The sequence below is a fragment of the Triticum urartu genome, chromosome 1A (assembly GCF_056163025.1).
Source record: "Triticum urartu cultivar PI428250 chromosome 1A, HENAU_Tu73, whole genome shotgun sequence".
Lineage (NCBI taxonomy): Eukaryota > Viridiplantae > Streptophyta > Magnoliopsida > Poales > Poaceae > Triticum > Triticum urartu.
Window position 1 is genome coordinate 477852928 of NC_141873.1, and position 72089 is coordinate 477925016.

General features: G+C 44.9%; 2 protein-coding genes across 2 annotated transcripts; one reads left to right on the plus strand and one right to left on the minus strand.

The window, feature by feature from the left end:
- Positions 1-26635: 26635 nt before the first annotated feature.
- On the minus strand, positions 26636-35407 carry LOC125532927 (hsp70-Hsp90 organizing protein 3-like). The gene is made up of 11 exons (XM_087539221.1): positions 35300-35407; positions 35139-35204; positions 34864-35052; positions 33998-34129; positions 32647-32786; positions 31514-31597; positions 31178-31306; positions 29631-29738; positions 27258-27428; positions 27071-27150; positions 26636-26893 (listed from the first exon to the last, which is right to left on the minus strand). Exons 1-11 carry the CDS (start codon positions 35331-35333, stop codon positions 26848-26850), a joined length of 1179 nt encoding a protein of 392 aa, XP_087395347.1. The 5' UTR covers positions 35334-35407; the 3' UTR covers positions 26636-26847.
- Positions 35408-36906: 1499 nt separating this feature from the next.
- On the plus strand, positions 36907-37957 carry LOC147991781 (uncharacterized). Its single transcript, XM_087538808.1, has 2 exons — positions 36907-37098; positions 37316-37957. Exons 1-2 carry the CDS (start codon positions 36907-36909, stop codon positions 37955-37957), a joined length of 834 nt encoding a protein of 277 aa, XP_087394934.1.
- The last annotated feature ends 34132 nt before the right edge of the window (positions 37958-72089 follow it).

A 72089-nucleotide genomic window follows, 5' to 3' on the forward strand; every position in this document is an offset into this window, starting at 1 on the left:
TAGGACAACTGCCGTGACAAAACCACGACAATCATGATATAAGGAAATATAAATACAACTTTATTATTGCCTCTAGGGCATATTTCCTTCAGTCTCCCATTTGCACTAGAGTCAATAATCTAGATTACATTGTAATGATTCTAACACCCATGGAGTCTTGGTGCTGATCATGTTTTGCTTGTGAGAGAGGCTTAGTCAACGGGTCTGCAACGTTCAGATCCGTATGTATCTTGCAAATCTCTATGTCTCCCTCCTTGACTTGATCGCGGATGGAATTGAAGCGTCTCTTGATGTGCTTGGTTCTCTTGTGAAATCTAGATTTCTTTTCCATGGCAATTGCACCAGTATTGTCACAAAAGATTTTCATTGGACCCGATGCACTGGGTATGACACCTAGATCGAATATGAACTACTTCATCCAGACTCCTTCATTTGCTGCTTCTGAAGCAGCTATGTACTACGCTTCGCATGTAGATCTTGCCACGACGCTCTGCTTGGAACTGCACCAACTGATAGCTCCACCATTTAATAGAAATACGTATCCGGTTTGTGACTTAGAGTCATCCCGATCAGTGTCAAAGCTTGCATCGACGTAACCGTTTACGACGAGCTCTTTGTCACCTCCATAAACGAGAAAAATATCCTTAGTCCTTTTCAGGTATTTCAGGATGTTCTTGACCGTTGTCTAGTGATCCATTCCTGGATTACTTTGGTACCTCCCTACTAGACTAATAACAAGGCACACATCAAGTCTGGTACACAACATTGCATACATGATAGAACCTATGGCTGAAGCATAGGGAATGACTTTCATTTTCTCTCTATCTTCTACAGTGGTCGGGCATTGTGTCTGACTCAACTTCACACCTTGTAACACATGCAAGAACCCTTTCTTTGCTTGATCCATTTTGAACTTCTTCAAAACTTTATCAAGGTATGTGCTTTGTGAAAGTCCAATTAAGCGTCTTGATCTATCTCTATAGATCTTGATGCCCAATATATAAGCAGCTTCACCGAGGTATTTCATTGAAAAATTCTTATTCAAGTATCCTTTTATGCTATTCAGAAATTCAGTATCATTTCCGATCAATAATATGTCATCCACATATAATATCAGAAATGCTACAGAGCTCCCACTCACTTTCTTGTAAATACAGGCTTCTCCAAAAGTCTGTATAAAACCATATGCTTTGATCACAGTATCAAAGCATATATTCCAACTCTGAGAGGCTTGCACCAGTCCATAAATGAGTCGCTGGAGCTTGCACACTTTGTTAGCACCTTGTGGATCGTAAAAACCTTCTGTTTGCATCATATACAACTCTTCTTTTAGGTATCCATTAAGGAATGCAGTTTTGACATCCATTTTCCAAATTTCATAATCATAAAATGCAGCAATTGCTAACATGATTCGGACGGACTTAAGCATCGCTACAGGTGAAAAAGTATCATTGTCGGTGTCTGTCAGGACCGGATTTTTGGGGTGTTAATTTCCCGGAAAATGTCCCTTGTGCTCACCAGCCCCAGGATTACTGTTAGCTGATGAGACACCAACTTGTTACAGAAACTCCAAGCAAAATACAAAATATGTAGTACAAGACCATTCTGGCCTATGGGTACAACAATTGGTTTCTAGTGGTTGATGGCGGAAGCGGTTTGTGGATCATCAGCGTCTATGGGACTCCATTTCCCACAGGAACAGCTGACCAGGATAACTCCTATCTTCGCGAGGCTGCTATCACCATTGCGTAGGTCCCGGGGCTGTCATCACAACGCTCCTCTTCACGCAAGAAATCTGGCCAAGACAATAGCCAGGGACAAGCCAGTGAGTACTTTGAATGTACTCGCAAACATTGAGAACACAGGTATAATATAGCCACTGATAATCATGTTTTGAAATATTCTATGATTACTTTGTCAGTTATGAAATAAGGTTCATGATGCACGCAAGCAGATCATTCAAATAAAACATGAGTAAACAATCAGGGTGTAGAAATGAAAAGCACCGATCGGGTGTCTGAAGCGACGCCTCGAAGGGATAATAATATGAAGCACGCCTCAGTCGGGCGTCTGAGCGACACCACATAAAGGGCTTATATATGAGAGGAATAACAAGCATGCCACAGTCGGGCGTCTGTGCGACACCACATAAAGGGCTTATAAGTAAATGAAATAACAAGCATGCCACAGTCGGGCGTCTGTGCGACACCACATAAAGGGCTTATAAGTAAATGAAATGACAAGCCTGCCACAGTCGGGCGTCCGAGCGACACCACATAAAGGGCTTATAAGTAAATGAAATGACAAGCCTACCACAGTCGGGCGTCTGAGCGACACCACATAAAGGGCTTATATAAGAATAATCACAGTGAATATCCGGGAGGTAGAACCATCCCAGGGATACTCAATAATTCAAATAATACAATTGATTAGTCCATAATAATAATAATCGTAATCATCATATGTCACAGGTCATAATGAATATTCTGGTTTAGTAGATTTTCCTCCGAAGACCGACACTAAGACCGACACTTGAACCATCCCAGACTGTAGTCCTTAACCATGGACACGGCTATTCGAATAGATATAATATCTCTGCAGAGGGTGTACTCTTTACCCATGAGTAACGGATTTCTTTAGTCCATCGGAACTAATTCCGTCTACGGTCTTTTAGTCGAAAACACGCCTGACTTGCACACACCAGCTTAACTTTACTCGTGTATGGAATCACCCACGACACCTGTTAAGCAAAACTCTAAGTGGGGAGGCTACAACCTCGCGTAGCATGGGATCAAATTTCTATCGCGCGCTCTAAGGGGTGCCCCCCTCTCGGTCCCAACCGGAAACACCCATGCCCCCGGACCAGGTGGCATGCCTACCGGATGCAGCCGGTATCTTCCACCATGGCCTCTTTGTACGGTGTGTGCTAGGACAAGGGTTGACAACTTACTGAACCGTACCCCACCTACGGCAGGGACAAGTGGCAGCACGAAACAAGTATGGGGGTTACTGGAACAAGACTCGATCTACGGTCGACTCAGGAGGTTTAAGTATTTCCTGCATGGTTATCTCAAGAATTATATTTCACATCCATCAGACACAACCACCACTCATCATACCTCCCCCTGCCCCACCGGTCATAACCGTCTCGATGAGGGACAAGCTCATGTCTACCCAAGACAGATACTTTCCCGGATCCTTCCCGGTAGGCATGAGAGACATATGAGGGGGATTTCTATCACAAACATATCAAATGCAACCAGCATGAAATCATCAATATGCACTATGATTGTGATCGTATCATCGCATAGAATAATGAAATCCCCGAGACAAGATGAGGTTTGCAACCGCAAGACAATATCATGCCAGGGTTCAGAATGCTTGCCTTTAAGGTGTGGAGAGGCGAGGAGCTCCCCAAAACTTTTTGAAAGTTATAATCTCCCTTCCAAATTCCTATTTTTGAAAATATTCAAATAACACATACTTTAAAAACAGTACAAAAAAGTTGTTTGGGAAATTTTGAAATAAATATGAAAATAAACTAGACAATATTTGGGAAACAACATAAAAAGAATCAAGTCATTTGGATTTATATTTAAAAAGTTATAGCCAGTCAAAGTTTAGTCAAATTCTGTTTTTAAAATAAAACAGAAAAAGGAAAAAGCTTCGGGCGGAATACGTTTTCGAAGCAGAGGAGACGTACTCGGGGGTTTTACTCTTCCACTTAAAACCACGCGGGTGGGGCTGGGCCGCTGACAGTGGGTCCAGGGGGTCCACTGGTCAGGTTTGACCAGTTGCCCCCGCCTCCTTCTTCCTCTGGCCGAACAGAGGTGAGGCTCCGGCGATCAACGCCGGCGAACGGCGGCTCCTCGAGGGCATCCGAGGGCAGGGATGGACCCGCCAGACCGGGGCGGTCCTCCCGGTGGTCGAGGGAGCGACGGGGATGGAGGGAGTCACCGGCGACGAGCTTCGCGGCAGACGGCGGCCTCGGGGGAGTTGGGGCTTCGCGCTACGGTGGTTCCCGAGCAGGTTTGAGGTGTTGGGTGGCTCCGCAGGGTCATGGGGAGTCGGACGGTGGCGCTAGATGGACGGGAGGGGCTCGGGTTGCGACTGAATGGATCGGAAGGCGGCGGCGGCTGTGCTGGCCGGAGATGGGGAAGAAGACCTTCCTTGGTCGATTGACTGCTACGGGGGTGCTAGGTGGGGTGGCTTGAGGTCGCCAGAGGTTTCAGAGAGGCTCGGGGCTTCTTAAATAGGCGAGCAATGGCGGTTCCGCGGTGGCCGGGGATAAGATCGCCGGCCGACCACTTCTGTTGTGGCAGAGCGATGTGGCGATGGCCGGAGCAGGGTCGGTGCTAGCGGACGGGCTTGTGGATAAGGGCGGCCTGCTCACGAGGGCAGCTGGCGAGGAGTTGTGGCTTGGGCGGCGCCGTCCATGGCAGGGCGTACTGTGGCCGTTGACGTGCCGCCAAGAGGGCCCTGGCGGCGGCGCTGTAGGGCGCCAGGGGCGAGCTAGCGTGTTTTGGTGAGTGGATGAGGTCGGGGTGCGGCTCTGCAGGCGAGCAAGGGCCGAGCCGCGACGCGGCGACCCGTGCGCACACACGTGCAAAACGCGCGCTCTGGGCGTGCCCAGAGCACGCACGCTACGTGCTCGGCAATATGCCAAGGCATGCTAGGGGGCTCCAATCCACAAGAGGGTTAGCAGGGTGGGGCTATGGGCTAGGGCAAAACCATGGGACATGCTGGTCTGGTCAGGGGATCAAGTTCATATAGCAGACTAAAAATCATGCCAAATCTGGCTATGCACACAGGGTGTTTGACAAAATGCCATGTGCATCTAGGCAACACTTGGGGTGGCCCAAATCTCCAGATCATAGTCTCTTTGGATGAAAAAGAGGGTGGTGAAGTTAGTCTGTCAAAAGCAAAAACTTGCTAGTGCAAGTTTGTGAGAAAATTGATTTTGGACAGAAAGGAAAAGGCACCATTGCATGCACTTAAAATCCTCCAATGAGTCCACTCTCCTGGACTTTAAGGGTTTTGCAAGATGGGCTATAAGCAGGAAAAGAAATCATAGCTAATAGGGCAAGTTAAATGATGGTTGCTGTACAAATCACCATGCTGGACCAGAATGAAAAAGAGGTTGATTCACTCAAATTTTTCAAATAACATAAAAGGGTTTTTGCATAAATTTGGATAATATACTCCTATGAACATCCCATAATTTTGGTGGAGGCTAGAAAGAAATATTTAAATGGGTTGCAGTGCAAAATTGCCCACTGGACCAGATTTGAAAACTTGGTGTAGAACTCAAAATATCCAATGAATGAAATATATTTTTGCATAAAAGTGATTTAAAAACATCACATGACATCCCCAAATTTTGGTGAAAATTTTAAATAAATTTATCAAGTTGTTGTAGTTCAAAAAGAGCTCCAAAACTAATGGAAAATCATTTTAAGGAATAAAGCTCAGAGAGAAACAATTGTGCAAATAAATTCCACTGATAATAGAAATGTTTTTCTTGAAAGGGCAAACAAGTCCAATAATATATTTGGAAAGTTTTTTCACTTGAGGTAAAAACTCCATAATAATAAGGAAAAGAATGGTTCTGAAATCAAAAGAACATCCAGAAAATAAAAGTTTAAATTTCCTGGCAAAATTTTAATTAATAAAACAAGGTTAAATTTTTCGGGGTGTAACAGTGTCAAAACCGGCTGATCTCGGGTTGGGGGTCCCGAACTGTGCGTCTAAGGCGGATGGTAACAGGAGGCCGGCGACACGATGTTTTACCTAGGTTCGGGCCCTCTTGATGGAGGTAAAACCCTACGTCCTGCTTGATTATTCTTGATAATATGAGTAGTACAAGAGTTGATCTACCACGAGATCGGAGATGCTAAACCCTAGAAGCTAGCCTATGGTATGATTGTATGTTGTCCTACGGACTAAAACCCTCCGGTTTATATAGACACCAGAAGGGGCTAGGGTTACACAAGGTCGGTTACAAAGGAGGAGATATACATATCCGTATTGCCTAGCTTGCCTTCCACGCCAAGTAGAGTCCCATCCGGACACGGGACGAAGTCTTCAATCTCGTATCTTCATAGTCCAACAGTCTGGCCAAAGGATACAATCCGGCTATCCGGACACCCCCTAATCCAGGACTCCCTCAGTAGCCCCTGAACCAGGCTTCAATGACGATGAGTCCTGCACGCAGTGTTGTCTTCGGCATTGCAAGGCGGGTTCCTCCTCCGAATACACCACGAAAGAATTTGAATACAAGGATAGTGTCCGACCCTGCAAAATAAGTTCCACATACCACCGTAGAGAGAATAATATTACCACAAATCTAATCTGCTGACACGTTTTGGCAGCATGACATCATGCCACGGCCCGGTAATTATTTGAACCATTTTTCTTTAACCAGCCCCGCACATAACGCGAGGCGGTTTCTTGACACGTCTTGTCAAAGCAGAGATCGTGCTCCCCTCATTACGGGATTCTCATCAATACGGACGTGGGTAACCCAACCATGCCTAGGACTCCTAGATTTTAGGCAAGTCCCAAACGGCCACGAGGAGGACGCTTGATATTCACCCTCTTTATAAAGGGACAAGGCTGTTACTTTTTTCCCTCCCATGCTCAATCGAATCCCTCCCCCACCTCGAGTTCTAACACCAAAGCCAAGGTGAGGTGCTTCGGACCTTCAATCATGTCCGGATCTAGCCTTCAAGGCCGGTGGATGTCTTCCTCCATCACAGAGGAGGACATCAAGAAGTTGAGGGAGGCCAGATATCTGACCGCCAAAATTTCGTATAGGATGCCCGCCCGAGGGCAGGTCGTCCCTACTCCCGAACCCAATGAGAGCGTTGTGTTCGTCTCCCACTTCCTCCGAGGACTAGGCCTCGCTCTGGATCCGTTTGTCAGGGGTCTTATGTTCTATTACGGGCTGGATTTTCACGATCTGGCCCCGGACTCCCTTCTTCACATCTCATCATTTATTGTCGTCTGTTAGGCCTACCTCCGCATTACCCCTCACTTCGGCTTGTGGCTCAAGACCTTCGATGTGAAGCCGAAGATGGTCGAGGGACAGTACGCAGCGTGCGGAGGTGATTTAATAAGCAAAATTGCTGATGCTCCATGGCCAAAGGGTTCCTTTCCAAAGGTGTCTGGATTGTGGCAACGGGAGTGGTTTTACATCACAGCTCCCCGAAGTGCCAAGTGGGTAGCTGCCCCCACCTTTCGCTTGGGCCCTCCACCACAATTGATGTCATGGATCGGCAGGGGACTAAGCTGGGGTCCAGCCAAGGACGTGCCAATACTGCAGAGCCATATCCGAGATCTCTTCGAGGGAGATTTCAGTCTGGTTATGGTAATGCAAGTCATGCTGGTTCGTTGAGTCCATCCTTGCAAACGCCGGCCCCTCCGTATGTGGGAATTCAACCCAGAAGGACCGTGCACTATTCAGAATTTCCCCGGCATGACGCACGAGGAGATGCACAAATCGTTCTTCGGACCCCAAATAGAGTGCCCGGACACTACCGAGGACGTGGGCCTGAGCAGCAACGGCACCGCTGCCCAAGTAAGTAATCCCATGGCCGAACACACCATCCTTTTATTTATCATGACATCATCCTGAAGAATCGCTCTTTGACCAGGACTAGATAACAAAGGCGAAGATGATCCGGTGTTCGCCCCCCCTTCCTGAAGGCTTGGACAATCCGGTGCTGGAAAAGATGCTCGAGCCTACACCTTGTCCGGTGCCCTCAAAGGAAGATGAAGGGGGGAATAAAGAGGGCGAAAGCGGGCCTCCATCGCTACCTATTACAACCGAGGGAATGAGCGCCTCCGCGAGGGAGGATAACCGAGGGGAAGAATCTGACATTCTCTCTCCTCGGGGAAGGAAGAGGACTACCTCCGAAGATCCATAAATCAAAGTTTCCAAACGGGAGAAGAAATCTCTGCCAGAGGGTCCTACCTCGAAGGGTGTTCTTGCTGCACAATGTCCGCGCGGGGATCAGCCCTCTAACGAGCTGTAAGTAATCAAAAGGTATTTAATAGTGAAGATATCCTACCTTACTTCTGAGGAAAATAACCGAAGTATTTATCCTGCAATTCGGATCTTAGCCCTTCTCAGTTGAGCTCATCTTCGGGGGATCTTCTTCCGGAGATGATGGAGAGCGAAACGCCTCTCCCTGCCACACCACCTTACAAAGCGGGCGATCCTGAGGTGTCGTCGCGGAGGGCTTCTCCTGATCCGGCAAGGCCAGAAGGTAATCCTATGGCCACCCGAAGTCCTAAGTATCCGGCTCTCGAGGAGAGCAATCAAAAGAGTCCGGCATCGTCTGGTGCGCGGTCGGATGTACGGAGGGATCTACTGGAGAAGGCGGTTATCTCAGAAGAGCACCGCACATTGATGGGTATGGTGATTGAAAGGATTTCGTCCGCCGAAAGCGGGCTGCATGAAGCCTCATGAGTCTACTGACGGGTTTTGAGGTACGTGAAATAATGTATATTTTTGAAAGTACCGCACATTTTTAGATGTGCCCTGTGTAGATAGTAGCCCCTGAGACTCTGGTTGTCGTCGAAAATGGAGGCAAACAGAGGATCATAGTCCCAGGTAATAACCAAACTGCCTTTATGTGCAGGTGATGGAGGCTCTGGTGGCTAGCCGGACTGATGGGTATGCCGAACTAAAGCGGCAGCTGGATGCGGCAGATGCCGACATCGTGCTTGTCAATGAGTGGCTTGATGAGGCACAGGGTGAGTGTCCTTTCTGGTGATCGTCACATAATAAGAGCAACATGATGCCAGTATCTTTAATATGTTGTGACTGCAGATGGAGCGGCCACCATGGAGACCCTTCGGGCAGAGCTTGCCCGAGCCAAGGAGCAAGCAAGGAGTAGCAATGCGGCTGCTCTGCAAGCGGCCAAAGAGTTAAGGGCCGAACAGGCCGCACATTGCGAGAGCAAAGAGAAAATTGCCAAGATGGCTGTAAAGTTAAAAGATACTGCCGACCGTTGCCAGCTTCTTGAAGAAGAAAACCGGGCGAAGGCGACAGACCTGGAAAAGGCCACGATGGCGACCAAAGACACCCGCTCTGCGATGAGAGCGAAAAAGGAGGAGCTGCGTCAAGCCGGGGATATCGCGGCTGGGAAACCCTTTATGCTGCGGAGGAAGTTTGGAGATCCTCGGTATGCCCCTCTGGACCGGCTGTGGAGTTCGGCGGACGCATATCTGGACTTGGCGGCGAGTGCTGTCGATGCGGCCGAATACTTCCGAGATCAAACAAATCGTGAAGTGGACAAGCTATTCTGGTCACAATTTAATGTTCCAGAGCATCCGCTTCCATTGACTGATCGGCTTGCCGAATGGGCCGAGCTGAATAGATTGTCCGGACTCGCCATGAGGTCTGTTGTGGATCATCTGTGGCCGGAAAGGCCAAAGCCGAACAACTATTTTAGTTTGGTGCAGCAGTTCCTTGGTGTGGTGCCGCACATTAATGCGATGAAGAGGTCAGTATGCATAGAAGGCTCGCGGATGGCCCTTGCCCGTGTCAAAACATACTGGGCGGAGATGGATGCCACCACTGTTGCGGCGCAGGGTTCGGCCATAGGACGAGTGGCTGCCGAGCACTATTTTAAAGTTCTTGAAGGCGCTCGTTCGATAGAGGCCCAGTGCTCGAAGAATATTATGTTTGAGTGACATGTATTCCCATTGTAAAAACAATGTTTTATTAAGTTTATCAAGTCGTCGGCTTCAGCCCCCACGCATATAATGCAGGGGTGTTCGCAGAAGACGCATGTTCACACTTGATCCGACGTCTTGGTCCATTAAGGAGGTGATAGCGCAGTGAACTAGGCAACCGGACTATAATGCTTTAACACTTTCACTTAGCTAAGGAGTTTGATAGTGGGGCTACTATATAGCCCCTGGTGGCTCCGCTCTCATCCGAATTCGGGGTGCGTACATGCCTGGCCGGGAAATGGCCCTTCGTTAAGGCAGAGGAATCCCGAAAATTCCGATAGGTCATCGAGTGGTTGACCAGTCTCACGCTATATCATGATAGTCAGTTTTCGGCTTTCTCTACTAAGGTGCTCGTCCGGATGAACTAGGGCACAATCGCAGTAGTTCTCCTGGTGCCGCCTTAGCCGATAGAGCGGAACGTAAGGCAGCAAAACACAGGAGCCGGGCAAAGCCAACATTTGACCAAAGACATGATTCGGAGCTGATGCATATAAGGCCAAACTCGCGACGCCGAACACTCCCTAAGGTATTCAGTCTTTATGGTGTAAACCAGGCCTAAACAGTGCCCTTTGTAATAAGCCCCTGGTATCCAGGTACGTGCAATATTCTGACGTGGCCACATGCCAATACGTCAGCATCCTTCTCAATTGTACTGAGGATCCGAGGTATGTGTATCAACAAGAGACAGTAAAAAAGGTTTACACATGGTATTAATCTAAAAAGAATCCTTGGAACGGGTCCCTGCTGCACGTCTGCGCCTGTGTCTCCGTTGTGCCGTATTCTGGACGGGTATAGCACAATGGTCATCTAAAAAAGAGAGGAACTTAATTGAAAAGTTGCCGTGCAAAAGGTAAGTTATACTAAACAATATATAGTTCAAAATGAGTAAAGTTGAGCCTGATAGCCATTTGTGCGCGCACGGTGAGCCCCTTGTATTGTAATAGGGGTATAGCCATCAAACCTGTATCAATTACATATAGCTGTACTGGACTCGTCCAACCATGTCCGTGGTCTTAACGACCTGTCAGATGCTATAGTTGGTGAGGCCGTTTAGTGTGCGGCCGCCTTGTCTTCCGCGCGCAAGGAGCGCTCAATATTTCCATTTACTGTAATGATGCCACGTGGACCGGGCATCTTAAGAATGAGGGAAGCGTAATGTGCTATTGCGTTAAAGCGAGCGAAAGCTTCGCGTCCGAGTAGTGCTTGATAGCCACTTTGGAACGGAGTGATGTGGAAGGTTAAATTTTCGCTGCGGAAGTTATCGGGGAAGCCGAATATAACCTCTAGTAGCAGGGAGCCCGTGCAATGGGCCTCTAGGCCTGGCGTTACTCCTTTAAAGGTAGTATTGTTGTGGCTAATTTTTGTTGGGTCTATCCCCATTTTGCGGACCGTATCCTGATATATCAGGTTTAGACTGTGCCACCGTCCATCAGGACTCGTGTGAAGTGGTATCTGTCAATTATTGGGTCTAATACCAAGGCAGCCCATCCTGCACGCTGGATACTTGCCGAGTAATCTCGATGGTCGAAGGTGACCGGTTGGAACGACCAGTGGCAGGACTCCGCGGTGATAGGCCCTGGGGCATGTGTCTCTAGGAGTGCCGCTTTGTTTCTCCCCTTTGTCACGTGTAATACGTTTACTGTTTTGACTTCTGGTGGGAACTTCTTCTATTCCCTAGTTCTTTGCTTGCGAGGCTCGTCCTCATCTTCGCTTGCTGTATCCTGCCCCTTATGTTCGGCGTTAAGCTTGCCGGACTGCTTGAAGACCCAACATTCTCTATGGGTATGATTTGCAAGTTTATCGGGGGTGCTATGGATCTGACATATTTGGTCCAGAATCTTGTTTAGGCTGGACAGTTCGTCTCTGTTGCCTTTGGGGGGAAGCTTTTGCTGACCTGGCCGAGAGCTTTTGAATCCGGCGTTTACCGCTGTGCTCTTTGGGCTGTCTTCTTTATTACGACGCTTGTTTTTGCTGCGTCGTGATTTCCCGTTTCCGTCCCTGACTTCAGATGTACTTGGGTCGCTGGTGCTGCATCGGGCTAACCAGCTGTCCTCGCCCGCGCAAAAGCGGGTCATGAGGCTTGTTAATGCTGCCATTGTTCTCAGCTTTTCTTGGCCGAGGTGTCTGGCGAGCCATTTGTCTCGAACGCTGTGCTTGAAAGCTGCTAAGGCTTTGGCGTCCGGACAATCGACTATTTGGTTCTTTTTAGTGAGGAACCTGTTCCAAAGCTTTCGGGCTGACTCTCCGGGCTGTTGAGTTATATGACTTAAATCGTCTGCATCAGGTGGTCGGACATAGGTCCCTTAAAATTTTTCCCGAAAGGCATCTTCGAGCTCTTCCCAGCTTCCAATGGAGTTTTCGGGGAGGCTTTTAAGCCAGTGCTGAGCTGGCCCTTTGAGCTTGAGGGGTAAGTACTTGATGGCGTGGAGATCGTCTCCTCGAGCCATATGGATATGGAGGATGTAGTCCTCAATCCAGACCCCAGGGTCTGTTGTTCCATCGTACGCCTCTATGTTTACGGGTTTGAATCCCTCTGGAAATTCATGGTCCAGCACCTCATCGGTGAAACATAGGGGGTGTGTGGCACCTCTGTATTTGGGTGTACCGTGGTATTGGGATGTTTGTTGTGTTGCATTGCGCGCTGGAGCATGCTTGCGTGGCCCGTAGATGGATCTGGTTGCACCGTACTTTTGATGCGAGTCTTCGCGTGGATCGCGTACCGGCTTATGTGCGGCGTCATTTGCCGTTCTATGTTGGCCACGAGGTCGTCTATTCGACTGGATGGCTGTTTTGTTTTTTGATTGCGGGGGATCTAAGGCCTCCTCATCGAATTCAGGTAGCAGCTTTCGCTTCGGGTAGCTCTTGGTGTGGAGATTACTGCCGTACTTCGCTGCAGTGTTGAGTACTTCACTCCATCTGATTCTGAGTGTGTCTTGTGCAGCCCTGAGCCTTTGCTTCTGCTTTTTCAGACTCCTCGCAGTGGCAACCGGCCTTTGATGGGCATTCTGTTGCTCCGGGTGCCTGTCCGGTGTGATATCGTCCGGACTGTTATCTTCGATGGGGTCGGGTTGTTCGGTTTGATTCTCCGTGTTGCCCTGGTTGGGCGATGGTTCACCCTACTCTATTGCTGGGTCTATATGACCGCTGTTTCTACCGAGGCGGGATTTGGAGCGGCGCTTACGCCGCCGCTTTGACTGCTTCTTGAGGGAACAACCCTTCGCTGCATCCTTCCATTCCTTGTCGTCGTTTTCTTTGGGTGTGTCCACCATGTATACATCATATGATGAAGTGGGAGTCCAGTGCCCTGTGGGCAGTGGTTCCTGTTTGTCTCCTGCATCGTCGTCCATACCATCGATGTCTTCGGAGTCGAAGTCGAGCCTGTCGGTCAAATCGTCGACAGTGGCTACTAAGTGGGTGGTGGGTGGGCGGCGAATTTCTTCGTTATCCGCATCCCAATCCTGCCGAACATAGTTCGGCCCGGACTCTCCTGACAGGGAGAGGGACCTTAATGAGTTCAGTATGTTGCCGAAGGGCAAGTGCTGAAAAATATCCGCGGAGGTAAACTCCATGATCGGCGCCCAGTCGGATTCGATAGGCACGGGCGCAGGTGGTTCGGAGTCCGTGGCCGGGGAAGAATCCCGTAGTTCGGCGTCACGGCTCCCGTGAAGGGTAAGGTCGATACTCGGCTTGATCACCGATGAGAGTGCGGCCTCCATGGCGGGGTCTATCCACCCGTCCATGGATGGCGCATCTGGCTCCGAATTGAGGGTCGGAGCGATTGCTGGCGCGATCTCCTGAACACTGTCCGATGGCAGAGCTAAATCATGCTCATCATGACCGTGTGGCGCACTAGGCAGGGGCTCGAATCCGTCGAAGATCAAGTCTCCGCGGATATCGGCCGTGTAGTTTAAGTTTCCAAACCTGACCTGATGGCCAGGGGCGTAACTCTCGATCTGCTCCAGATGGCCAAGCGAGTTGGCCCGCAGTGCGAAGCCGCCGGACACAAAGATCTGTCCGGGGAGAAAAGTCTCACCCTGAACTGCATCGCTATCGATGATCGAAGGAGCCATCAAGCCTAATGGTGACGACACAGAGGAACTCCCAATGAAAGCACCAATGTCGGTGTCAAAACCGGTGGATCTCGGGTAGGGGGTCCTGAACTGTGCGTCTAAGGCGGATGGTAATAGGAGGCAGGGGACACGATGTTTTACCCAGGTTCGGGCCCTCTTGATGGAGGTAAAACCCTACGTCCTGCTTGATTATTCTTGATAATATGAGTAGTACAAGAGTTGATCTACCACGAGATCGGAGAGGCTAAACCCTAGAAGCTAGCCTATGGTATGATTGTATGTTGTCCTACGGACTAAAACCCTCCGGTTTATATAGACACCAGAAGGGGCTAGGGTTACACAAGGTCGGTTACAAAGGAGGAGATATACATATCCGTATTGCCTAGCTTGCCTTCCACGCCAAGTAGAGTCTCATCCGGACACGAGACAAAGTCTTCAATCTCGTATCTTCATATATAGTCCAACAGTCCGGCCAAAGGATATAGTCCGGCTGTCCGGAGACCCCCTAATCCAGGACTCCCTCAATCATCATAGTCAACTCCTTGAACTTGTCGAAAACCTTTTGCAACAAGTAGAGCTTTGTAGACAGTAACATTACCGTCAGCGTCAGTCTTCTTGAAGATCCATTTATTCTCTATGGCTTGCCGATCATCGGACAAGTCAACCAAAGTCCACACTTTGTTCTCATACATGGATCCCATCTTAGATTTCATGGCTTCAAGCCATTTTGCAGAATCTGGACTCATCATCGCTTCCTCATAGTTCGTAGGTTCGTCATGGTCAAGTAACATGACTTCCAGAACAGGATTACCGTACCACTCTGGTGCGGATCTTACTCTAGTTGACCTACGAGGTTCAGTAGTAATTTGATCAGAAGTTTCATGATCATTATCATTAGCTTCCTCACTTACTGGTGTAGGAATAAGTGGAACTGATTTTAGTGATGAACTACTTTCCAATAAGGGAGCATGTACAGTTACTTCATCAAGTTCTACTTTCCTCCCACTCACTTCTTTCGAGAGAAACTCCTTCTCTAGAAAGGATCCATTCTTAGCAACGAATATCTTGCCTTCGGATATGTGATAGAAGGTGTACCCAACAGTCTCCTTTGGGTATCCTATGAAGACACATTTCTCCGATTTGGGTTCGAGCTTATCAGGTTGAAGCCTTTTCACATAAGCATCGCAGCCCCAAACTTTAAAAAACAATAACTTGGGTTTCTTGCCAAACCACAGTTCATAAGGTGTCGTCTCAACGGATTTTGATGGTGCCCTATTTAATGTGAATGCGGCTTTCTCTAAAGCATAACCCCAAAACGATAGCGGTAAATCAGTGAGAGACATCATAGATCGCACCATATCTAATAAAGTGCGATTACGATGTTTGAACACACCATTACGCTGTGGTGTTCCAGGTGGCGTGAGTTGCGAAACTATTCCGCATTGTTTCAAATGAAGACCGAACTCATAACTCAAATATTCACCTCCATGATCAAATGGTAGAAACTTAATTTTCTTGTTATGATGATTTCTACTTCACTCTGAAATTCTTTGAACTTTTCAAATGTTTCAGACTTATGTTTCATCAAGTAGATATACCCATATCTGCTCAAATCATCTGTGAAGGTAAGAAAATAACGATACCCACCGCGAGCATCAACACTCATCGGACTGCATACATCAGTATGTATTATTTCCAACAAGTCTATTGCTCGCTCCATAGTTCCGGAGAACGGAGTCTTAGTCATCTTGCCCAAGAGGCATGGTTCGCAAGCATCAAGTGATTCCAAAAGCCCATCAACACGGAGTTTCTTCATGCGCTTTACACCAATATAACCTAAACGGCAGTGCCACAAATAAGTTGCACTATCATTATTAAACTTATATCTTTTGGCTTCAATACTATGAATATGTGTATCATTACTATCAAGATTTAGTAAAAACAGACCACTCAACAAGGGTGCATGACCATAAAAGATATTATTCATATAAATAGAACAACCATTATTCTCTGATTTAAATGAATAACCTACTCGCATCAAAAAAGATCTAGATATAATGTTCATGCTCAACGCTGGCACAAAATAACAATTATTTAGGTCTAAAACTAATCCCGAAGGTAGATGTAGAGGTAGCGTGCCGACAGCGATCACATCGACTTTGGAACCATTTCCCACACGCATCGTCACCTCGTCCTTAGCCAATCTTCACTTAATCTGTAGCCCCTGTTTCGAGTTGCAAATATTAGCAACAGAACTAGTAACAAATACCCAGGCGCTACTGCGAGCATTAGTAAGGTACACATTAATAACATTTATATCAAATATACCTTTCACTTTGCCATCCTTCTTTTCTGCCAAATACTTGGGCGGTTCCGCTTCCAGTGACCATTCCCTTTGCAGTAGAAGCACTCAGTCTCAGGCTTAGGTCTAGACTTGGGCTTGTTCACTTGAGCAGCAACTTGCTTTCCGTTCTTCTTGAAGTTCCCCTTCTTCCCTTTACCCTTTTTCTTGAAACTGGTGGTCTTGTTGACCATCAACACTTGATGCTCCTTCTTGATTTCTATCTCCGCAGCCTTTAGAATTGTGAAGAGCTCGGGAATCGTCTTATCCATCCCTTGCATATTATAGTTCATCACGAAGCTCTTGTAGCTTGGTGGCAGTGATTGAAGAACTCTGTCAATGACACTATCATCAGGAAGATTAACTCCCAGCTGAGTCAAGTGGTTGTGGTACCCAGACATTCTGAGTATATGTTCACTGACAAAACTATTTTCCTCCATTTTGCAGCTGTAGAAATTATTGGAGACTTCATATCTCTCAATCCGGGCATTTGCTTGAAATATTAATTTCAACTCCTGGAACATCTCATATGCTCCATGATGTTCCAAACATTGTTGAAGTCCCGGTTCTAAGCCGTAAAGCATGGCACACCGAACTATCGAGTAGTCATCAGCTTTGCTCTGCCAGACGTTCATAACATCTGCATTTGCTCTTGCAGCAGGTTTGTCACCTAGTGGTGCTTTTAGGACGTAATTCTTCTGTGCAGCAATGAGGATAATCACTAGTAGAAAAAGGGTAAAACATGAAGCACATTAGTGCCGGTTTGAATTTGAGCTGGCACTAATGTGTGCATTAGTTCCGGTCCCAACGGCTAGGCGGGCGGGCATCATTAGTACCGGTTCGTGGGCAACCTTTAGTACCGGTTCATGCCACAAACCGGTACTAATGAGGCCAGTGCGGCTGTGGTCAGGCTGGGGCCCCCACGAAGACCTTTAGTACCGGTTCATGGCATGAACCGGTACTAGAGTTTCTTAGTAAGCTGATTTTTAGTCCCACCTCGCCAAGAGAGAGGAAGTATGAGCGGTTTATAAGCCGTGAGTGTAGAGACAATGACAAAGAGGCGCAATGCTCACCTGCACGTTGATTAGCTTCAAGCCTTTCGGAATAGCATAGATTGCACTGAGCTATGTGCAGTGCAGTCTACACTATTCCGAAAGGCTTGAAGCAAATTAACCAGCATTGCACCTCTTTTTTATTTTTAATAACTTATTTGAACTTCGGACTTCTTGTGTTCCGTATGCAGCACTCAAAGCGACGTCATCAATTTCCAACATGTTCTGACATCATTTGTTGTTTTTCAGTCATTTACCTAATTGTTTTAGAGAGCTAAATGACCGTGAAATTGAAAATCATTACAAAATGCACTGTGAAAATGTTTAAATTTAGCATGGTATCATCATTTCACCCGCATAGCATGTGCGAAAGTGTAGAGAGGGTCACGGCAAAAACTGGACGCACTTCATGCACAAACTGGACAATCTCTTTCGGAGTATCAGGGTTTCGGACGAGAACTCATCTGTTACACGGGACTTCAATGTTTTTTAAACTTATTTGAACTCCGGACTTCTTTTGTGTTCAGTATGCAGCATTCAAAGCGACGTCATCAATTTCCAACATGTTCTCACATCATTTGTTGTTTTTCAGTCATTTACCTAATTGTTTAGAGAGCTAAATGACCGTGAAATTGAAAATCACTACAAAATGAACTCTGAAAATGTTGAAACTTGGCATGGTATCATCATTTCACCCGCATAGCATGTGCGAAAGAGTAGAGAGGGTCACAAAAAAACTGTACGCACTTCGTGTACAAACTGGACAAACTCTTTCGGAGTATCAGGATTTCGAACGAGAACTCATCTGCTACACGGGCACTTCACTGTTTTTTAAACTTATTTGAACTCCGGACTTCTTTTGTGTTCAGTATGCAGCATTCAAAGCGACGTCATCAATTTCCAACATGTTCTGACATCATTGGTTGTTTTTCAGTCATTTACCTAATTGTTTAGAGAGCTAAATGACCATGAAATTGAAAATCACTACCAAATGAATTCTGAAAATGTTGAAACTTGCAATGGTATTATCATTTCACCCGCATAGCATGTGCGAAAGAGTAGAGAGGGTCACAAAAAACTACTCAGAAATAAATAGAAGAAAATAAATAAAGCAGAAAAGAAAAAACTATATAAAAAATTACTCAAAAATAAATAGAAGAAAATAAATAATGCAGAAAAGAAAAAACCTATATAAAAAAATACTCAAAAATAAATAGAAGAAAATAAATAATGCAGAAAAGAAAAAACTATATCAAAAATTTGTTGGGGCGCTGCCCAGTGGCCCTGCCAGACCTAGGGTGTGCAAATGCAGGTCCAGAAGGGCCAGCAGACTCACAGGGCAGCGCGCCCTAGTTAGGCCCAGAAGCCTGCTATATAGAGAAGTTCGAAGGAGCAGCCGCGGCTGGGTTTATAAACCAGTGCGGCTGTCCTTCGCTCGGCGAGGTGGGACTAAACATTGTGCACCGTCGGTGGCAGCGCACAACCATTAGTACCGGTTGGTGGCTCCAACCGGTACTAATGATTGGGCCTTTAGTACCGGTTCGTGGCACGAACCGGTACTAAAGGGGTCGTTTCCCGCCCCTTGGCGTGGCGAAAATTGGCCTTTAGTACCGGTTGGTGGCTCCAACCGGTACTAAAGACCCCTCCTATATATATGGCACTTACGAAAAATTCAGTTTCATCGACCACCACTTCTTCTCGATCCAACTTCTTCGTCGCGCCCGTTGCCCATCGCGCGCCGCCCTCGCAGGCCCCGCCGCCCTCGCCGCCCCCGCCGCCCGTCGTCGCCGTCACCGCCGTCGCCCCCGCCACCCGCCGTCGCCGTCACCACCGTCGCCCCCGCCAGCCGTCGTCGCCGTCACCGCCGTCGCCCCCGCCGCCCGTCGCCGCCGCCTCGCCCGTCGCCCGTCCCCGTCGCATCGCCCGCCGCCGCCCCCCGCTCGTACACACACACATACACACACAGACAGACACACACACACATACACACACAGACACACACACACATTGTTTTTACTTATTTTCTATTTTCTGTTGTTTAGATTAATGTTAGATAAATTACGTAGATAATAATGTTAGAATGTTAATGTTAGCTAGATGAATTATATGGAAAATATGTTAAATATTAATGTCAATTTTAGATGAATTAGCTAGATATTAATTAGGTATATATATGAGATTTGAACTAGTTGAATTAATATAACTAGTTTATTTTTAGTATGAAAATTAATAGAACAAGTTTATTTTTAGTAAGAAAATTTAGGTATATGAGATTTGATGATCTAATCAAAATATTACTATATAGAACTACCTACTTTATTTTAGTAAGAAATTAATAGAACTAGTTTATTTTTAGTAAATGCTTAGTTGAATTAATAGAACTAGTAAGTGTTTAATGTTTCACCTATATATGAACATATGTTAGATATTAATGTCAAATGTTAGATAAATTAGATATAAATTATATGTTAGATATATATTTAATTTAGTTATATGAGATTTCATTATCTAATTAACATTTTATTATATAGAACTAGCTACCTTATTTTTAGTAAGAAAATTAATAGAACTAGTTTAGTTAAATTAGTTGAATTAATTAGTTGAACTAGTTAGTTGAATTAGTTCAATTAATTAGGTATATTTTTCGTAAGTGCTTAGTTGAATTAGTTCAATTAATTAGTTGAACTAGTTGAATTAACAGAATTAGTTGAATTAATAGAACTAATAAATGTTTAATGTTTCACCTATGAACATAGGAATGTCGTCTGACGACGAACACGATTTCATTATGTGCGAATACTGTGAAGACCAGCGCGGCCTGTGCGGCAGAAATTTTCTAGTTGATGATAGACGCTTCAGCATCAAGCTGGATGAGAACTTCGAAGTGGATACAGTAAGTCACAATGACAAGTCTTTTTTCGTAATTAAGCATGAATTATGCTTCATTTGCTTCAACTTTTAATTTTAATTTTTCACTATTCTACTAGCGTGTCCCCTGCCATGCAAGAATTTTTGTCTTGGATAAGATAGGTTTCAGTCCTAACGAAACTATGGAGGTAAAAAGAGTTTACTTGAAGACCGAGCATGGTTATACCTTCAACGTCAAATCATACAATGCAGACACATACACCTATTTTGAATGCAAAACTTGGCAAGCACTATGCAAGGCTTATGCATTTGAGCCTGATATGGTTATCACCTTTGATATTCATCCGGAAGATGATATTGAACGTAATAGAGACATCTGGGTCGATGTGCAGACGCCTCCAGTTCTACCATTATGTGAGTTTCTCAACCATATTTATGTCTTCGATATGAGATTATTTGAACCAGTTGAATAATTAATAGATCTCAATTTATATTGACAGCTTACTTCCAATCAAGCAAACATGTCCGGCGCTTGGTAGACAGGACCGTCCACTGTCCCGGTGCTGAACTAAACTGCGAGGAGACAAGTCATTATGTTTCGTGGCTTGAGGATCTTGATGCTGTCAAGACAAATTTCTTTCCTGCACTTAGAAATGTTAGTACTCAAAACGTGCGACCAATAGTGTTCGTACTGAACTACGATCACATATATTTAGGAAAGATGGTAAGATTTCTACTATTTCTCCTCAGTGCATCTTTTGCATACATTATTTTTTTAAGCTAAACTTCATTGCTAAGTATGTTACTATACGATGTTCTTCAACAGGGACTCCCGATGAATGTTGTGCCTGATTGGATCGAGACTAAAGGTACCATGAATATTGTTAGCTTACGGCCAAGATATCCTACAATGCACTTTAGTGCATTCAGGATTTCTAATAGCGAGGAATGCTTAATAGTAAAAGACTGGAGCAAAATTGTGAACGATCACAGAGAAGTACTAGGGGGCAGCAATCAGAAGCGCAACCCACGATTAGGAGACAGGTTCATCTGCATGCTCCAATATGATGAATCAGCAAAGCTATACATGTTCTATGCTATTTTACCTGAGAGAGAGCAGCAGGAGTGATTAATTAGCTAGTTCATGCTCTTAGTACTTGTCCTCTCATGTCCGTGCTCTTCGTCCTGAACTTAATCTCAAAGAGTGATTTGCTTTTGTGGTGTTATGAACGCTTATAATATCATTACCATGTTGAACTCGATGATATCTTTGCTATGAAAACTGTTGTTGGTGATGATATATATGATGCAGGAGTTTTTATATTAATATGATGATGATGATGATGATGAGTTATTATATCATTTATGAAAGAAACTGCATATTAGTTTCAACTGGATGGATTCTAGCTAAGTGATCAAGTATATGCCATATCCATATTACCTCGACCACTTAATTAGGTGATCAAGTATATATAATATATATGGATATGACATATACTTGATGACTTAGCTAGGATCCACGCATCTAGTCAAACTAATCTACGGTACATTCACCTAATGATTTAACAACTCATTATAATGTAAAACAATCACTAAATTAAATTGAAAACACAAAATTAAAGTAAAAATAAAAATAAAACCAAAACACACCCAAACATTTAGTACCAGTTGGTGTTACCAACCGGTACTAATGTCCCGCGCGCCCATGGAGCTGGCTCGTGCCACGTGGTTGCCCTTTAGCACCGGTTCATGCTGAACCGGTACTAAGGGGGGGCTTTAGTGCCCACAATTTAGTGCCGGTTACCGAACCAGCACTAAAGGGCCTTACGAACCGGTGCTATTGCCCGGTTCTGCACTAGTGAATCCTCAAGTTACGGACCCAGTCCGTGTAGTTGCTACCATCATCTTTCAACTTAGCTTTCTCTAGGAACGTATTAAAATTCAACGGAACAACAACACGGGCCATCTATCTACAACAACATAGACATGTAAAATACTATCAGGCACTAAGTTCATGATAAATTAAAGTTCAATTAATCACATTACTTAAGAACTCCCACTTAGATAGACATCCCTCTAATCATCTAAGTGATCACGTGATCCATATCAACTAAACCATGTCCGATCATCATGTGAGATGGAGTAGTTTTCAATGGTGAACATCACTATGTTGATCATATCTACTATATGATTCACACCCGACCTTTCGGTCTCAGTGTTCTGAGGCTATATCTGCATATGCTAGGCTCGTTAAGTTTAACCCGAGTATTCTACGTGTGCAAAACTGGCTTGCACCCGTTGTATGTGAACGTAGAGCTTATCACACCCGATCATCATGCGGTGTCTCGGCACGACGGACTGTATCAATGGTGCATACTCAGGGAGAACACTTATACCTTGAAATTTAGTGAGAGATCATCTTATAATGCTACCGCCGAACTAAGCAAAATAAGATGCATAAAGGATAAACATCACATGCAATCAATATAAGTGATATGATATGGCCATCATCATCTTGTGCCTTTGATCTCCATCTCCAAAGCACCGTCATGATCACCATCGTCACCGGCTTGACACCTTGATCTCCATCGAAGCATCGTTGTCGTCTCGCCAACTATTGCTTCTACGACTATCGCTGCCGCTTAGTGATAAAGTAAAGCAATTACATGGCAATTGCATTTCATACAATAAAGTGACAACCATATGGCTCCTGCCAGTTGCCGATAACTCTGTTACAAAACATGATCATCTCATACAATAAAACTTAGCATCATGTCTTGACCATATCACATCATAACATGCCCTGCAAAAACAAGTTAGACGTCCTCTACTATGTTGTTGCAAGTATTACGTGGCTGCTACGGGCTGAGCAAGAACCGTTCTTACCTACGCATCAAAAACAACTACGCGGTATAGTGATTGCTTTTTGATCTTCAAAAAGAACCTTGTTCATTGAATTCGATTCAACTAAAGTTGGAGAAACAGACACCCACTAGCCATCTGTGTGCGAAACACGTCGGTAGAACCAGTCTCGTGTAAGCGTACACGTAATGTCGGTCTGAGCCGCTTCATCCAACAATACCGCTGAATCAAGAATCAACTAGTGACGACAAGCAATATGTATATACCCACGCCCACAACTCCTTTGTGTTCTACTCGTGCATATAACATCTACGCATAGACCTGGCTCGGATGCCACTATTGGAAAACACAGTAATTTCAAAAAAATTCCTACGCACACGCAAGATCCATCTAGGTGATGCATAGCAACGAGGAGGAAAGAGTGTTGTCCACATACCCTCGTAGACTGTAAGCGGAAGCATTATGCCAACGCGGTTGATGTAGTTGAACGTCTTCATGATCCGACCGATCCTAGCACCGAAGGTACGTCACCTCCGTGATCTGCACACGTTCAGCTCGGTGACGTCCCATGAACTCTAGATCTAGCTGAGTGTTGAGGGAGAGTTTCGTCAGCACGATGTCGTGATGACGGTGATGGTGAAGCTACCGGAACAGGGCTTCGCCTAAGCACTGCAACGATATGACCGAGGTGGATTATGGTGGAGGGGGGCACCGCACATGGCTAAGACAATTGTCAACTTGTGTGTCTATGGGGTGCCCCCTTCCCGTATATAAAGGAGTGGAGGAGGGGGAGGGGCCGGCCCTCTATGGCGCGCCCAAGGGAGTTCTACTCCCATCAGGAGTAGGATTCCCCCCTTCCCTAGTTGGATTAGGAGAGGAAGGAAGGGGGAGAGGGGGGGGAAGGAAGGGGGGCACCCAATTTGGATTGGGCTTGGGGGGAGGGCCCCTCCTAGGCTCCCTTCTCTCTCCCACTATGGCCCGATAAGGCCCATATACTTCCCGGGGGGTTTCGGTAACCTCCCGGTACTCCGGTATATGCCCGAACTTATCCGGAACCATTCCGATGTCCAAACATAGTCATCCAATATATCGATCTTTATGTCTCGACCATTTCGAGACTCCTCGTCATGTCCGTGATCATATCCTGGACTCTGAACTACCTTCGGTACATCAAAACACATAAACTCATAAATCATAATACAGATCGTCACCGAACGTTAAGCGTGCGGACCCTACGGGTTCGAGAACTATGTAGACATGACCGAGACTCATCTCCGGTCAATAACCAATAGCGGAACCTGGATGTTCATATTGGTTCCTACATTTTTTCTACGAAGATCTTTAGCGGTCAAACCGCATAACAACATACGTTGTTCCCTTTCTCATCGGTATGTTACTTGCCCAAGATTCGATCGTCGGTATCATCATGCCTAGTTCAATCTCGTTACCGGAAAGTCTCTTTACTCGTTACATAATGCTACATCCCGTAACTAACTCATTAGTTACATTGCTTGCAAGGCTTATAGTGATGTGCATTACCGAGAGGGCCCAGAGATACCTCTCCGATACACGGAGTGACAAGTCCTAATCTTGATCTATGCCAACTCAACAAACACCATCGGACACACCTGTAGAGCATCTTTATAGTCACCCAGTTACGTTGTGACGTTTGATAGCACACTAAGTGTTCCTCCGCTATTTGGGAGTTGCATAATCTCATAGTCACAGGAACATGTATAAGTTAAGGAGAAAGCAATAGCAATAAACTAAACGATCATCGTGCTATGCTAACGGATGGGTCAAGTCAATCACATCATTCTCTAATGATGTGATCTCATTTATCAAATGACAACTCTTTGTCCATGGCTAGGAAACTTAACCATCTTTGATCAACGAGCTAGTCAAGTAGAGGCATACTAGTGACACTCTGTTTGTATATGTATTCACACATATACTAAATTTCCAGTTAATACAATTCTAGCATGAATAATAAACATTTATCATGATATAAGGAAATATAAATAACAACTTTATTATTGCCTCTAGAGCATATTTCTTCAGGCACGTCCGCTCACGGTGGAGCAAGCCCGTATTGTCCATGCCCTTGCTGGCCCTGCCCCCTAAAGACGAGGAAGAGAAGAATGGTGTCGCATTCGACACCTCCAGGCACAAAACGGATCCGCCTCAGTATCTATATCATCTTCAAGAAGTGCAAGGGCGGCAATGGATAAACTTTCTTCATAGCTCATAGAGCATGCCTAATTTTGGCAGTCAAGTGGTATGTATAATGAACTACCCTATGTTATTTCCTAGAGTAAATAGCATAAAACTACTATACGGGTTAGGGTTCCTAAAAACTACCGAATTTATTTTTTTCGCTGATAACTATCAAATCAGGGGTCGGCTATTTCAAAAAAACCCCAAATCCTCTTTGTTAAAAAATTAAACATGTTTATGACAAGTCAGGCCCGCCACTAAACGCACTGTTTGGTTGACCGTTTGTTTGACTGTTAACTGACTTGTGGGGGCCACATGTCAGCACCTCATCCACAGATTTTTTACGGATTAGCCCTACAAATATTTAAAAAATTAATCGGGTCCCTGAAATCAATTTCAAAAAGCAATCGGGTCCTTGGACTGTTGCCACTGCGCCTCCAAAGGGCTCTGCCCGTGGTCGCCGTTGCGCCTCCATGGGGCTCCGCCCGTGGTCGCCGCTGCACGCCGCCATGGGTGGTCGCCACCGCGCGCTGCCGCCATGGGGTTCCGCCCGCGGTCACCGCACGCCATGGGGCTTCGCCCGTGGTCGTCGCCGCGCGCCATGGGGCTCCGCCCGCGGTCGTCGTCGCGCCGCCACGCCGCCACCTGCGCCGTAGACAGCACCAGCAGTCCCCGCCCGCTCCCGCAACGCCTGACCTCCGCCACCAGCGCGACAGAGCCAGCAGCCCGCACCCACCTCGAGTTGGCGCGAGGAGAGAAGAGGGAGAAGCCGCACAATGGGGAGCACACCGCGGCTGCGGGCACAACTCGCCGGCCGGAGGAAGAGGCCGCCGGCACACACGCTGCACCATGGATCTGTTGGGCCCGAACGGGAGGTCCACCCCGCGTGCAGTGGACGACGATGGGCGGCCGAAGGGAGGCCCACGACGACGACGGGGCTGCTGGCCGGCGAGCTCCTCACGGCGGGGTTGCTGGCCGGCGAGCTCATCCGGCGGGGCTGCTGGCCAACGCATCTCCCGTCGTTCTGGAGCATGAGGACGAGAGGGACCGATTGCTTTTGTATTTACAATGACCTGATCACAGTTTTTTATATGAGACAGTGACATGTGGGTCCCAAATGTCAGGTAACGGTCAAACAGACGGTGCGTTTAGTGGCGAGCCCGACTTGTCATAAACATGTTTAATTTTTTAACCAAGAGGATTTGGGTTTTTTTGAAACAGCCAACCCCTGATTTGGTAGTTATCAGCGAAAAAATAAATTCGATAGTTTTTTAAAACTCTAATCCGTAAAGTAGTAGTTTTATGCTATTAACTCTATTTCATGTATGACCACACTATGCTCTGTAAGAATTATAAAGTACATTGTTTGATCTACGTTGCATGAGATTATATGGATTTGAAGGGCATATGAGGGGACGATTTGCCAAGTGTGGTTGTAGATGCTCCAAGACAGATAATAATCTATCTTGTGACAGCCCGAATGAATGACACAAAAAGATAGGAAACCAAATAATATCGCCCAGATGTTTATGCCAGTAGTTTACTTGGTTTCCCATCAGACGAGTTCAGGAATTCAAAGCCTATAAGCAAAGGTGAAACACTCAACTACAGCTCAACTAGAGAGCAGATCCTGAACTTCTTCCCACTTTTTTTTCAAAAATAAAAAGAACTCCTTCCCCCTGCAAACATTTACTCAGCCTTGGTGCTGAGAGACATCTTGCATGGCATCATAAGCTTTCCTGCATATTCAAAAGAGGACCATCAGAGACCTGCTTCAGTCACTTGTAGTAACACTTAGGAGCAAACGCACAACAAGAACTTAATAAATACTAATAAGTATGTCTGGTTCCTCATAGTGCATAATGCAACCAATGATGGGTTTGCCACAAACAACAAAAAAGAGGCAGATGGGATACCGTAATGCATCCTCAATCTCAGTGTTAGCTGGGTCCAACTTGAGTCCATCCAGGAAACGTTCACAAGCACCCTTGTAATCCTGATGATAAAACACAAGTTAATGGCCAAAAACAATTCACACACAAATTCATATAGAGGAAAAAACATCCGACGGTATCTTTTTTTAGATGTTATCTTCTATGTAACCTTCAGTGACATCAGAGCCGCGCCCTGCCGGTAACAGGCTGTTGGCCAATCAGGCCGCATTTTTCTGCATTCGTTAGCATCTACCAAAGCCTTGTCCCCGTCACCCATGCGGAGGGAGCAAAGGCTCCTGTTTGAGTACATGGTCGCATCATCTGGATCAAGCATCATTGCCTACAATCAACGAGGCAAATATTGGAATTTGTGGGCACTGACAATGAGATAGGAAATCTACCACATGACTGAGAAGAGACTCGACATAGTAGATTAATCCTGAATGATTAAGGCTGGAAAACAAAGCCAATTAATCTGACTTACAGTTAACAAATATAGCACAATGTTGAGGATGTACCACGCGTGAATTAAAGTGGCAGTGCGTAAATTATGTTTCCACTATGTCTTCCTACAAGTGGCTATCATTATGCTTTTTATCACTTCATTCATTATCCACTATGCCTTAACCAGATCCAGAAGCCAGTAACTCCTAAAATATTACAGTTATACTCTCTCCCTCCAAAAATAAGTGTCTTAACTTTATGACGGAGGGAGTACTTAATTTATTCTCAAACAAATGCACCATCATCAGATTAACACACTACTAATCTACCCTCTTCATGCTTATGACAAGCTGGAAGCTCAACGATGTCTTAATTCTCCCCTGATTTGTAACAAAACCAGATCCCGCAATAATAGGCTGCAGACCTGTGGCACCGTGGGTAGGAACCTTTGCTCCCCCGTGACTCAAAATCTTTGATAGAAGCCCCCCAACTCGATGTGAAATTTTTGGTATTTGAATAAGTTTTGACCAAAAGAATATTTTAGATCAATGTATTCGCATTAAAGAAAATGTAAAACCCGGTCACAATCTATGAAATTAGAAGCCTTGCCTGCTGATCTCCCCGAGCCCGTGTCGTTGGTCAGTGTGGCGTGCGCGGCCGGTTGTGGCGTTGTGTGTGTGCTGGTGGGCGCAACAGGTCAAGGGCGCGTCGACGTGTTGCCGTGGCCAGATCCAGTGCGGCGTGTGCGCGTGGTGCTCAGGCGCCGGTCTCGGCTCGGGAGCAGTTGCGTGCTGGGTGGGGGATGCGCGCTGGTGGCCAGATCTTGTCCTCAGGGCCGAGTCTACCGCTGCTCCGCAGGAGCGGCGCGCCCTTGCACGCAGAAGGTTGGACGGCGCGTGTGTGGCGTCTGGATGCTGGGGCGGCGACCCGAGGGGATCTCGACGGGGTTGCGCCATCAAGGGTGCGAGGGCAGCGTGGGGGGAGGCGGTGGACACCGGTGGCGGCGGATTTGGGGTTCTCCCTGCCCAGATCCGTTGGCTTCGGGTGGTGGTGGCTCGGACTCCGCCGGCGGCCCGGACGAAGGTAGTTCGCTCCACTTGCGTGGTTGGGGAAGGCCAGAGATCGCGGTGGAGGTGGTGGCGTCCTGTGGGCGCACGGTGGAGGTGGTGCTATGGTGGAGGGTCTGATCCGGGAAGGGATGTGCCCTGTTCTTGATCTGGTTCATGCGGTGTATGTGGTGCTACAAGATGTGCTCTCCTCCCACTGCAGTAGTCAGCTCGTTTCAAGAATCTCAGGTGGACTTGGGTATTCGCGGTCTGGGGTTGGGAGAAATCCCTGCTTCATGATGTCCAAGGTTGACAACCGCAACGCCCGCGGGCGCCGTCCCCTCCATGGAGGCGTTGTCTTGGCCCCGATCTCAATCTTTCCCTTGTTCTTGGGGGAAACCCTAGGTCTGACCTCCGGACCAAGCGATGGCTGCGTCATGGAGTTTGTTTCCCTCCTTGGAGGCATCGGCTTGTTGCTCGAGGAGTCAAGTTGGTGCAGCTCGAGTCGGTGTCGGCAATTGCTTTGGCGTGAGCCACCGAGGCGCAATGTACATCATTGTCGGCGCTCTCTCGACGACGCCTTCTCCATGTCTGCCCGGCCCTGCCATCCACCTACCGACTTCTTAGCGCAAATGGGTGGGGGTATGTTGGCTTGTGTCGTCCTCGGGTCTTGGTCGTGTTGTAGAGGTCTTTGGCGTTGGTTGTGACGCGGCTTGGTAGCTCTGTGATTTGCCTCATTGCCATTGGCTTGGGCTTGATCTAGGTGATGCATGTTCCGTAGTTGGCGTGGGATGTGTGGCTGCTAATCTTGGTGATTAGTGTTGTAATGGCCGAAAGGCATTGTACCCGGTTTCTTTGCCGCTTCTTCTCTGATGCTTGCCGCTTTTTCTCTAATGCAATGATACACATGCTTATATGTATTCTAGAAAGAAGCCTTGCCTGCTTCAGGTTGAAAGTTCGACAAGAAAAAAGGCAATATACAATCCAACATATGGACTAAATGAAATGTTAGAAAGGGACAATGTAAGAAGTATATGATGCTTGAATATTACCACACTGTAGGATCCTGCTGCAGAAAAATAATCCTTCTTCTTGAAAGAGTTGTTCGCAAGTTTCTTAAACCCTGCCGCTCTAGTTTTGCTTTTAGACACAGGCTCGTCCTGGATCATCACGATATCGAAGTTAATGAAAGACTTCAGATGCGCAAAACTGTATAAGTTCTAAAATACTTTGAATTATGATGTAAATATTAGGAAAATCGGATCTCATTACATAAAAATCCTTTTGCTCACATATCTATTGACTGCATATTTGTGAGTACCTCCAAGCATCTCCGCTATGCTGTACCAAAGAATTTATCGCCTAAATTGTCAACTAAATTCACACAAATTTGTGATATCATGCTTTGGTAACTACAAATATGAACATGCATGCTACATTAATCTACATACATACAACATTGCCAGTCTCCACCGACATTACCCGCCAATGTGAAAGTCACATTTTCATTGTTAATAACTGGCAAGGAGGTACTGATTTCCTCCATTTAAACTTCCCAAGCACATTGTATGATACCATGTATCATCTGCTGTTACATAATATTGTTAGAATTCCTTGTAACTACTTGAGCAGAATCGGGGATTGCCAATTGCAGTGGTATTATTTAATATTCATTTATTTCAACTAACCGAACTTGCCTTGTAGTTAAGCCAGAATGTCCCTGATGAAATATTTGTGAAGGCAACCGTGCAAATAAATTTCAAATGGCACAATTTTTACACCAAGTTTCACAACTGTGATGATTAGGTAGTGGCCCTTACACCCATGTTTGGCAAAATCCCATTACAACCATAAAGCATGGTAACTTCTGTCTTATGTCAGTTATCTGGTAGCATGAACAAAATATTAACGTGAGCGATAATCACGTGATTAATATTCATCCAGTCCTGAGCCCTTGTCTCTAGAAAGACTGCAATAGGAAAAGCTCTACTTAGTACTTAAACTTTTTAATTGCCTGTCACTATGTTTCTTATTTTTCTGCGTTGTTTTTGGAGTAGTAAGATTTAGGCTGCATGCATCATTGATGCAAAGCCCGAGGGTAATGAACACTTCCCTTTTCTACAAAAAGAACATTGCATTATCTTCCTCTTTTTGGCAATGCAAGGCATGCCTTGATGCTTCTGTTCGCGTGGGAGGAAGTTGTGCTGTGTGCTATGGTTAATCCAACAGGCCCGGGCTTTAATTCCAACTGTGCCATTCCAGTATCAAAGCCACTTTGGGAATTTTGGTTTCCTATTTTGGCAGAAATTATTCGAATATGCCATGAAAGTACTGGAGCCTTACGCAGTACCCAGTACATACCTAGATCTTGGAGGATTGCGGGCAACTAAAGGTCTGAAAGAATAGCGTCTTTTGTCCCCCCTAGAATTCCTAATATGTGTGCAGGGGTTGCAACTTGATAGGGTTAAAGTGCATGCATGTAGAGTTTTAAAATCCAGTGCCTAGCCACCAAGTTTGCAATGCTGATTAGAACTCTACATGAATGATTCGCCAAAAAGACCGAACTCAACAAGCATAGTGTCAAAGAGGTAAATCTTACATCATCTGGAAGAACACGGTCGGCAGCAGCGTCCTTCTTAATGCAATTGACGAAGTCAGTTGAAACGAGTTTTTGAGAATGGAGATTCTCCACAGCATAGGTTAAAGCTCCCTTGGCATCAGCACCAGCCTATATCACAAAAAAAGATGTTCAGTGTCCGTATCAAGAAAATATAGGGATAAGTCAGTCCTCAAGATGAACTGGGTAGCATTTCAAACAAAGGCCAGCACAGGAAGTCAAGTGTTCTCAACTTCACTGAGAAAAAAATGTCACTACATAGCAAAGGGAATCGTCAAAATTAAAAGACTTGGAAAGTCTAAAGTGAAGGTCCAATACCCTAATCAGGAGAAGCATGCAGTTCCTTGAGTCAGCATCTATAGCTGCAATGAGAGGTGTCTTGCCATTTACCTCTTTATTGCGCTGTTGAGAGGCAATTAAGATATCAGCTCCTATGGTAAAAATGATAATCAAGGGATAAAGATAAAAATGGACACACAGATATCACTAAAGTCAAATAGCTTTCAGGGCATTACAAAATACACAAGCATACTGAACTTATTGATCCAACATATTTCATAGCTTACTAGAATTTGGTCAGACCTTGAAATTTTAGATGGCACTTAAAAGTGAGCATCAGCACAAGATAGAGAAGACTATTGTGGAAAATATACAAAAATACAATTGCATCAATAAGTTATCTCTAATTATCAACGTCAACATTCAAGGGACCGGAAGTGACGAGATGTGCAGCGGTATATATCTTGTATTCCATTAAAAATGTAAGCAGGTCGTGACATGCATCGACAAAATAACTATTACTACAGCAAGAAAATAGATCCTAGACTTGATAACATATTACTATGAATTTAAATACAAGTGCATGAAGTACATCGACACATGTTACTATGGCGCGATTTGAATAAGGGAAAGAAAAAGAAAGATTTCAAGAGTTACGGTGGCACGATCTTAATGTGGAAGATTTGGGGGCTTCGCAGTGGCTGCACGCCTGAGAATGAGACTCGAATTGGCAAGAACCAGAGGACTCCATTCTCCACGAGCTAGTGTCTGGAAGGAGGCAGGGGCCAAGGCGCTGCAACTCCTGCTGCTGCACACACGGTCTCCTGATATTGCTTCTTCTGCAGGTTTTTGTTAGCTAGGCCTTAGGTTTTTTCTGCTGTATTATCTCTTTGCTTGGTTTGGCCCCTTCAGCCTTTGCTTGTAATTTGCCTTATCTTAATGAGCTAACTGTGCTGAACAAGCTATCTGACAGTGTTCAGAATTGAGCGCCAAGCATTCATGATTTAAAATGCAAAAACGACAAAGTAGAATCAAGCAACCAGACTACAAGCTAATAGAGCATGAGAAATACGACTAATGAGTTTTCTTTAGCAGAACACAAGAAATTGCCATGTAAATTCACCTATCCAATGGGCAACTTAAGGCTGAAACATATGCATTTACAAACTTACATCTGCATTGTGGTCCAACAAAATCTTCAAAATGCCATCATGCCCTTGAGTAGCAGCGCAATGAAGTGGTGTCCCACAAAAGGCTACCGGGTCAACATAGGCTCCTTTAGCAAGCAATAGTCTAACAGTTTCACAATCTCCTGAATAATGCACAAACTTGCTGGATAAGAGGATATGTATTTCTGTCACGTTCTCAATCTGAAAGATTTTGTTTCGAAAGAAGTGTTTCCCCTGATTTCCGTTAATAGCAATAACAAGCTACAAAGACTTAGAAAGAAAATGAATCCATGTATTTATTACAGCAGATCATATAGGTATTTCTTGGGACATCTTTCTTTTCAAAAGTCTTATGCACCTCACTCTGCTTGACCATGTGCCATAAGTAACGACTTGTTTGATCAGTAAGGCATTCATTAAAGCCAAAACATTCTGTGACTAAATAATTTATTACCATATATGAAAGAAAGGAATCTTCAACAATTCTTGGCCCTTTGGGAGAAGTCAGCGATCGTGACCAACTGACCATCCAGCCGGGGTGCCAAGGACTCTATAGTTTGGAAGCCAACCAATGACGGGCAGTACTCCACAAAGTCTGCTTACTTGGTGCAGTTTCACGACCTCCCACGCTCAAGTTTGGCTGCTACGGCCTAGAAGGCGGGGGCTCCCCCAAGTGCAAAATTTTCGCCTGGCTTGTTATCCAAAACAGAGTTTGGACGGCTGATAGGCTTCAGAGGAGAGGATGGCCAAATTGCGACAAATGCCCCCTTTGCAGTCAGGTGCAAGAAAATGCAGCACACCTGCTCTTCAAGTGCCATTTTTCTATCCGGATTTGGAATGCGATCTTCTCATGGCCTGGGCTTGCTATCCCCACGGCCCCTTGGCTCCTGTTCAATTTGGTGAAATCTAGGTGGGATGCGGTCCTTTCTAGCAACGCGCACCCGACAAAGGCCTTGTCTTCTTTGTTACTCCTCGTGGGATGGGAGATCTGGAATGAAAGGAATGCTCGCATCTTCAGGAGCAAAGCGGTGCCAGTGGCGACTGTCATGCGACGCATAAAAGAGTTAGTTTCTATTTGGGCCATGGCGGGCACTAAGCATTTGCGTAATGTAATGCCGCGAGAGTAATTGTTTTGTTCTCCGCCGCCGCTTGGCGATGTGTGTACTGAAACCACTTCTTAATCAATGAAAATGGCAAGTCTTTTGCCTTGTTTAAAAAAAACAAAGGAAAACAGATCCTAGTAAGAAAACAATACTAAACCACACTATAATACAACTTCAATATTCAAAGGACAACTTAAGAAAACTTGCAGCATACAAATGGAAAACAGAGGCATGCGTTTCTAGAGATAGACCTGATGTAGTGGCTTCATGTAAAGGGGAAAGCCCATTGTGGCAGCTTTTGTTTGGATCGGCACCATGATCAAGAAGATATTTGGCAATACCCACACCCTTACATGATATCGCAAAAAACAGAGGTGTTCTACCTGTCAAGCACACTGTAATGTAGCTTATTGATGCAAAACCTTTCAGGGTTTAGCAAAGAAATAAACGCATAACTTTTAACCCCCCACAGAAAAGTATGAAGTAGAATGAAAGATTTTAAAATACAATATGGCCCAAATGGGAAATAATTTAACTTTATAATTTAGACGTCTCCACAACAGATGATTGCATATATACACCTGCAGCATATGCATATGTCCAAAAAGTAAATAAAACAATCCCGAAGAAATAATAATTTACCCTCGACGGGGCCTACTTACATCAGCCATGCTTATGTAGGATATGGCCTGAGATATCATTAACTGAGCATGGTCTATTTCCATAAGAAGCTATATGACCACTTCTTGAAAAATCCAGGCACGGCACAGACATATCTTAACATTAAACAGATAAACCCAGAGTGGCAAATATGCAGAGCAGCAGAGATGTTATATGATCAATTATGAGTGAGCATAATCATAATTTAGCAAGCCCAAAACATCAAGCACAGCGAAATCATAATTTCGAGCTACAGATCAAGCAACTCATATAAACAATAATAATTATTTGGAGGACATGAAAATGGAAACAGAGGTTCCATTTCCGCGTGACCCCACTGCAAATGGCAGCACTTGGTGAAAATGGCAAGCCCATACTTCCATATAAACGCGGAGCAAACAAAAATCAAATAATCACAAAATCCTAAATGGATGTAGGGTTTTGGAGGGACCCTGACCTCCCTTGTCGACGGCGTTCACATCAACCTGCAGTTCCTCGACCAGGTACCTGCAAACCTCCATCCTCCCTCGGTTAGCGGCGACGTGCAGCGCGCCAAGACCCTGTAGCAACCCGGCGTCCTCCACCCTCAGCGCCTCCACCGTCTCCTTGAGGCGGCCCCTGGCCATGTCCAGCATCGTCACCAGCCCTGCAGCGGATTGGACGCGAAAAATCAGCACTCAAATCTCCCAACCAAGATCTGGGACGAGGAGATCGGGAGCCACAGCCACCTACTCTTGAAGAGGGGGAGATCTCCGTCGGACGCCGCTTGGAATATCATGTTCAGCATCGGCCCGCCGACTGCGGCACGAGAAGCAGCGTTAGCGTTTCCGGCTGGGGGTTAGCGTTGGGGTCGGGGTCAGGGATAAGACGTGAAGGAGGGGCTAGGGGCTCACCGGTGAAGGGAGCGGGCGAGCCCGGCGGCGCCATGGCGTGGATGGAGAGTAGGAGTTGGTAGGGTTTTGGGTGGGGAGAAGAGAAGGAGAAGGCAGCGAGATGAAGGCGATCCGTCTGACGGCTGTTTGTATGGAAGAATCTCTATGCGGAGATAAAAATGGGCAACCGTCTGACGGCTGTCAACCACGACGCCACCGGCTGTTCGACTAGCCAGCATTGAATTGTACTGCGAGAGCATCTCCAAGTAGATCTTGTGGGTGGGTTTGGTTGCAAAGTACTCTCTAAATACTTTTATATTAGTTTACAGAAGGAGTACGTAGTATTTTCAAAGTATTGGTTTGGAGGGACTTTGCGGTAAAGTTTCGGGTGAAATCGAAATTGGATGGTTTCCGATGGTCTCTGGTAGCTGTATATGGGGCAGCACAACCCGAAATTAAACCAGATTTTTTAGCAAACTTGGTGCGGATTTGTGGGGACGAGACTCTCTCAATCCTAGTTGGAGGGGATTTTAACATAATTCGAAGGAGAGATGAAAAGAACAATGACAACTTTGATGGACGTTGGTCTATGATGTTTAACATGATTATTAAAAGTCTTAGTTTAAGAGAAATTGAGCTCACAGGTAGACAATATACATGAGCTCCAACATATGAGAAGTTGGAGATGGTGCTCGCTAGTGTGGAATGGGAACAGAAATACCCATTAGTGTCGGTTCATGCGATGCAGAGGGCGATCTCAGACCACACACCTTTACTAGTAGACTCGGGAGACGCAACACATATTGTGAATAAGAACGCTTTCTCTTTCGAACTAGGCTGGTTCGAGAAAGAAAACTTCATGGAGATTATTGCACGCGAATGGGCAAAACTTATTAGTGGACGATCAAGTATTGAGAGATGGCAAAACAAAATTAGACATCTGAGACAATTTTTACAAGGTTGGGCCAGAAACAAGAGTGGGATTTACAGACAAGAAAAAGAGTGACTCACCCAATTAATAGATGGTCTAGATTTAAAAGCAGAATTAAACCTTCTTAATGTAGCTGAGCAGAGCTCGAAATCCGAAGCCGAGCAACGCTTACGAGCTCTTCTTAGAGAAGATGAGCTCAAATGGGCATTGCGTGCTAAGGTGCTTAAGGTTCTCCAAGAAGATGACAATACACAATTCTTTCACATGAGTGCGAATGGGAAACATAGGAAGAAGAAAACAATACAACTTGAACAGGACGAAGAAACAATTGTGGGTCATGAGACTCTGAAAGCTTATATCTCTAATTATTATAAACAACTTTTCGGGCCTCCGGAAGCAAGCACGGTGTCCCTTAATGAATCTCTTATTGGATATATCCCTCAGCTTCGGGCAGAGGAAAATGATATTCTATCTACTCCGTTTACTAAGAAAGAGGTTCTAGATGCAATTTCACAAATGAAACCAAATAAAGCACCGGGACCAGATGGGTTTCCCGCGGAATTCTATAGAAACTGTTGGCATATTATTAAGGATGATCTTATGCCTATGTTTCAAGATTTTGTTAACGGTCATTTAGAACTGTCCCATCTTAACTTTGGCATGATTACGTTGTTGCCAAAGAAAGAAGAGGGCGGGAATGGAAAAAACCCAGGCATGCGTGGGCAAATTCAGGGAGGCCTTGGATGTATGTGGTTTAGAGGACCTGGGGTTTGAGGGGGACAAATTTACCTGGCGGAATAACAACCACCGATGTGAGAACTACATCCATCAAAGATTGGATCGGGCGGTCGCAAATGAGGGGTGGAGGAAGCAGTTTGAGGGGTTCAAGGTAGTGAATGGTGATCCTAGACACTCGGACCACAGGCCCATTGTCATCACAACAGAGAAAACTGAGGGGGGGGGGGAGCAACAAGAGAGAGAGAGAGAGGGAGAGGAGGTGGCAGTCACAAGTTTAAGTTTGAGGCGTGTTGGCTGGAGGAGCAGTGTGATCAACTAGTGAAGGAGGCATGGTGTCACACAATGGCAGAAGATGGTTGATGTGTTAGGGAGGGGTTGAAGCAGGTGGTGGGAAGCTTCAAAATTGGAGTGGAAACGTTTTGGGTGGCTTGGAGAAAAAGCTAAAGAAAGCAAGGAAAGAAGTGGAGAGATGGAGGCGTATGCCGGTGAGTAAGGAGAAGGTGGCAGGGGAGGAAGTGGCACGTTATAGAGTGGAGAGGCTGGAGGAGCAACTGAACACCTACTATAAGCAGCGTGCACACATGACCTGGTTGAGGAAGGGGGGCAGAAACACCTCATATTTTCATGCGAGTGTTAAAGAGCGAAGTAGAACTAATAGGATAGGGAAGCTGAGGCGTGAAGATGGGAGCTGGGCGGTGAAAGAGGAGGAAAAGAAGGAGGTTATCACTAAATATTTTGCGCAGCTATTCAGGTCAGAGGGCAAAACAAATCATGATGAGGTTCTGAATTCTGTGGAGAGCAGGGTAATAAGGGAGATGAACTCTGGCCTAATGGCAGAGTTTAGTGCTGATGAGGTCAAGGCGGCCCTGAGGGATATTGGTGACTTAAAGGCGCCAGGGGAGGATGGTATGCCAGCAATTTTTTACAAGCACTACTGGGTGGATGTGGGTGACAAAATAACACAGGAAGTGCTAGCCTTTTTGAATGGGGGGCCTATGCCAACTGACTAGAATAACACGTCCATCACGCTGATCCCCAAGGTGAAGAACCCGGACTGTATCAAGAATCTGAGACCAATAAGCCTTTGTAATGTGGTATATAAGATCGTATCTAAGGTCCTCTCAAAGGTTGAAAGTGATCTTGCCCGAGATCATCTCTTCGACTCAGAGTGCCTTTGTGCCGGGTAGGCTCCTGACTGACAATGTGCTGCTCGCTTACGAGGTTATCCACTATATGCACAACAAACGAAGTGGGAAGGAGGCTTATGCTGCGGTGAAATTGGATATGAGCAAGGCATATAACCGGGTTGAATGGCATTTCTTGGAAGCTATGATGGTTAAAATGGGTTTCCATCGGAGGTTTGTGGGGCTGATTATGAAGTGTGTGAGGACAGTAAAGTATCGCATCAAGATTAATGGCGATCTCACCGAGGAAGTGTTACCTGAGAGGGGGCTGAGACAGGGGGACCCACTGTCCCCTTATCTCTCTTTGCTGTGTGCGGAAGCTTTCTCGTGTTTACTAACAAAAGCTGAGCAAAACAACTTGATCCAGGGGATTAAGGTGTGCCCGAATGCCCCTAGCATATCCCATCTGCTGTTTGCTGATGATTCCCTCATCCTCTTCAAGGCAAATAAAGAGAGTGCAGAGCAGATCCAACGTATTGAAGGAAATATGCCCTAGAGGCAATAATAAAGTTGTTATTTATATTTCCTTATATCATGATAAATGTTTATTATTCATGCTAGAATTGTATTAACTGGAAACTTAGTACATGTGTGAATACATAGACAAACAGAGTGTCACTAGTATGCCTCTACTTGACTAGCTCGTAAATCAAAGATGGTTAAGTTTCCTAGCCATGGACAAAGAGTTGTCATTTGATAAGCGAGATCACATCATTAGAGAATGATGTGATTGACTTGACCCATTCTGTTAGCTTAGCACTTGATCGTTTTAGTTTACTGCTATTGCTTTCTTCATGACTTATACATGTTCCTATGACTATGAGATTATGCAACTCCTGATTACCGAAGGAACACTTTGTGTGCTACCAAATGTCACAACGTAACTGGGTGATTATAAAGGTGCTCTACAGGTGTCTCCAATGGTACTTGTTGAGTTGGCATAGATTGAGATTAGGATTTTTCACTCCGATTGTCAGAGAGGTATCTCTAGGCCCTCTCGGTAATGCACATCACTATAAGCCTTGCAAGCAATGCAACTAATGAGTTAGTTGCGGGATGATGCATTATGGAACGAGTAAAGAGACTTCTCGGTAACGAGATTGAGCTAGGTATTGAGATACCGATGATCGAATCTCGGGCAAGTAACATACCGATGGCAAAGGGAACAACGTATGTTGTTATGCGGTTTGACCGATAAAGATCTTCGTCGAATATGTAGGAGCCAATATGAGAATCCAGGTTCCGCTATTGGTTATTGACCGGAGACGTGTCTCGGTCATGTATACATAGTTCTCGAACCCGTAGGGTCCGTACGCTTAACGTTCGGTGACGATCGGTATTATGAGTTTATGTGATTTCATGTACCGAAGGTAGTTCGGAGTCCCGTATGTAATCACGGACACGACGAGGAGTCTCGAAATGGTCGAGACATAAAGATTGATATATTGGATGACTATATTCGGATACCGGAAGTGTTTCAGGTGATTTCGGAGAAAACCGGAGTGCCGGAGGGTTACCGGAACCCCCCGGGAGAAGTAATGGGCCACATGGGCCTTAGTGGAGAGAGAGAGGGCCGGCCAGGGCAGGCCGCGCGCCCTCTCCCCCTCTGGTCCGAATTGGACTAGGGAAGGGGGGTGGCGGCCCCCTTTCCTTCTCCCTCTCCTCCTACCTTTCCCCCTCCTAGTAGGAGTAGGAAAGGGTAGTCCTACTCCTACTAGGAGGAGGACTCCTCCTCCTGGCGCGCCCTGCAAGGGCCGGCCGGCCTCCCCCTTGCTCCTTTATATACGGGGGCAGGGGGCACCCTAGGACACACAAGTTGATTGTTCCAAGCCGTGTGCGGTGCCCCCCTTCACCATAATCCACCTCAATCATATCGTAGCGGTGCTTAGGCGAAACCCTGCATCGGTAGCAACATCATCACCGTCATCACGCCGTCGTGCTGACGGAACTCTCATGTGAAGCTCTGTTGGATCGGAGTTCGTGGGACGTCATCGAGCTGAACGTGTGCTGAACTCGGAGGTGTCGTACGTTCGGTACTTGGATCGGTCGGATCGTGAAGACGTCCGACTACATCAACTGCGTTCTCATAATGCTTCCGCTTACGGTCGACAAGGGTACATGGACGATACTCTTTCCTCTCGTTGATATGCATCACCATGATCTTACGTGTGCGTAGGAATTTTTTTGAAATTACTACGTTCCCCAACAGTGGCATCCGAGCCAGGTTTATACATAGATGTTATATGCACGAGTAGAACACAAAAGGAGTTGTGGGCGTGGGTATATACATATTTCTTGCCGTCACTAGTTGATTCTTGATTCAGCGATATTGTTGGATGAAGCGGCTCAGACCGACATTACGCGTACGCTTACGCGAGACTGGTTCTACCGACGTGCTTCGCACACAGATGGCTAGTGAGTGTTTGTTTCTCCAACTTTAGTTGAATCGGATTCAATGAACAGGGTTCTTTCTGAAGATCAAAAAGCAATCACTATACCATGTTGTGGTTTTTGATGCGTAGGTAAGAACGGTTCTTGCTCAGCCCGTAGCAGCCACGTAAAACTTGCAACAACAAAGTAGAGGACGTCTAACTTGTTTTTGCAGGGCTTGTTGTGATGTGATATGGTCAAGACATGATGAGATATAAGTTGTTGTATGAGATGATCATGTTTTTGTTGAAGTTATCGACAACTGGCAGAAGCCTTATGGTTGTCTCTTTATTGCATAAGATGCGAGTGCCGAATAATTGCTTTACTTTAAAGCTATGCGATAGCAATAGTTGCAAAGAGCAATAGTTGGCGAGACGACCATGTGATGACACGTTGATAGAGATCAAGATGATGGAGATCATGGTATCATGCCGGTGACGATAGAGATCATTTACGGTACTTTGGAGATGGAGATCAAAGGCGCAAGATGATCATGGCCATATCATGTCACATATTTTGATTGCATGTGATGTTTATCCGTTATGCATCTTATTTTGCGTAGTTCGACGGTAGCATTATAAGATGATCTCTCACTAAATTTCAAGGTATAAGTGTTCTCCCTGAGTATGCACCGTTGTGACAGTTCGTCGTGCCGAGACACCATGTGATGATCGGGTGTGATAAGCTCTATGTTCACATACAACAGGTGCAAACCAATTTTGCACACGCAGAATACTCGGGTTAAACTTGACGAGCCTAGCATATGCAGATATGGCCTCGGAACACTGGAGACCGAAAGGTCGAGCGTGAATCATATAGTAGATATGATCAACATAGTGATGTTCACCATTGAAAACTACTCCATCTCACGTGATGATCGGACATGGTTTAGTTGATTTGGATCACATGATCATTTAGATGACTAGAGGGATGTCTATCTAAGTGGGAGTTCTTAAGTAATATGATTAATTGAACTTTAATTTATCATGAACTTAGTCCTGATAGTATTTCCATAACTATGTTGTAGATCAATAGCTCGCAATGTAGCTCCCCGTTTATTTTTGATATGTTCCTAGAGAAAAACTATGTTGAAATATGATAGTAGCAATGATGCGGACTAGGTCCGTGATTTGAGGATTATCCTCATTGCTGCACAGAATAATTATGTCCTTGATGCACCGCTAGGTGACAGACCTATTGTAGGAGCAGATGCAGACGTTATGAACGTTTGACAACCTCGGTATGATGACTACTTGATAGTTTAGTGCACCATGCTTTATGGCTTAGAACCGGGCCTTCAAAAATGTTTTGAACGCCACGGAGCATATAAGATGTTCCAAGAGTTGAAATTGGTATCTCATACTCATGCCCGTGTCAAGAGGTATGAGACCTCTGACAGTACTTTGCTTACAAGATGGAGGAGAATAGCTCAACGAGTGAGCATGTGCTCAGAATGTCTGAGTACTACAATCACTTGAATCATGTGGGAGTTAATCCTCCCGATAAGATAGTGATTGACAAAGTTCTCTAGTCACTATCACCAAGTTACTAGAACTTCGAGATTAACTATAATATGCAAGGGATAACGGAAACAATTCCCAAAGCTCTTCGCGATGCTGAAATCGGCGAAGGTAGAAATCAAGAAAAAGCATCAAGTGTTGATGGTTGACAAGACCACTAGTTTCAAGTAAAAGGGCAAGGGAAAGAAAGGGAACTTCAAGAAGAATGGCAAGCAAGTTGTCATTCCCATGAAGAAGCCCAAAGCTAGACCCAAGCCTGAAACTGAGTGCTTCTACCGCAAAGGAAATGGTCACTAGAAGTGGAACTGCCCTAGATACTTGGCAGATAAGAAGGATGGCAAAGTGAACAAAGGTATATTTGATATACATGTTATTGATGTGTACTTTGCTAGTGTTTATAGAAAACCCCTCGGTATTTGATACTAGTTTAGTTGCTAAGAGTAGTAACTCGAAACGGGAGTTGCAAAATAAACAAAGACTAGTTCAGGACGAGGTGACTATGTGTGTTGGAAATGATTCCAAGGTTGATAAGATCACCATCGCACACTCCCTTTACCTTCGGGATTAGTGTTGAACCTAAAATAAATGTTATTTGGTGTTTGCGTTGAGCATAATATGATTGGATCATGTTTATTGCAATACAGATATTCATTTAAGTCAAAGAATAATTGTTATTATGTTTACATGAATAAAACCTTCTATGGTCATACACCCAAGGTGAATGGTTTATTGAATCTCGATCGTAGTGATACACATATTCATAATATTGAAGCCAAAAGATGCAAAGTTAATAATGATAGTGCAACCTATTTGTGGCACTGCCATTTAGGTCATATTGGTGTAAAGCGCATGAAGAAACTCCATGCTGATGGACTTTTGGAATCACTTGATGCTTGCGAACAATGCCTCATGGGCAAGATGACTAAGACTCCGTTCCGATTAGTGTTGAGGCTCGCGGCGGGTATCGTTATTTTCTGACCTTCACAGATGATTTGCGCAGATATGGGTATATCTACTTAATGAAACATAAGTGTGAAACATTTGAAAAGTTCAAAGAATTTCAAAGTGAAGTGGAAAATCATCGTAACAAGAAAATAAAGTTTCTACTATCTGATCGCGGAGGCGAATATTTGAGTTAAGAGTTTGGTCTTCATTTGAAACAATGTGGAATAGTTTCGCAACTCATGCCACCTGAAACACCGCAGCATAATGGTGTGTCCGAATGTTGTAATCGTACTTTATTGGATATGGTGCGATCTATGATGTCTCTTATCGATTTACCACTATCGTTTTGGGGTTATGCATCAGAGACAGCTGCATTCACGTTAAATAGGGCACCATCTAAATCCGTTGAGATGACACCGTATGAACTATGGTTTGGCAAGAAACCAAAGCTGTCGTTTCTTAAAGTTTGAGGTTACGATGCTTATGTGAAAAAGTTTCAAACTGATAAGCTCGAACCCAAATCGGAGTAGTGCGTCTTTATAGGATACCCAAAAGAAACTGTTGGGTACACCTTCTATCACATATCCGAAGGCAAGATATTTTGTTACTAAGAATGAATCCTTTCTAGAGAAGGAGTTTCTCTCGAAAGAAGTGAGTGAGAGGAAAGTAGAACTTGATGAGGTAATTGTACCTTCTCCCGAATTGGAAAGTAGTTCATCAGAAATCAGTTCTAGTGATTTCTACACCAATTTTTGAGGAAGCTAATGATGATGATCATGAAACTTCAGATCAAATTACTACCGAACCTCGTAGGTCAACCAGAGTATGGTCCGCACCAGAGTGGTATGGTAATCCTGTTCTGGAATCATGTTACTAGTCCATGACGAACCTACGAACTATGAGGAAGCGATGATGAGCCCATATTCCGCAAAATGGCTTGAGGCCATGAAATCTGAGATGGGATCCATGTATGAGAACAAAGTATGGACTTTGATTGACTTGCCCGATGATCGGTGAGTCATTGAGAATAAATGGATCTTCAAGAGGAAGATGGACGCTGATAGTAGTCTTACTATCTACAAAGCTCGAATTGTCGCAAAATGTTTTCGACAAGATCAAGGTGTTTACTATGATGAGATTTTCTCACTTGTATCGATGCTTAAAAGTCTGTCCGAATCATGTTAGCAGTTGCCGCATTTTATGAAATCTGGCAAATGGATGTCAAAACTGCATTCCTTTATGGATTTCTTAAAGAAGAGTTGTATATGATGCAACCAGAAGGTTTTGTCAATCCTAAAGGTGCTAACAAAGTGAGCAAGCTCCAGCGATCCATCTATGGACTGGTGCAAGCATCTCGGAGTTGGAACATATGCTTTGATGAAGTGATCAAAGCATATGGTTTTATACAGACTTGCGGTGAAGCCTGTATTTACAAGAACGTGAGTGGGAGCGCTACAACATTTCTGATAAGTATATGTGAATGACATATTGGTGATGAGAAATAATGTAGAATTTTCTGGAAAGCATAAAGGAATGTTTGAAAGGAGTTTTCCAAAGAAAGACCTCGGTGAAGCTATTTACATATTAAGCATCAAGATCTATAGAGATAGATCAAGACGCTTGATATATTTTCAATAAGTACATACCTTGACAAGATTTTGAAGTAGTTCAAAATGGAACAGTCAAAGAAGGAGTTCTTGCCTGTGTTGCAAGGTGTGAAGTTGAGTAAAGACTCAAAACCCGACCATGGCAGAAAAAAGAAAGAGAATGAAAAGTCATTCCCTGTGCCTCAGTCATAGGTTCTACAAAGTATGCTATGTTGTGTACCAGACCTATTGTGTACCTCACCATAAGTTTGGCAAGAGGGTACAATAGTGATCCAGGAGTGGATCACTGGACAGCGGACAAAAATATCCTTAGTGTAATAAGGAAATGTTTCTCGGTTATGGAGGTGACAAAGAGTTCGTCGTAAAGAGTTACATCGATGCAAGCTTTGACACCGATCTGGATGACTCTAAGTCTCGATCTAGATACATATTGAAAGTGGGAGCAATTAGCTAGAGTAGCTCCGTGCAAAGCATTGTAGACATAGAAAATTTACAAAATACATATGGCTCTGAATGTGGCAGACCCGTTGACTAAATTTTCTCACAAGCAAAACATGATCACTCTTTGGGTGTTAATCACATAGCGAAGTGAACTAGATTATCGACTCTAGCAAACCCTTTGGGTGTTAGTCACATGGGGATGTGAACTAATCACGTAAACATGTGAACTATTAGTGTTAAATCACATGACGATGTGAACTAGATTATTGACTCTAGTGCAAGTGGGAGACTGAAGGAAATATGCCCTAGAGGCAATAATAAAGTTGTTATTTATATTTCCTTATATCATGATAAATGTTTATTATTCATGCTAGAATTGTATTAACTGGAAACTTAGTACATGTGTGAATACATAGACAAACAGAGTGTCACTAGTATGCCTCTACTTGACTAGCTCATAAATCAAAGATGGTTAAGTTTCCTAGCCATGGACAAAGAGTTGTCATTTGATAAGCGGGATCACATCATTAGAGAATGATGTGATTGTTGACCCATTTCGTTAGCTTAGCACTTGATCGTTTTAGTTTACTGCTATTGCTTTCTTCATGACTTATACATGTTCCTATGACTATGAGATTATGCAACTCCTGATTACCGGAGGAACACTTTGTGTGCTACCAAACGTCACAATGTAACTGGGTGATTATAAAGGTGCTCTACAGGTGTCTCCAATGGTGCTTGTTGAGTTGGCATAGATCGAGATTAGGATTTTCACTCCGATTGTCGGAGAGGTATCTCTAGGCCCTCTCGGTAATGCACATCACTATAAGCCTTGCAAGCAATGAAACAAATGAGTTAGTTGCGGGATGATGCATTACGGAATGATTAAAGAGACTTGCCGGTAACGAGATTGAGCTAGGTATTGAGATACCGACGATCAAATCTCGGGCAAGTAACATACCGATGACAAAGGGAACAACATATGTTGTTATGCGGTTTGACCGATAAAGATCTTCGTAGAATATGTAGGAGCCAATATGAGCATACATCCTCCGCTATTGGTTATTGACCGGAGACATGTCTCGGTCATGTCTACATAGTTCTCGAACCCATAGGGTCCGCACGCTTAACGTTCGGTGACGATCGGTATTATGAGTTTATGTGATTTGATGTACCGAAGGTAGTTCGAAGTCCCGGATGTGATCACGGACATTACGAGGAGTCTCGAAATGGTTGAGACATAAAGATTGATATATTGGACGACTATATTCGGATACCGGAAGTGTTCCGGGTGATTTCGGAGAAAACTAGAGTGCCGGAGGGTTACTGGAACCCCCCCGGGAGAAGTAATGGGCCACATGGGCCTTAGTGGAGAGAGAGAGGGCCGGCCAGGGCAGGCCGTGCGCCCCTCCCTCTCTGGTATGAATTGGACTAGGGAAGGGGGGGTGGCGCCCCCCTTTCCTTCTCCCTCTCCTCCTTCCTTTCCCCCTCCTAGTAGGAGTAGGAAAGGGGAGTCCTACTCCTACTAGGAGGAGGACTCCTCCTCCTGGCGCGCCCTGTAAGGTCCGACCGGCCTCCCCCTTTCTCCTTTATATACGGGGCAGGGAGGTACCCTAGGACACACAAGTTGATTGTTCCAAGCCGTGTGCGGTGCCCCCCTCCACCATAATCCACCTCGATCATATCGTAGCTGTGCTTAGACGAAGCCCCGCGTAGGTGGCAACATCATCACCGTCATCACGCCATCATGCTGACGGAACTCTCTTGTGAAGCTCTGCTGGATCGGAGTTCGTGGGACGTCATCGAGCTGAACGTGTGCTGAACTTGGAGGTGCCGTATACTCGGTACTTGGATCGGTCGGATCGTGAAGACGTACGACTACATCAACCGTGTTCCCATAACGCTTCCGCTTACGGTCTACGAGGGTACGTGGACGATACTCTTTCCTCTCGTTGCTATGCATCACCATGATCTTGCATGTGCGTAGGATTTTTTTTGAAATTACTACGTTCCCCAACACGTATACTGCAGGTTTATGAGACAAGCTCGGGCCAAACCATAAAAAAAGCTAAATCTACCGCTTTCTTTAGTGGTAATGTGAAGGCAAAGGATATTGAGGATGTGATGTGCACTCTGGGGATTGAGAAGGAGGCACTGAATGAAAGATACCTGGGCATGCCAATTCATGTGGGAAATCAAGAACCAAGACTTTCAGGCACATAATTGAGAGGATTCTGCAAAGAATTAGTGGATGGCAGGAGAAGCTGCTCTCTTGGATGGGAAAAGAACTCTTGATTAAGGCGGTGGCGCAGGCGATACCCACTTTTACTATGTCATGCTTTGACTTGACGAAGACCATATGCGAGGAAATCAACACCTTGGTGTGTAAATACTGGTGGAGCCAACAGGTTAAATCCAATAAGATTCATTGGCTGAGTTGGGAGAAGATGGTAAAGCCAAAGAGTGAGGGGGAACCTGGGTTTCCGTGACATCCACAGCTTCAACATGGCTATGCTCGCGAGACAAGGATGGAGAATGCTGCAACGGCCAGAGTCTCTATGCGCGCGGGTCTTGGGGGCTAAATATTTCCCCGATGGAAATTTGCTGAGTGTGGATGAAATGAGAAATATGTCCTACACCTGGAGGAGTATTTTGCAAGGAATCAAAATTCTGAAGAAAGGGCTCATCTGGCGAGTTGGCGATGGACAGTTTATCAATATGTGGAAGGATCCACGGATACCTAGGGGAACAACTAGGCGGCCGGCTACACCAAGGGGCACAAATATTATGTCAAAGGTCGGAGAGCTTATCAATCCGGCTATTGGTTCATGGGATGAAGATCTGGTTAGGGCCACTTTCAATGCAGAAGATACCTCCTGGATATTGGCAATCCCCACAAATTGTGAGCTGGAAGATCTGCCGGCCTGGCACTTTGGAAGGAGGGGCAAATTCTTTGTCAAATCTGCATATTGGGTGCATATGCATGATAAAAACATGGAAGGGCTGAGAGGTGTTGCTTCGGGGGCTGAGGGAGCGAACAAAGTGTCCCCTTGGAAGAAGATCTGGCAGATGACGGTCCCAGGTAAGATAAAACATTTTATGTGGAGGTTGGCTCACAACTCGATGGCTGTTTGCGTGAACCTTCAAAGAAGAGGACTGTATATCTCCATGCGGTGCCCTGTTTGTCAAGCCAATGGGGAGGATGGGGGTCATCTGCTCTTCAAATGCAAACAAGTTAAGGAGATATGGAGGCTGTGCGGGCTGGAGGAGGAAAGACTGCTGCTTATGGAACAGAGCACAACTTTAACAATGATGGATAAATTGACAAATCTTGCTGGGGAGAAGCAAGCCCTTATTGCCACTCTCATGTGGAATTGGTGGCGTGAGCGCAATAATCGCAGAGAAGGAGGAAAAGGAAGACGAAACGAAGAGCTCGCTTGGATTATAGAGCATCAGACGAGCGAGTTTCGAGACATCCAGCTGGAACCAATGAATTCTGGGACGACTCCAAAGCAGCGACACCGCCGGCTGAGTGGATTAAAATTAACATCGATGGCTCTTTCAAACCAAACGACTGCAATGGAGGCTGGGGGGCTGTGTTCAAGGATCATGTGGGTGAGGCGATGCGTGTGCTGCTGGCTTCCTGCCAAACCTGCTGAACCCGCTACATTCCGAGATGCTAGCTACTGAGGTTGCTCTTCACTTGGCGTCAGACATGGGAATGGGCAGAGTCTACTTGGAAACTGATGCTCTGCTGCTGAAGGAAGCGGTGGATGATACTAGTGTTTATCTCTCTTGCCTAGGTGTTGTAGCTGACCGTTTGAAAGCTTTCATCTTGTGTAATTTTATTGAGTGCAAGATTGTGTACTGCTCTAGAACCTGTAATCAAGTAGCACACACCCTTGCGACGAAGGGCTCGCTGATAGCCGGGGTGCCAAACAGTGTAACTAATGGGTCTGACCCATGTGTATCCGCTTTAGTGGCGAGCGATTTGGCTTCACTTACTGTTTAATGCAATTGCATTGAATCTCAAAAAAGAGAGGCCAAGACCTCTTTTCTAAAAACTGAGAAACGCAGCAAAACATCTCTCATGCGGTCAGTAAATACAAACTTCAATTGCCAAACACGGCACTATCTAAGTAGTACTTTAAAAACTGATATTTTCAGATACGACAGCCTTTGTTGTCATCGGCATAAAAAACTGTAGTATTGGAATGCTTAGGTTTTATCAAAAATTTCGCTTCCAAACAGAGCCTAATTGATCGCGGGCACACCACATATGCCGTCCATACATGCCTGGACCTAGTCCTGACCATGGGTAGTCCGGCCCGAACGACCCAGCCCAAAAAGCCTGACCAGGCCGGGCCGAGCCCGCCGTTTTCTTGATTTACAGAAGGGGCCCGGCTCGAGGCCCGAGGCCTGGTGGGCTTTTACACGTGCAGGCCAGGCTTGGGCCCGATTTTCTAGGCCTAACATCCGGGCCGAGCTAGGCCCGGGCTTAGGTTTTTTGCGTCGGGCTTGGCTAGGCCCAGCTCGGCCCGAGGGATGGCCAGGTATACCTGGACCTCCATTCTCTCTCCAAAACATATCCATCTTTTTATTATGGACTCTTGTAACTGGCGAACGGAGGGTGGTACATGTGAACATTTTAGATGTCATTTTTAGTTTTGAGGGGGTGTCAGTTTCTTTAGAGCGGCACTTTCTTCAGAAAGTTATTTTCCGTTTAAAAACTGACGTCATTTGATTTTTCTTCACTGCTAAAATTGCCATCAAATGACGTTCATTTGCCACCCCTCTTCCAGCGAACGTCAGCTGGGTAACATTACCATTTATTATCCTTTGTTAACTTAAAACATTTATATCTTTTAAACCAATATTTCAACTCCCGGCGCAAAGACCTTTGAAACAAGACCAATCTTCCCACAAAAAAGGAGGAACAAGACCAATCTTGATTATATTTTGCCTAGTTTGATTTTTGTTTCGGTCTGTATTTTGAAATGAGCGAAATAAGTTTTTTGAAATGTGTGGAATCTAATTTTTTAAACACACTAATTTCATTCAAATAAAAAACAATTTCATTTGTTTTAAAAGCTTACATTGCTCATTTAAAACAGGGATTTCATCATTTCAAAACACTAGTTTCATTATTTTCAAAAACTGATTAATTTGATTCAAAAAATAAATTTCACTCATTCCAAAAATTGATTTATGTCAAATAAAACAACCAATTTCACTTGTTTAAAGAAACATATTTCACTCGTTTCAAAAAAGTGATTGAAACAAAAAAGTCAAACTAGTCAAAATATATCTAAGATTGGTACTGTTCTAAAGGCCTTTGCGCCAGGGGTTCAAATATATATATATATATATATATATATATATATATATATATATAAACATAATGTTGGTTTAAAAGATATAAATGATTTAAATAGGCAAAAGTGGAATAAAAGGGTGGATTTGTTTGGGAGAGAGAGGAGAGAGAATGAGGTTGTGCGCCTGTTTATGACATGGCTCATATATAGATGTGATAGAAGTGCGCACAGCTGGTTAGACATAGCCTTATGCTCTCCAACAGATCTGGTATCCATAAAAAAACTACTATTTAATTAGAGAGAGTACACTAAAAAAAATGCCCTCCAACAATTCTCATAAACACAATATCACGTAAATTTCACCGAACTTCCCGCACATGTACTAAGAGATGGCTCATGACCTAACATTTAGGCGGGCAACAACTGTCTGAAGTTTCATGCCACACTAGAAAACTCCGCCTAATATCTAAACACCCCATAAAACCACTTTTGCATGAAGGTGTTTACATGAGTAAAGATGAGAATGGGTCATCCCTCTCTAGACCTGACACTCGTTTGGCCCCGCTGCTTCGTCAACGGACATGGAGCTAACCTAATGGTTTGTGGTGGCTGGCCTCATGTCTCGTTGGGCAACACGGTCTGACCCATTTTAATATTAATTTTGCACAAAATATGGAGTAGTTACACAACAACATATTTTCAAATAATATCATTTAGCGGTAAGAATTTGATATGAACATGGTTACATCAAGTGTGTCAACTAAAGGTGTCCGCGATGAACCTAAATCAATTCAAGATGTAGGCACTAATTTAATAACTCAGATTGGTTGTGTTAATTATTCTATGGCCAAGAATATAAAGATGTTCACATGCAAAGGAAATACAAGGGGTGTGCAACGTGAGCTGCATTGTGGCGAAGATGGACGTATGCGAATACTATGTGGACCTGGTTTGGCCAGCTTAACCAGTTGTGGATCAAGACTTAATTGTCCAAGAGCTATAGATTTGAACAGGGCATGCATGAAGAGCTATCCATGTAAATCACAGGGACTTGTGCGTGGAGGAAGGCCTGGCGAGAAATCAGGATTACACGCCAATCATGAACCAGTACCCAAAAAAATTGTTCCTACTTTTCGTACGCCACCAGGAGAATTAAGATTAGGATCTTTCCTAATCTCCATTAAATTAGGACCTCATCAGTTATAATAGGTAGTTTGGTTTTTTTAAGTTTGAAAAGATATCCAAGTTGTTGCCTTTTATCTTCTTGGTGCGTGCGTTGTATTAGTTGGCAAGAAATCAACTTGGAAAACGGACGTGTCTTTCAAGGACTCTTGTCCGTGAGTCTAGCTAGTTTGGTAGATACGGCATGCGTTTACTTCGGCATATAAAAGCCAGGCTTCGGCCATGTATAGAAGGGGAGTTTTATTTGGAGTATGAGATATACAGAAAAACGTCCGAGTTACGGACGGCCATATCTTGTGTATTACCTATGATTTTCCCATCGTGGAAATTTACTAGCGACGGAGGGTTGATCATCACATCGACGCCTACGTGCTGATCCAAGGGGGTCATTATTTTCGTTTGTGTATTTTCGTACACAGGTGAAAATTATCCTGAAGGTTGCGAGGAGAAAACAAGGGGATGAACTATTGATCGAGTATCGCCGTGAAAGATCGGGCCATCTACACGCGCGAATTAGCGTCTCGCTAGTCCGTGTCTCATCAAGTGGTATTCAGAGCAAAGGTTAGTCACGGCGATTCAGTTTGTAATATCATCTGCGGAGTCAAGCATCAAGATGTTGAGCAGGAACATATTGATGGAGGAGGAAGGCATTGGCGAGGTCACTCTTTTTCACACTCGTTGCGTCGTGAACGAACGACGTGTCAATTTGACAATCGATGAGAGTACCGCAGTCAATATGGTGAGCATTGAGGTGGTGAAAAAATTGGGGCTGAAGATGGCGCCTCTTGAAAGACCGTACATGCTGAAGTGGTTCAAAGGTGAAATCAAAATTACGCATCATATTTTGCTAATTTTTGATCTGGGAAAATATTGTTGTGCGGAATTTTTTCATGTTTGCCCTGTGTCCATGGTGTCGTGCCATCTGCTACTTGGGGACCCATGGTGCAAGCGGGTTGGGGCTGTTCGGGATGTCAAGAAAAATAGTTATTCTTTATCACGGAAGGGCAAACAAATTTGTTTTATTCCCATGCCAATGGATGTGTTCCCTGCTGATTGGAAAGATCGTTTGCGAAAAAGAAGAGAAGAGGTAGAAGAAATAAAAGAAGAAGTTGATGCACCGATGAAGGGTCTTAATCTCTTAGTGAAGAAGGTGCAGGAGAATGGTGATCCTAAAGGGCAGCGATGGAGTGTTTTTAAAACACAGTGTAAGATCAACAATCGTGCTTGCAAGTTGATAATTGATGGTGGTAGCTTTACAAATGTCATTAGCAAAGATCTTGTGCAAGAGTTGGGTTTGTCTATGTGACGGCACCCTCAACCACACCACGTGGAGTGGCTATATAATTCTGGAAAATTAAAGATTACACATAAGGTACGTGTACACTTTGCTGTTAGAGATTATGTTGACAAGGTGGACTGTGATGTCATGCCAATGGATGCTTGTCAGTTGTTGTTGGGAAGACCATGGTAGCTCGATCATGATGCATTGCATGCCGGAAGATCCAACACCTACACGTTCATCCATGATGGAAAGAAGCATGTGTTGAAACCGATGGCGGACGGTGCAATCACCATAGAAAAGCAAGTTCCAAAAAAGAAGGTTGTGCTAAAATTGGACTCCAAACCGAGAACGGTTTTGCTTCAAGGGAGGGAGGATGATATGAACATGGTTGCATCAAGTGTGTCAACTAAAGGTGTCTGCGATGAACCTAAATCAATTCAAGATGTGGGCACTAATTTAATAACTCAGATTGGTTGTGTTAATTATTCTATGGCCAAGAATATAAAAATGTTCACATGCAAAGGAAATACAAGGGGTGTGCAACGTGAGCTGCATTGTGGCAAAGATGGACGTATGCGAATACTATGTGGACCTGGTTTGGCCAGCTTAACCAGTTGTGGATCAAGACTTAATTGTCCAAGAGCTATAGATTTGAACAGGGCATGCATGAAGAGCTATCCATGTAAATCACAGGGACTTGTGCGTGGAGGAAGGCCTGGCGAGAAATCAGGATTACACGCCAATCATGAACCAGTACCCAAAAAAATTGTTCCTACTTTTCGTACGCCACCAGGAGAATTAAGATTAGGATCTTTCCTAATCTCCATTAAATTAGGACCTCATCAGTTATAATAGGTAGTTTGGTTTTTTTAAGTTTGAAAAGATATCCAAGTTGTTGCCTTTTATCTTCTTGGTGCGTGCATTGTATTAGTTGGCAAGAAATCAACTTGGAAAACGGACGTGTCTTTCAAGGACTCTTGTCCGTGAGTCTAGCTAGTTTGATAGATACGGCATGCGTTTACTTCGGCAGTCCGTGAGTCTAGCTAGTTTGATAGATACGGCATGCGTTTACTTCGGCATATAAAAGCCAGGCTTCGGCCATGTATAGAAGGGGAGTTTTATTTGGAGTATGAGATATACAGAAAAACGTCCGAGTTACGGGCGGCCATATCTTGTGTATTACCTATGATTTTCCCATCGTGGAAATTTACTAGCGACGGAGGGTTGATCATCACATCAACGCCTACGTGCTGATCCAAGGGGGTCATTATTTTCGTTTGTGTATTTTCGTACACAGGTGAAAATTATCCTGAAGGTTGCGAGGAGAAAACAAGGGGACGAACTATTGATCGAGTATCGCCGTGAAAGATCGGGCCATCTACACGCGCGAATTAGCATCTCGCTAGTCCGTGCTTCATCAGAATTTTTAGCATGTTAGGATGCGACCTCGTTTCTTTTTCTAGAATGAACAAAAGTTAATTTGAAGTAATACTTGAAAAAACTGGATGAGCACAAGGCTAACAATGCTCGCACATCTATATGCTTCCACGGGCTACAATGGAGAACACGGGCACCACCTTCATTCTGCGCACATCTAGCTTGTTGTTGGCCTAGCAGAGGAAGAAAGTACCCCTTGGGGCAATGGTGGAGAGGGCTCGCGGCGGTAACCATTGGGGTTTGATGTAGCTCGGAAGGCTAAGAGATGACGCGGGAAGACGTGAATCAATAATAAGGAGCACGAGGACGAACAATGTTGTGGCGAAAAAGGGTCCATTGGTGGCCGACGACGGTGAAGGACAGAGGCAACACAGGTAGTTGAGGCATATCATCCTTTCCCTCCATCCCTTCATACAATTCGAGGGGCGGTTAGACTAATTGTCGTGGGCCAACAAGGCAATGCAAAGCTCATGAGCACGATGATGGTGGTTCCTTGGGCGACGCGGTGCGACATGGCTGACCGAAAAGACTTATGGGATGCAATGATGGCGATGAGCTTAGGGTTATGGGCCTGAAGTAGCACCCTCCACTAGTACTACTTTGGGCGCGCCACTGGTACTTAGGTTACCAATCACGAGCGTAGTTTTGTGCTCGCCACTACTATGGTTTACGGGAATAAAAAAGATCGATGGGCCAGGCCAAGCTCGCACCCACGGGGTTGTCACCGTCCATGTGTGCAAGGGACGTCCATGTCATAGTTGCTTTATCCTCATTGACGTTCTATCAAACACCGTTGACGATCCCAATATCGTTGTAGCCATCCATTGCTGATGAGCCCTACCGTCGTTGTCAGTGTCCACGGCCAGATCCAACATCCACTGACGGTGGCCACACCCTTGTGCCCAATCTGCTGTGAGGAGGATCCCAATGTGCTCGAGATCCATGTCATGCTCAAGGAGGATCCACTCCCCTCCACCTCCATTTGCTCCCAATTTGCTCCTAGTAAGATTTGGTCCCCCCTTTCCTTTTACTGGAAGGGGAAATGGGGAAGGAGAGAGAGATGAGGAGAAGAAAAGGGGGGCGCCACCCCCTCCCCTAGTCCAATTTGGACTCCTCCCTTGGGGGGGGGGGGGCACCCCTTGTGGGCTGGCTTGCCTCCCTCCTATGGCCCATATCTTCCCCCGAGGGGTTCCGGTAACCCCCCCGGTAATTCGATATGTACCCGATACATTCTGAAACACTTTCGATGTCTGAATACTATCATCCAATATATCAATCTTTACCCCTCGACCATTTCGAGACTCCTCGTCATATTCATGATCTCATCCGGGACTCCGAACAATATTCGGTCACCAAATCACATAACTCATATAATATAAATCGTCATCGAACGTTAAGCGTGCGGACCCTATGGGTTCGAGAACTATGTAGACATGACAGAGACACCTCTCTGGTCAATAACCAATAGCGGAACCTGGATGCCTGATACATCTCCATCGTATCTATAATTTTTTATTGTTCCATGTAAATATTGTACAAGTTTCATATACTTTTGGCAACTTTTTATATTATTTTTAGGACTAACATATTGATCCAGTGCCCAGTGCCAGTTCTCGTTTGTTGCATGTTTTTTGTTTCGCAGAAAATCCATATCAAACGGAGTCCAAATGGGACAAAAACTGACAGAGATTTTTTTTGGAATATATGTGATTTTTGGGAAGAAGAATCAACGCAAGACGATGTCCGAGGGGGCCACGAGGTAGGGGGGCGCGCCCGGGGCCCTCGTGGCCACCCCGTAAGGCAGATGGCGCCATTCTTTCGCTGAAAGAAAGCCAATATCCGGATAAAAATCATGTCCAAAATTCAGCCCAATCGGAGTTACAGATCTCCGGGAATTTAAGAAACGGTGAAAGGGCAGAATTAGCCAGCGCAGAAACAAAGAGAGACATAGAGACAGATCCAACCTCGGAGGGGCTCTCTCCCCTCCCATGCCATGGAGACCAAGGACCAGAGGGGAAACCCTTCTCCCATCCAGGGAGAAGGTCAAGGAAGAAGAAGAAGAAGAAGAAGAAGAAGAAGGGGGGCTCTCTCCCCCTCTCTTCCGGTGGCGCCGGAACGCCACCGGGGCCATCATCATCACCGCAATCTACACCAACAACTTCACCGCCATCATCACCAACTCCCCCCCTCTATGAAGTGGTGTAACCCCTCTTTTACCCGCTGTAATCTCTACTTAAACATGGTGCTCAACTCTATATATTATTTCCCAATGATGTATGGCTATCCTATGATGTTTGAGTAGATCTGTTTTGTCCTATGGGTTAATTGATGATCGTGATTGGTTTGAGTTGCATGTTTTATTATTGGTGCTATCCTATGGTGCTCTCCGTGTCGCGCAAGCGTGAGGGATCCCCGCTGTAGGGTTTGCAATATGTTCATGATTTGCTTATGGTGGGTGGCACGAGTGACAGAAGCACAGACCCGAGTAAGTAGGTTGTTTGCGTATGGGAGTAAAGAGGACTTGATGCCTTATAATGCTATGGTTGGGTTTTACCTTAATGACCTTTAGTAGTTGCGATGCTTGCTAGAGTTCCAATCATAAGTGCATATGATCCAAGAAGAGAAAGTGTGTTATGTTATGCCTCTCCCTCAAATAAAATTGCAATAGTGATTACCGGTCTAGTTATCGACTGCCTAGGGACAAATAACTTTCTCGTGACAAAAAGCTCTCTAATGAAACTAATTTAGTTGTGTATTTATCTAAACAGCCGCTACTTTTTATTTACGTGCTCTTTATTATCTTGCAAACCTATCCAACAACACCTACAAAGTACTTCTAGTTTCATACTTGTTCTAGGTAAAGCGAACGTTAAGCATGTGTAGAGTTGTATCGGTGGTCGATAGAACTTGAGGGAATATTTGTTCTACCTTTAGATCCTCGTTGGGTTCGACACTCTTACTTATTGAAAGAGGCTACAATTGATCCCCTATACTTGTGGGTTATCAAGACCTTTTTCTGGCGCCGTTGCCGGGGAGTTATAGCGTGGGGTGAATATTCTCGTGTGTGCTTGTTTGCTTTATCACTAAGTAATTTTTATTTGCTGTTCTAAGTTGTTCTCTATCTTTAGTTATGGACATGGAACACGAAATACCAAAAAAACTAGGTTTACTTGCTACTCATGGAGACGGGGAACCTCCTAAAACCCTCGATGCTCATTATGTGAAAGACATTATGTACTACTTTGATAATCCTGAGAAAACCCCATTCAACTTTATAATGGGAGTAATGTTGGATCAACATGAATACTTTAGGGATTATCGCTTGAATCAAAAAGGGAAACTATTATGGGAGCAAATTTATATGTTGCATTGGTATGCTCGGCAACTATGCTTGAGATATGATTATACTTGTTGCTTTAGGATGAAGGCTCCACACCTTCCCTTTTCATGTGAATTTAATGATGATGAAACCTTGGCTTCTTATGCTAATGGTATATATGATTATTATGATGTGGAACAAATAGAAGAATTCATTGCTTTTATGGGTGCTTATGAAATTGAATCTTTGTTTAAAGAGTTTGAAGATTTTGATGATTCAGTTTATAGACCTGAAAATTTAGCTATCCTTAAATATTGCTATGAGAATTATAAATACAATTATGATATTGATGAATTTATCAAGAAAGTCTCCACTGTCCGAGAAGAGATTAATATTTTGCAGGAGTCTGTGGAAGAAGAAATTGATGAAACTGTGGGCTCATTGGATGAAAAAGATGATGAGGAGAGTGAAGAACAAAAGGAGGAAGAGTGGATTAGCTACCCGTGCCCACCTTCTAATGAGAGTAACTCTTCAACTCATACATTGTTTAATTTCCCTTCGTTCTTACCAAAGGATGATTGCTATGATGATTGTTATGATCCCGTTGATTCTTTTGAAATATCCCTTTTTGATGATGCTTGCTATGCTTGTGGCCAAGATGCCAATATGAATTATGCTTATGGAGATTAACTTGCTATAGTTCCTTATGTTAAACATGAAATTGTTGCCATTGCACCCATGCATGAGAGTCCTATTATCTTTTTGAATTCTCCTGACTACACTATATCGGAGAAGTTTGCCCTTATTAAGGATTATATTGATGGGTTGCATTTTACTACTACACATGATGATTTAGCTAGATATAATATGCATGTGCTTGATGATCCTACTTGCAATTATTATGAGAGAGGAACTACATCTCCGCCTCTCCATGTTTCCAATATGATAAAATTGCAAGAAACTGTTTATACTATGCATTGGCCTTTACTATGTGTCGTGGAAATATCACGTCAGATGTCCTAGAGAGAGGACTTAGTCGTGGATCCATCGCGTTGAGGTTAGCTGATACATCCATTTTGCATTATGCTTTTATATCGATATTTATTGCATTATGAGCTGTTATTACACATTATGTCACAATACTTATGCCTATTCTCTCTTATTTTACATGGTTTACATAAAGAGGGAGAATACCGGTAGCTGGAATTCTGGGCTGGAAAAGGAGCAAATATTAGAGACCTATTCTGCACAGCTCGTCAGCTCCAAAAGTCCTGAAACTTCACGGAAGTTATTTAGAGAATATATAAAAAATACTGAGCGCAAGAAGTACCAGAGGGGGGCCACCCACCAGCCACGAGGGTGGGGGGCGCGCCCTACCCCCTGGGTGCGCCCCCTGGTGGCCCTCCGATGCCCATCTTCTGCTATATGGAGTCTTTCTTCGAGGAAAAAATCATAAGCAAGCTTTCGGGACGAGACTCCGCCGCCACGAGGCGGAACCTTGGCGAAACCAATCTAGGGCTCCGGCGGAGCTGTTCTGCCGGGGAAACTTCCCTCCAGGAGGGGGAAATCATCACCATCGTCATCACCAACGATCCTCTCATTGGGAGGGGGTCAATCTCCATCAACATCTTCACCAACACCATCTCATCTCAAACCCTAGTTCATCTCTTGTATCCAATCTTTGTATCCAAACCTCAGATTGGTACCTGTGGGTTGCTAGTAGTGTTGATTACTCCTTGTAGTTGATGCTAGTTGGTTTACTTGGTGGAAGATTATATGTTCAGATCCATTATGCATATTAATACCCCTCTGATTATGAACATGAATATGCTTTGTGAGTAGTTACGTTTGTTCCTGATGACATGGGAGAAGTCTTGCTATTAGTAGTCATGTGAATTTGGTATTCGTTCGATATTTTGATGAGATGTATGTTGTCATCCCTCTAGTGGTGTCATGTGAACGTCGACTACATGACACTTCACCATTGTTTGGGCCTAGAGGGAGGCATTGGGAAGTAATAAGTAGATGATGGGTTGCTAGAGTGACAGAACCTTAAACCCTAGTTTATGCGTTGCTTCGTAAGGGGCTGATTTGGATCCATATGTTTCATGCTATGGTTAGGTTTACCTTAATACTTCTGTTGTAGTTGCAGATGCTTGCAATGGGGGTCAATCATAAGTGGGATGCTTGTCCAAGTAAGGAAAACACCCAAGCACCGGCCCACCCACATATCAAATTATCAAAGTACCTAACGCGAATCATATGATTGTGATGAAAACTAGCTTGACAATAATTCCCATGTGTCCTCGGGAGCGCTTTACTTCATATAAGAGTTTGTCAAGGCTTGTCCTTTGCTACAAAAAGGATTGGGCCATCCTGCTGCACCTTATTTACTTTTATTACTTGCTACTCGTTACAAATTACCTTATCACAAAACTATCTGTTACCGATAATTTCAGTGCTTGCAGAGAATACCTTACTGAAAACTGCTTATCATTTCCTTCTGCTCCTCATTGAGTTCGACACTCTTACTTATCAAAAAGGCTACGATAGATCCCCTATACTTGTGGGTCATCATTAGCTTAAAGGGGTTAATCAGGACAAAGGACACGAGGAGTTTATACTGGTTTGGCCCCTTACGGTGAAGGTGAAAGCCTAATCTAGTTGTATGTGGAATTGCTAGGGTTTCGATGAGCGAGGAGCGAATACGCTTGACCGGCTCTCAAATCTATTGTTTCTTGTCCTAAGCCGCCGCTGGGTCGTCCCCTTATATACACAGGTTGACGCCCAGCGGCGTACAGAGTCCCGGCTGGCTCATACAACGTGTCAGGCTCGGTGACGTATCTTACATGCCTTACTTTACAAGTTTTACATACATGGCGGTTTATGCTTATGGTCCTTAAGCCGCCTTCGAGTCTGGGCCCGCTACCAAGCCTATCTATAAACCGTCGTGCGACCTTTAGGCTTTATAACGATAAATCTTCATGGGGATGACCCGGCCCCACCTGGGCGGGTCTACCTAATAGTTATATCCCCAACATTAGGCCCTAGATTGATTTGAACTTGTTCATGTCAATCTTCAAGACTTAGAAAAAAATCCTTCCTCCTTTTGTCTATAAAGACCTCATAACCCGCCATGACGTTATCTCCCAATATTTCCAGAAATTGCAATGCCGTCATCTTCAACGGATCTTTACCTTAATGTCTTTCCGAAAATCGAGGCGCCCATCTAGCTGGATAACCTTCATTTGCCCTCCTCGTTTTTTGCACCTGCCTGTTCGCCTGTCTCCTTATAAATAGATACGACTGGTCTTCCTCATTCTCCCCCTTTCTAGCATCTTCTTCCTCTCGCAATCCTTCTGCGCTCGAGCTCTGCCGCCATCGCAGAGCACCTCATCTTCCTCAACCCCGGCCGCTGCATCAGCCTGAGTTGATCCAGAGAACGGCGGCGACCCTCTGTGGTAGATCTGCATCCGTAAGTTTCGGCCTTTCCATACCTTAGATCCGCATTAGGGTTCGTGAGTTCCTCTGTGTTCTTCATATTTTGTCGTAGTTCATCATAGTTCATCCTCCATGCTGTGCTGTGAACTTCTTGATCTGAAAATGGCGCAAAACCAATGCGGTAGTCGCTTTACTTCCACTTTCAATACCAGTAGATCCCCTTTTCTTGGAAGAAAACTTTTGTGCAAGCTCATGAACTCATCTGTACTGACTTTTAGGTCTAGATTTATTTTTCTTTTCTGAACATCCGTTGATCCAAAGTAATATCCGCAGTTTGTGAAACTTCTTTACCTCAGTACTTAACCAATTTTTTGTCGCTGGAAATTTTTGAATCTCCTTAATCATGGCGGCTTACCATGCCAGCTTATTTTTCCTTCATATACCATTAGCCCTTATTTAAGCCGCCAGTACACATCTATATTGCACTCATTAACCTATAATTCCACCAATTAACTTGAACCGACAAATTATTTTCTTTCTAGCTTGTCTTTTCGCCATGCCGCCAAAGACGATGATAGTTTGCAACTGGGTCCCTTCCACAGTCACTGAGGACACTCTGAAGGACTTTGTCACTGTTGGGTTTTTACCAGAGAAGAGCATCATATCCTGGCACGCCCCTGACCCGGCTGAAGAAAAGCCTCAGCCAAAAGATGGTGAAATCATCGTCTTTACCGATCATATGAACCGGGGGTTTTCACCGCCCGGCTCAAAATTCTTCAGAGAGGTCCTGCATTTTTCCAAGCTTCATCCGCAAGACATTGGACCAAATTCCATATCAAACATCTGTAATTTTTCAAGTTCTCTGCGATGTTTATCTTCAAGAAGAACCTACTGTTGAACTCTTCAGAGAGTATTTCTATTTGAACCACCAGAATGAATACACCAATGGCCCCAGCTTGGAACTTGGCGGGATTTCAATCCAGCGCAGACGGGATGCTGTCTTTCCTTTAGTAGTCTTACCCAGCCATCCCAAAGACTGGAACTAAACCTAGTTCTACTGCAAAGATACGTCGCCGGCTGATGAGAAGCCAATGCCGGGTTATCGTGCTGAGCGTCTTAACGCTAAATATTCACTCCCTGATAAACTTTCTGCCGCTGAACGCAAGAAACTTCACCCCACAATCAAAAGGGTTCAAGCCTTGCTGGGAAACGGCTTAACTGGAGTTGACTTGATCCGTTGTTGGATCGCATGGCAGATCATCCCTTTGAGCCGCTGATCTGATTTGATGTATAACTACACCGGAGGAGCAGACGATCCATTACGCTACAGCTCCCTATGTCTGACTGAAGAAGCTATTGTTGAAATATCAACCACCCTTGTCAACAGCAAATATGAAGACTGCAGCAAAGTAGGATTGAATCCTTTCTGCAAACTTAACCCGACACCAGAGGTACATCCCCTTGACTCCTTTTTCTTCAACAGTTAAGTATTTGCATGAGTTTCAACCTGTTATTTTCCTACAGGCTAAATCTGACTTTTGGAAGGCAAAATATGATCATGAGGCTGCCAAAAAAGCTAGAGCCACCGCAATAGCCGTAAAGAAAACAACCAGAAAATCTAAGAAGAAACCAATTGCTTCTGACATGTTCAAGTTGGATGACGTCTCTGAGTCGGAGGTAGCCCTTGACTCTATTGGCCTACTTTTAACAACCTTATTGACACTAATTATTACCATGATAACACGGGGGCCAGCCAGGCAGTAGAAGAAGAGATAACTATTATTTCCTCCGACTCAGAACCTTTGCCAAGGCAGAAACCTCGACGGGTAACCCGGAAAGTAAGGTTTTCACACCCCTTGGCTTATTTAGATCCTCATTTTGTTTTGAAAAACAGCAACATGAGAGCCGCCGTCAGTCCCGGACCAGTGGAGATAATGAGTTGCCCTCCGGCTTACCGAAAACTCCTCGGAAACGCCAGAATGAGGTTCTTTTACCTCTTAACTCTATTGAACAATTCTCTTTTATAAATCACTTAACCATAATTCCATTTTTATTTACAGGAGATTGCTCGTTCCTCCTTTGGTGATTCCTCCCAAACTCAGCTGTCGGCTTTCAAGACCGCCCGAGTAAAGATAATTATCCTTTCTTCCGCATCTTTATGCTTGTATCATTATATTGACTTCTAAAATTCTCCTTAGTGGCCAAGCAAAGCCCAGGAAAGCAAAGGTGTCAAAGCCGGCTGAGGATCCCAAGACTGTTGAATCTGAGCAGCCACCTCTTATACCAGAACAGTCTGAAGCACCAGAGGATCCTGCCGTCAACATTCATCTGGTTTTTCTTGAACTGTCTGCTAATGACACCTCTCATGATTTCTCAACTATTGAACCGGCAAGCTCAGTTAAGCCGCCAGAGACCCATGGCGATGATGTTTTGATTACTGGTTCCAGATTTGTTGAACCAGGGAACCCAACTGTGCTGGCCGGACACCCCGCCAAGCAGGAAGTTATGGAGAAACAGAAAGTGCGGTTTGACGTTTCTCACTATGCGCATCTGAGTATTAGTGACGTGCTATCTGGCTATCTTAGTCACATGCATTCCAGCCGTGACTCTGAAATTGAGATGGTCAAACAGCTGCAACTAAAATATGAGGTATGCTCTCTGGCTTTCGTAAGCTTATATGCTCTGCCAGCCCCAAAGTCTTGTGATTATAATAAACTTGAATGATCTGTAGACTTGATATATAACTTGATGTTCTGACCTAGATTTCCCTGAGTCCGGTTAAAAATGTTTAACCGGATTTAACTGATAGCATAATTTAGCACCTGTAGTCCCCAAGGGCCGGCTTAATGAATGAGCTGGTACTTAACTTCATACCTTTTCATGAGCCAGTCGAAACTGCTAATATTTTTATCCGGCTCAAAAGGAAAAACTTCCGAATACCATGCATTAGCCCCCAAGTGCCAAGCATTGTTACCTGTAAAACACTTGGGACTTTAATCATTATGACCTTTATTGGAGTATACTTTGACACATCTATGCTTGTTTGCAGACCGCCATGGCTGACTTGGATTCTCAACTGACTGATGCGAAGACCCGGCTGGCAGCTCAAGAAATTGAGACCCAGAAAGCTGAATCCAAAGTCTAGTTCAGCGTTTCTGAAACAGAAAAACTGAAGGCAAAGTTTGTAACAGAAAAGGAGGCTTGGGCTCAAGAAAAAACTGTTCTAACTCAACGGGCAGAGAAAGCTGAAGCAGCTTTGGAAAAGGTTACCGCTGAGCTCACCGGTTTAAAGAACCGTGTGTCTCAGATGGTTTCTGCCATCTTTGGTAAGTCTTCTTATGACTTTATTTGAAAAGGAATCCTTGTCGATATACCATAAGCCGGCATTTAACCCATTGTGTAAACTGCACAGGTTCCCGGAGTCGTAATCTGAGCCAAGATACTCTGGTGAAACTGAATGTGGTTTACACACTCGTGGAACAATTATACATTGGAGTTCAGCGAACCCTTGCCACCATTTCCCCAGTAAACCAGGAGCCAAGCTTATTGAGCGATATTTTAAAGAAGTTGTCTGTCTTCCCCGCTAGGTTTCAAGAGATTAAGCGGTCTTGCGCGAGAGCCGGAGCCTTAACTGCTCTAAGCCGCTCCAAAGCTTGGGTACCAGAGCTAGACCCGCGGACGTAGCCAAAGGGTACCCCAGTTTTAAGGAAGACGGGACTCCTTTTGAACAAGAAGATTTTGCTACCTGTGTGAAGGAAATTCGTCCCCATGCTACCATCCTTGGCGAAGAAACCAATGTTACTAAGTACCAGCCGGGTTTTGACTCTGGTAATAAAAAGATGGCAACTCCCAGTTATAAAGTGATGGATTTAATTCTGCCAATTCGGGAGCACACCTTCGCCCCTGAGATTAACCCGTCCGGTTTAATTGATAATGAGGCTGAATTCGTTGCGCTTCAAGGATTTGACTGGACAAAACCCAATTTCCAAGTTGTGGATGAACCGGCAAGGGATGATGCAGAAGCATCGAATCATCCAAGCCAAGACGCATGACCCGACTTCGGTGTATATTAACAACTTATCTTTCCCTGGGCTCGATATGCCTTGTAATAGGCTAGTACTTAAACTCCTTGTTCTATTGTGCCATCGTGTATATTTGTGCTTCTCACTTATCCGATGACATGAATGTATGCGATTCAGCCCTTGTGGGTACTTTCGAATTTGCTCCTGCATATAATATAAAAAATGTGTCCCGGCGGTTTACCGCTGGACGGGTCATAATGCCCAAGGACAAACTTTATCATGAATTTTAACCCAAGCTGGTTAGAATATATATACCTGAAAAATATTTCATACCCGTGATATTTGATCGCATGGTTGATCATCAAACTAGTGTAGTAAGGGCCATAACCCAAGACTTTGGATACTGGTAGTTATCATACTTCGCCGGTTTATGAACGAATACCGGGCCGGGTTAATAAACACCGGATATTGACTTTGAGTCCTTACTAGCGGCTTGTAGTCGAAAAAATTAGGCTGAGTCAATAAACACCGGATTTTTAACTCATACTGGCGACTTATAGTCAAAACTAGACCGGGTCAATAAACACTGGATATTATCATATACAGTTCAGAAGGCTTTATAAACCTTAATGGCTCTCAGCCAGGTATTATCAAAAGAGAAAATTTTCAAAAAGATATTCAAATCAAACAACAACAGAAAAAATCCAAGGCTTTCATAGGCTGCGAAGCCAAAATATCTTCTTCAATGAAACTAGCATTAGCCACTGGAAGGTACACGCTTTCCGTGAGCCGCCACTCACAATACCCAATTGACATTTTAACCCGGACAAGTTCAATTCTTATTGAAAGATAGACTTGTCAGGAGTACGTGGGGTCAGAGTCGCTATCAGACATCATAGGCCGATTTATCCAAGTTCCAAGGAAGGCGGCTTTATAGCCTTAGCTTCTCCTTGCTATTCGTAAAACCGTGCTCTCTCATAATATCCATCGTTTTAACCTTAACAAATTCAAATATGACTGTTAAGAGTTTGATGGGTCAATCAGGATTACCTGATGGAGAAGCAGCTGGCATACAAGCAGGATAACCCGGGTTTTTAGGTGAATACACCTGGCTTCCAAGCCTGGCTTTTATAGCCCATCACAAGGTTATGAACGCATTGTTCTTTAGAACAAAAGAGCCCCCTGGTGATATTGTGAGCTGTGCTCAAGGGGTACCCATGTTTGAGCCGTGCTTTTGCCATAGACCCTCTTTGGCCCCAAATTGTTTTTCTTCATGTATGTATACGGCTTATAAGTCGGATCAGAGGGTTATCAGAACTGTGTTGTATAAAGCAAAAGCCCCCAAGTCATGGAGGACTTATTAATCAGAGATGAAAAAACGACAGAGGCCCTGCTTCAGCAGGGATGCCAGCTTTATTATATTGATCATAGTATATACATTGTCAAAATATGTACATTGGAAGAGCCGGTTGCTCATGTATAGTAAGGCCTAAGTTGAGCGATATTCCAGGACCGGCGGGTCTCCTCCTCAGATGTGCGTGAGTCCTTGTGGTCTCGAACATCGATAAGATAGTATGACCCGTTGTTCAGATTCTTGCTGACCACAAAGGGTCCTTCCCAAGGTGGGGATAATTTATGCATATTTGTCTGGTCTTGGATAAGCCGGAGCACCAGGTCACCTTCTTGAAAAGCTCTGGTTTTAACCCGATGGCTGTGATAACGGCGTAAGTCTTGCTGATAAATCGCCGAATGAGCTGTTGCTATATCACGCTCCTCATCCAATAGATCCAGCTCATCTTGACATGCTTTTTCATTGTCAGCTTCAAGATAAGCCGCCACACGAGGCGAGTCATGATGGATGTCACTAGGAAGAACTGCCTCTGCTCCATAAACCATGAAAAAAGGTGTGTAGCCTGTAGATCTGTTTGGGGTGGTGTTGATGCTCCATAACATGGAAGGTAACTCCTCTACCCAACAACCCGACATCCTCTACAAGGGAACCATAAGGCGGGGCTTGATACCCTTCAAGATCTCCCGATTTGCTCTCTCAGCTTGACCATTAGATTAAGGGTGAGCCACTGATGATACATCGAGCCGGATATGCTCTCGCTGACAAAATTCCTCCATAGCACCTTTAGAAAGATTAGTGCCATTATCTGTTATAATGCTGCATGGAAAGCCAAAACTGAAGATCATCTTCTTCATGAACTGAACCGCTGTTGCTGCGTCACACTTACTGACCGGCTCTGCCTCTACCTATTTAGTGAACTTGTCAACCGCCACCAATAGGTGGGTCTTCTTATCCTTGGATCTTTTGAAAGGTCCAACCATATCAAGCCCCCAGACTGCGAACGGCCAAGTAATTGGAATCATCCTCAATTCTTGAGCCGGCACATGAGCTCGTCTTGCAAATTTCTGACATCCATCACACCTACTGACAAGGTCCTCCGCATCGGCATGAGCTGTTAACCAATAGAACCCATGACGGAAAGCTTTAGCCACAAGGGATTTTGAACCGGCATGATGACCACAATCCCCTTCATGGATCTCTCGTAAGATCTCACAACCCTCTTCTGGAGAAACACAACGTTGAAACGCCCTTGTAACACTGCGGTGATGCAATTCTCCATTAACAATTGTCATTGACTTAGACCGCCGAGCTATTTGCCTGGCTAAAGTTTCATCCTCAGGTAACTCGCCTCGGGTCATGTAAGCCAAATAAGGAACTGTCCAATCCGGGATCACGTGCAGAGCCGCCACCAACTGAGCTTCTGGGTCAGGAATGGCTAAATCCTCCTCCGTAGGTAACTTGACTGACGGGTTATGTAAGACATCAAGAAATACATTAGGCGGCACCGGTTTACATTGAGAACCTAACCGGCTTAAGGCATCCGCCGCTTCATTTTTCCTTCGATCAATGTGATCCACTTGATAACCCTTAAAGTGACCAGCGATGATATACACCTCTCGTCGATAAGCCGCCATGAGTGGATTCTTAGAATCCCAAGTACCAGAGACTTGCTCAGCCACTAAGTCTGAATCACTGAAGCATTTAACCCGGCTTAAATTCATTTCCTTAGCCAACCGAAGGCCATGAAGCAAAGCTTCATACTCAGCTGCATTGTTAGTACAAGGAAACATCAAACAGAGAACATAACAAAATTTATCACCTCGAGGGGAAGCAAGAATAACTCCAGCCCCGAGCCCTCCAATTGCCTGGACCCATCAAAATGAATAGTCCAATATGTGTTATCCGGCTTTTCCTCTGGCATCTGCAGCTCTGTCCAATCATTGATGAAATCCACCAACGCCTGAGATTTTATAGCTGTGCGAGGCACATACTTCAACCCATGAGGTCCAAGCTCAATAGCCCACTTGGCAACCCGGCCAGTTGCTTCTCTATTTTGGATGATGTCTCCCAATGGAGCAGAACTGACCGCAATGATGGGATGACCCAGAAAATAATGCTTAAGCTTCCGGCTTGCCAAGAACACCCCATATACGAGCTTCTGCAAGTGTGGATATCTTTGCTTGGACTCAATAAGAACATCACTGATATAATAAACCGGCCTTTGAACCGGATGCTCCTTGCCTGCCTCCTTTTGCTCCACTACAATAGCCACGCTGATGGCCCGGGCATTAGCAGCCACATATAACAACAATGGCTCCTTATCAATAGGGGCAACAAGCATGGCGGCTCAACCAGCTGTTTTTTCAAATCCTCAAAGGCTTGGTTAGCAGCGTCACTCCAAACAAAATGATCTGTCTTCTTCATCATTTGATAAAGAGGTAGAGCCTTCTCACCTAGCTGGCTTACGAATCGGCTCAGAGCCGCAATACGCCCCGCTAGTCGCTGAACATCGTTGATACACACCGGTTTAGCTAGAGAGGTAATGGCCTTGATCTTCTCTGGGTTAGCTTCAATGCCTATGTCTGAAACCAGAAAACCCAAGAGCTGACCTGCTGGCACACCAAAAACACACTTGGTCGGGTTAAGCATCATCTTGTAGACCCGGAGATTGTCAAATGTCTCCTTTAAATCATCAATCAGAGTCTCTTTCTTTCTTGACTTTACTACAATGTCATCTACATAAGCATGAACGTTGCGCCCAATCTGGTTATGTAAATAGTTCTGCACACATCTATGATAAGTCACCTGGGCACTCTTGAGCCCAAAAGACATTGATACATAGCAGAAGGCTCCAAAGGGAGTTATAAATGCTGTCTTCTCCTGGTCATTAACTGCCATCTTGATCTGATGATAACTAGAATAAGCATCCAAAAAGCTCAAATGCTCACAATCCGCCGTATCATCAATAATCTAATCAATACGAGGGAGAGCAAAAGGATCAGCCAGACAAGCTTTCTTTAAATCCGTGTAATCCACACACATACGCCAAGTGCCATTTTTCTTAAGCACCAGCACCGGGTTAGCCAACCACTCAGGATGAAAAACCTCAACAATAAACCCAGCCACCAGAAGCCGGGCTACCTCTTCTCCAATAGCTTTTCGCCTCTCCTCATTAAACCAGCGAAGAAACTGCCTAACCGGTTTAAATTTCGGATCAATATTAAGAGTGTGCTCAGCGAGTTCCCTCGGTACACCTGGCATGTCAGAAGGCTTCCATGCAAAAATGTCCCGGTTCTCATGGATGAACTCGATGAGCGCGCTTTCCTATTTTTGATCCAGATTGGCACTAATTGTAAACTTCCTGGATGAATCGCCAAGAACAAAATCAACCATTTTAGTATCATCTGCTGATTTAAACTTCAAAACCGGGTCATGCTCTATTGTGGGCTTCTTCAGGGACATCATATCTGCTGGGTCAACATTGTCCTTGTAAAACTTTAACTCTTCTGTTGCACAAACCGACTCGGCATAAGCCGCATCACCCTCTTCACACTCCAAAGCTATCTTCCGGCTTCCATGTACTGTGATGGTTCCCTTGTGACCTGACATCTTGAGCTGCAGATAAACATAATAGGGCCTAGCCATGAACTTAGCATAAGCCGACCGTCCAAACAAAGCATGATATGGGCTTTTGATTTTCACCACTTCAAAGGTCAATGTCTTTGATCTGGAATCATGGTCATCTCCAAAAGCAACCTCTAGAGCTATCTTACCCACTGGATATGCCGACTTACCAGGCACCACACCATGAAAAATCGTGTTTGACGGCTTAAGATTTTTGTCTGTCAACCCCATGCGACGGAAGGTCTCATAATAGAGAATATTAATGCTGCTTCCTCCGTCCATGAGTACCTTAGTGAACTTATACCCTCCAACTTGAGGTTCCACCACCAACGCTAAGTGACCCGGATTATCAACTCAGGATGGGTGATCCTCCCGGCTCCACACAATGGGCTGCTCGGACTAACACAAGTAACGAGGAACCGCCGGCTCAACAGCATTAACTGCTCTCTTATGAAGCTTCTGGTCACATTTACATAAGCTAGTTGTAAATACATGATACTGCCCACTATTCAACTGTTTTGGGTTGCTCTGATAACCAGATTGCTGCTGCTGCTGACCCCCTTGATTACCTTGCTGGTTGTAACCACCCTGGCTGCCATGATTATTCTGATTTCCTTGAAACCCGGAATTAGAGCCGCCACCGCCATGACCCAGACTATAAGAGCCGCCAGGACCGCCACCAGGCCCGTGACTGTTATGAAAAAAGTTTGAATTCTTGAACTCCCTCATGATGTTACAATCCTTCCACAGGTGCCCAGACGGTCTTTCCTTCGTACCATTTTGTGGGCAGGGCTCATTCAACATTCGCTCAAGATTGACACTAGACCCGCCGGCTCTTGGCGGCGGTTTGCCCTTACGACGCTATCCATTATCTTGTGCATTGGTGTTAGCCATAAAGTCAAAACTATTATCAGCCTTGTGCTTACCGTTGCCTCCCGGGTTATACTGCTGGCCTTTGACGTTGCCGCTCGTCTTTCCATTCCCTGCTTTTTCGTCATTAGACTTGGGATTCTTGGTACTATCAGAGATTGCATATTTAACCAGAGCCGCCATGAGCGTCCCCATGTCATTGCAGTGACGCTTGAGCCGCCCTAACTTCTGCTTTAGAGGCAGGAAACGACAATTGTTCTCCAACATCAACACCACTGAATCGGTGTTAATATGATCTGATGAATGTAAGATTGTTGAGACCTGGCGCACCCAATGGGTTGTTGACTCGCCTTCCTCTTGGACACAGGAGACCAAATACACAATGGACATGGGCTGTTTACATGTATCTTTAAAGTTCTGGATGAACCGGGCCTTTAACTCGGCCCATGACCCGATGGAATTAGCTGGGAGCTCCTTTAACCAAGTACGGGCCGTTCCTTCCAGCATCAAAGGAAAGTATTTAGCACATGATGCTTCACTAACATCCAACAACTCCATAGCCATTTCATAACTCTCAACCCACGCTTCAGGACTTAAATCAACGGTGTAATTGGGCACCTTACGAGGTCCTTTGAAATCCTTGGGCAGACGCTCGTTCCACAGATCCGGCGCTAAACACGGCGCCCCCAAGTTTCTAAAGATCAGACCTGGCTCCACCGAGGTGGTTGGACGAATCGGAGTTGGTTGACGAGCCGCATACTGAGCCGCCAGCTCGGCCTATCGATGGGCTCTTCCTTGATCCACCACATTCTGAGCATTAGTACCACCGCCCGCTGGGTCATTACCACGCGACAGGTTATGATTCCGTCCACTGCTTGACACCGCCAGCTCATCTAAATGCCTGCTGTAGCTTTGGCTTGGGTGAGGTGTGGAATGAATCCTATCACGGCTGTAAGAGGACGCTTGCTGATGCACTAATGCTGTCTGAAGAAACTCTCTAGCCCTCCGTGTCTCAACCGCCGCTGGTGAGTCACCTTCCACAGGGATAGCCGCCAGTCGGGACACCACAGCAACCATGTTATCCAAAGGGTTGGAGTAATGACCCAGTGGCATCGACATGTGATGTGGCGAGTTATTGTTCTGTCGAGGCGGATCCATTATACGTGGCTGAG

Excerpts from the sequence above, each read along its gene's own strand:
- LOC147991781 (XM_087538808.1), top strand. The coding sequence starts at position 36,907 with ATGGAAAAAACCCAGGCATGCGTGGGCAAATTCAGGGAGGCCTTGGAT. Across the intron at positions 37,099-37,315 it reads AGCAGTTTGAGGGGTTCAAG|GGAGGGGTTGAAGCAGGTGG; the intron begins GTAGTGAATGGT and ends TTGATGTGTTAG.
- LOC125532927 (XM_087539221.1), bottom strand. The coding sequence starts at position 35,333 with ATGGCGCCGCCGGGCTCGCCCGCTCCCTTCACCG. Across the intron at positions 35,205-35,299 it reads CTCGCCCGCTCCCTTCACCG|TCGGCGGGCCGATGCTGAAC; the intron begins GTGAGCCCCTAG and ends CTCGTGCCGCAG. Across the intron at positions 27,429-29,630 it reads CAGCAGGATCCTACAGTGTG|GCAATGATGCTTGATCCAGA; the intron begins GTAATATTCAAG and ends CGTTGATTGTAG.